This window comes from Eschscholzia californica, unplaced genomic scaffold (assembly GCF_041429995.1).
Source record: "Eschscholzia californica isolate CP2 unplaced genomic scaffold, dmEscCali1.0.p SCAF_5, whole genome shotgun sequence".
NCBI lineage: Eukaryota > Viridiplantae > Streptophyta > Magnoliopsida > Ranunculales > Papaveraceae > Eschscholzia > Eschscholzia californica.
In genome coordinates, this window is record NW_028238472.1 from 48,697,698 (window position 1) to 48,769,554 (window position 71,857).

General features: G+C 35.5%; 5 protein-coding genes across 9 annotated transcripts; 1 reads left to right on the plus strand and 4 right to left on the minus strand.

Annotated features, from left to right (window-relative positions):
• Positions 1-9,604: 9,604 nt before the first annotated feature.
• SD3 (import inner membrane translocase subunit) lies at positions 9,605-15,362 on the minus strand. Its single transcript, XM_086643778.1, has 8 exons — positions 15,282-15,362; positions 14,959-15,159; positions 14,143-14,161; positions 13,562-13,725; positions 11,374-11,546; positions 11,230-11,278; positions 10,296-10,415; positions 9,605-10,198 (listed from the first exon to the last, which is right to left on the minus strand). The coding sequence occupies exons 2-8, from the start codon at positions 15,127-15,129 to the stop codon at positions 10,040-10,042; spliced, it is 855 nt and encodes a 284-aa protein (XP_086499904.1). The 5' UTR covers positions 15,130-15,159; positions 15,282-15,362; the 3' UTR covers positions 9,605-10,039.
• Positions 15,363-24,713: 9,351 nt separating this feature from the next.
• LOC147540037 (very-long-chain aldehyde decarbonylase CER3-like) lies at positions 24,714-34,269 on the plus strand. Its single transcript, XM_086639462.1, has 11 exons — positions 24,714-25,268; positions 25,357-25,580; positions 25,677-25,918; positions 26,280-26,499; positions 27,458-27,579; positions 29,283-29,542; positions 29,636-29,743; positions 31,948-32,154; positions 32,376-32,486; positions 32,681-32,854; positions 33,853-34,269. Exons 1-11 carry the CDS (start codon positions 25,218-25,220, stop codon positions 34,006-34,008), a joined length of 1,875 nt encoding a protein of 624 aa, XP_086495588.1. The 5' UTR covers positions 24,714-25,217; the 3' UTR covers positions 34,009-34,269.
• Positions 34,270-34,375: 106 nt separating this feature from the next.
• UMAMIT34 (nodulin MtN21 /EamA-like transporter family protein) lies at positions 34,376-39,547 on the minus strand. Its single transcript, XM_086639463.1, has 7 exons — positions 39,214-39,547; positions 39,058-39,126; positions 38,666-38,782; positions 36,379-36,652; positions 35,613-35,771; positions 35,256-35,407; positions 34,376-34,780 (listed from the first exon to the last, which is right to left on the minus strand). The coding sequence occupies exons 1-7, from the start codon at positions 39,393-39,395 to the stop codon at positions 34,576-34,578; spliced, it is 1,158 nt and encodes a 385-aa protein (XP_086495589.1). The 5' UTR covers positions 39,396-39,547; the 3' UTR covers positions 34,376-34,575.
• Positions 39,548-46,275: 6,728 nt separating this feature from the next.
• Positions 46,276-48,202, minus strand: LOC147540039 (tetraspanin-8-like). Its single transcript, XM_086643594.1, has 2 exons — positions 47,478-48,202; positions 46,276-46,720 (listed from the first exon to the last, which is right to left on the minus strand). The coding sequence occupies exons 1-2, from the start codon at positions 47,982-47,984 to the stop codon at positions 46,415-46,417; spliced, it is 813 nt and encodes a 270-aa protein (XP_086499720.1). The 5' UTR covers positions 47,985-48,202; the 3' UTR covers positions 46,276-46,414.
• A 4,473-nt stretch (positions 48,203-52,675) lies between these two features.
• LOC147540040 (protein FLX-like 2) lies at positions 52,676-57,568 on the minus strand. Of its 5 annotated transcripts, none has more exons than XM_086639467.1 (5): positions 57,133-57,290; positions 55,058-55,178; positions 54,261-54,819; positions 53,593-53,732; positions 52,676-53,465 (listed from the first exon to the last, which is right to left on the minus strand). In XM_086639467.1, exons 3-5 carry the CDS (start codon positions 54,761-54,763, stop codon positions 52,876-52,878), a joined length of 1,233 nt encoding a protein of 410 aa, XP_086495593.1. In that variant the 5' UTR covers positions 54,764-54,819; positions 55,058-55,178; positions 57,133-57,290; the 3' UTR covers positions 52,676-52,875. The 5 variants fall into 5 exon arrangements, with proteins under 5 accessions (XP_086495593.1, XP_086495591.1, XP_086495594.1 ...); XM_086639465.1 differs by having other exon boundaries at positions 52,676-53,468; positions 57,133-57,287; XM_086639468.1 differs by having other exon boundaries at positions 55,058-55,170; positions 57,133-57,285.
• Positions 57,569-71,857: the final 14,289 nt, after the last annotated feature.

Here is a 71,857-nt window from a genome sequence, read left to right on the forward strand (position 1 = left end):
TAAAATACCTTGTTGGAGACACCCGCTTTATAGAATGTTGTCATATCTTATTTATTATATTATTATTATTTTGCTAAATAAAAATTTATAAACCTAATAAAGATCATAATCTCGATATATGGATTACAAATATTGTTTTCCCCAATATTATTTGTTTGCTTTCAGATTTTATCTTTTCAGGTCCACTTTAGCCAGCTATTTGATAAGGTAGCAATTTATTGTACACCGAATGCCGATATTACTTACCATTTTAGATTGGAGATGACACTTCGCTTTTATTTTCCTCTTCTTGGTTCTTTATGGTGACAAGGGCATTCAACGCTATGCTATTAACACAAGTGTCCCTACGAAAAAGACATTGTTGAAATAGACAAGTAGGGGCAACCAGCGAAATAATTTTGGTCGCATTTATACCAATGATCCATGTGATCACATTTAATTTATGATTGCTCCCTTTCTCTCACTATCTCTTAACCTAGCATCTTGTTTTTCCATCTTGAATTCTTTGTACATTCATAAATGAATGTCACTTTCTTATAAAAACCTTGCTCTAACCCATGACCACAAATATTGAACTCTTGGTTTGACATAAATTGATGAATGGTTGTAAACCAAATTCTGCATTAGTCCATTATTTTGGTCTATTTCCTAACAAAACAGGCGTGGCCTAATTCCTTGGCTTGATTTTAAACCTTAGGGTGCATCAAGTTCTTTCATTCACATGTCAAACAAATGTGTTTAGTTTTGGCTAACGACATGCTGTGTTTTCCAGAATTTTGATTTAAAATGTATGTGGTTCACATTGTCTTCTTAGTGTGTGTTTAAATTCAAAATTTTCTATTTCATTTGCATTCATTACTTTTGTAATTCCGAAACTTGTTAATAATATGGACTACACAAGATGAATTATTATATGATTGTTGTATCAATAATATCACTCAAATTTTATGAATGAAATATTTAAGTTGGAATTTTGAATGTATATGATTAGAGTGGTGAGAAGTAATACTCTAACAGAAACACACCTTTAACCATCTCAATAATGGCATGGTGATGTATTCTTGTCATGAAAGAAGACAAGGTTGAGAACATCATGAAGAAGGAATTTGGTAATTTGTAGAGGCAGCTGCGAAATTAAGAATGAGAATGAAAGTTCTTCCCCCCTTGACTTCCTCTCTTCTCATCAAGGAAAGGCAAAGCCCCATAATTTTTGTCTATATGCAAAAGAAAGAATAAGAAAATGGGTGATGGCAGTTTATGACTCCTTATCTAATGCACCAACACCTCACCTTTATGTCTTTAATTAACTCTTTCTCTCTCCTCTTCACACCTGCTCTTTTAAATCAGCCTTTTTGGGATAAAAACAAAACTCAACCACTCTTAACTTTCTCTCTCTACCTTTTTCAAAAGCTTTTTGAACACAAGAAAACAAGTTGCTTTTTTGTTAAGGATCTCACTCTCTATCTCTACTTTGTCATGACTTCCTTTTTATTGTCTTTTGAACAACTTTTGAATATTTGTCAATAGCTCCCTGCATTTCCCAATATTTGTATAAAAAATTCTTCCAAAAATTTGCTACCCATTTATAGGTTGTATATATTTTTAATGAGTTATTTTTTTCTTGACCCCCTACTTTGTGATCAGCTTCCTTTTTGACTCCCTACTTTGTGATCAGCTTCCTTTTTGACTCCTTATTTTTCATAAATTTAAGTTTGACCTCTTTTTTAAGGTAAATGCAATTACTACCCTTCCTAATTTTAAATTAAAAATATTTAAAAAACAAGTTATTTTCACCTCACCTCTCTCTCTACCTTACCTCTCTCTTCTCCGACGACCTTCAGAAAAGAAAAAAGAAACTACCCTCTCTCTAAACACTCCCCTTAGTCGGAGGTCTGTTGAACCAAACCAAACGGGTGAGTGATGATTTGGTTAATAAAACGGTTGGATCTATTTGGATCGGGGGTAATATGTTAACAACCCCTAGATATTCGGGTGAACTTCTCCTTTCTGTTACTCTTCGAGGGTTTTGATTTTTGAATCTACCTATAGAACAAAGGCTGGAAGAACAGCAACCCCAGCAAAAACATTTATCATTCTAGAGAGAGAGAAAACAAGCTTCGATCGGATATAAAGAGAGAGAGAGAGAGAGAGAGAGAGAGAGATATGAGAAGAGGAAGAGGAGGAACCTGTGGAAGAAGAGGAGTAGTTAGGGATTCAATTCCTCGACCTGCACTCATCAGTTTTGGTAGCAATTGAGATTCCGACGTTAGTTTTACCAGCAACATCGCTAATAACAGAGGTTCAAATGCCTCAATCAGTCGGAATTCAACCGTTGTCGTCAACGATAGTAAGTTTATTGTGTTGGGGAGTTGCAGAAATTCCTTAAATAATCACTAATTTCACTAATAAATCGGGTCATGGTTGTCTCTCTTACATTTCTTCTCACTTGGGTTGTTGGGTGTATAATTCACCTACTAATTTTATAGTAATAATTTCATTACCCAAAACTTCATCTAACAAATTGTTTAATTTTGTTTGTTTGATTGATTGATTTTTCATCTTAATGTGGTAATTGGGGCAATGACATTCTTAATCTTGTGGGTTGCCTTCTTGAACCAACTACAGTAAGAGTTCATCTTCTTCTTCTCAATGGTTCATAATCATGACTTCATTCTATAGATAGACCTGATTTATCTTTTATTTATTTGTTTCTCTCACTAGAACTACAGACACCATTATCTTTCTTTTTCTCTCACTAGAATAACTTTGAAATTGCACTTCTTGTGTTTTGTGGTGCAGCTGCCAACCCAGTATTATACAGTTCTGGTAATTTATTTTCAATTTCACCTTAGGTCTGGTTCAACAGACCTCCAGGTTTTCCCTTCGCTGGAGTATTTAGAGAGAGAGAGAATAGTTTTTTTCTTTTTCGGCCGGCGACCTTCATCGGAGAAGAAAGAGGTGAGGTGGAGAGAGAGAGACGCGAGGTGGAAATAACTTGTTTTTTAAATGTTTTTATTTTAGAATTAGGAAGGGTATTAATGACATTTACCTTAAAAAAGGGGTCAAATTTGAATTAATGAAAAATAAGAGACCAAGAAGGAAGCTGGTCACAAAATAGGGGTCCAAAAAAGAAATAAATCTTTTCTAATAGGTATTTAATCTTAGAAAATGAATCTTTGTTTAATATAACCTAGGAAGTACTCTTGAAGATTTGGTTAAGTGTTCCCCCCAGAATGGTTCCAATAAACAAAACTATTTTTTATGAAAAGGGTAACCCACTATTGTTATTAAAAGAACTAAACATAATGGTAACTTAGAATATAAAAATTAAGAAATATAAAAGAATTTGATACTTAGTATGATGAGAGACAAGCAATAAAGTTAATGTCATCTGGATGGATGCATTAACTATTGATAAGTTTAACAACTAACAAGATTCAATTCAGATATATTCCCACTCAAATTAAACTATGATCTGACTCAGATTAAACTATTGATCGCGTACCTTGATTGTATTTTCGTTGAGTAAAGAAAGTTGTATTTCTTTGTGGGATATATGTTTTATCTTATACGTCAACTAGCGGCTTACCTGGTGAACAAAATACTAAGACGACATTGGCATATTTTTCAACCGCCTAACTCTCCAAAACTGATATATTTATTCTCCAAAATTAGTGAAAGGGAATCACGTGATTTGCTAATTCATGTTTAGGTTTTTTTTCTTTTTTGTTGAAAGTTCATGTTGATGATGAGCTGCTCCACTCTTGAAGATAGAAGTAGGACAAAGATCATATTGAATCATATAAATATATATATAATTAAAAAATGTAAAGATCATGTTGGAAAAAACGGGCACTTGCGCAGCGGAAACAAGAGTTTTCTCCCTTTTGTGTTAGTTACGAGGATAATATAGAAGAATAGTGGGAGCAATAAACAAAGAACCGAAAGTATATAAGACAACGATTTTTAACGTTGAAAACCTCCTCAATATGAGAAGTAAAAACCACGGGACTAGTAGTCCAACCAAATCAACTATAATAAGCAAAGTAGTTACAGTTTACGTCCATCTGAGACTCAAACTCCAATATCTCAAACAAAGAAGAAACACGAAGAAACTATCACAAGCAAGAATAAAACAACCCAGCTTAAGGTTGAGAACACTTTTGCCAAATTTCAGCTTAATCGGAGAAGAACTCACCGTCGGATTTTCCGAACAACGAAGACTGTGCGTGCTGAAACAGATCAGACCCGCTCTTCTCAGCAACCTTCTTCTCTCTCCCTCTTCTCTTGTGTGTTTATAATTGTGCAACTTGATTGTCTACTTCCAATTAAGATTAAGGGTGTTATTTATAGACTCCCCCTTAACCCTAATTCCACCGACCTAAGTAACCGACCCAAAGAAACTCGACTTGGACCCGGGTTTGTTTTCTAAACCAAACCCAACTAGGTTTCTCCACTAGGAGGAAAACCCAACAAATTCCCACTCCGACTAGGTGGGAGAAACAGCTAGCCATGTTGTCCCCTTGACAACCCCGGAAACAGCCAGCTCCGCTTTTCCTCGACAACCCTGAACAACTAGCCCCGCTGTCCTTCGAATAATTTCAAATCGAGCAATTTTTTCATCATATACATCTTATTATTTCTTGTCTTCCAAGCAAATATCTGCTCCAGCTTCAACCACAACGAATGCCTCATCAAACCGCATACTTGGCGATTTGGCAATGCCCACTGATCGTCAGTCTTCTCATCAGGTTTCTTCTCATAAAACACCGGAACGTGAATTCCTTCACTAAGAGCAAGTCTTCCATCTTACCCTTCCATAGATGATAATTAAGAACATTCAAACTTACCATTCTACCCATATTTTCCATCACTAACACAAACAAACCAATAACCAAAGTTATCACAATCCAAAGTACTCTCTAACCTGGAACTTTGATACCATTTGTTGGAAAAACGGGTCGAGTTGACGCAGCGGAAACAAAAATTTCCCCCCTTTTGTGTTAGTTATGAGGATAATATTGAAGAATAATGAGAGCAATAAACAAAGAACTGAAAGTAAATAAGACAACGATTTTTAACATGGAAAACCTCCTCAATATGAGAAGTAAACACCATAGGATTGTTGGGTTATGGTGGTGTCTACTAATGCCGTATAAGCGGAATCTCAGACATCTAATGTCTTGACATTAGTATTGGTCCCATGATCATCATGCATAAACTAGCAATTAAACTAATGGAGATAGTAGATTACCTTAATCGCTATTTCCCTCGAACTAGTAGAATAGATTAAAGAAGACCAAGAGATCCAATCGTCGCTCCTCTACTTGGGACACCGAACGGTGTATTTAAGATCCCTCCTTGAAAGCTTGCTAGCACTCTAATGGTGGTTTGATAATAAGAAGACCTTCTTCTTGCTTGACTAGAAGATAGCTTGAGAATTAGCTCACTTTCTCCTCTCTACTTGATGTGCTAGAGCAAGAAAGCTTAAGGAGAAATTCCACACCTTATTCTCTGCCCTAAGAGTGTTTATATAGAACTTTAATGAGAATCCACCTCCTTTTAGGTTTCCTAAAACACCCTTTAGAATAAGATTTAGGGAAATTATCGAAAATAGCAACTAGTTGATATTTTCTCAATTCCCTAAGGAGATGACGTCCAAACCCAGCCAAAATTGGCAGATTTAATGTTCATAACATAAGGAAACTTTCCTCCAAAAATCAGCCTAATCCGAGTCCTAAAAGTGCCCGAATCGGTTTAGGCCCAAAGTCCTTATTTCGGGTTTTTTTGCTATCTTTTGCCCAAATTCTATTTAGGCTTGTGAGATATGTTTATGGGACATTCCCAATGTTATATCACACTCCCACTAGTCATATCATTCGATTAAATATTCATTCTTATGTGTAACCCGATGTAGGATCCGATCGAAGTTAGCCGCGAATTACTTCGTAATTCGACGATCGTAGTTGGTTCCTAGCATAAACTCTACGACTCCTAAATCAATCGGACTTGATGATCTTCTTCATCAATTGTCCTAGCTGACAATTGCTCGCATTGCAATCTTGATTGAAGGACATCTCCTTCAACTCCTTCAAGGACTAGTAGTCAACCAAATCAACTGTAATAAACAAAGTAGTTACAGACTACGTCCACCCGAGACTCAAACTCCAATAGGAATCAATCTCAAACAAAGAAGAAACGCGAAGAAACCCTCACAAGCAAGAACAAAACAACCCAAAAATATTCAGTCTAAAACGACCCTAAATTCACTAGGATTCCGACCACCAATCGACGACCCCACCGTATAAATACTAGATGAACAGGTTAAGAACACTTCTGCCAAATTTCAGCTTAGTCGGAGAAGAACTCAACGTCGGATTTTCCGAACAACGAAGACTGTGCGTGCTGAAACAGATCAGCCCCATTCTTCTCAGCAACCTTCTTCTCTATCCCTCTTATCTTGTACGGTCACTCATTTAACCTACTCTAGTTCTTTCACCTAAAACTTTCTACTATCTTTCAACAACAAAAACGTTCTGCTATATAATTGTAATGAAATATGATATACTAAGTGAGTGATATGAAATATAAAAAAAGACACATCCTTTAGCCCCTATAGTCAACTAACACTCTTTTGGGATAGCTTAACAAAAAAAAAAAGACACTATTTTGGGATAGACAAAAAATACTATTAAGATCGATTAAACAAAGAAAAATTGGAAGGCATGGAAATTTCCCATTAAGAATTGATTTATCATATAAAGTTACAAAACCATATAAAGTTAGAAAACCTAGAAAAAGTTCACTTGCATTGGAAGGCTTTCATCATGTTTTTACTCTTCCTAAAAAGGTGAGGTTGGCATTCAAAGATTCCAACAAAAAGTTAAAAAGGATGTTCACCCATAAACCATACTTTTTTTTTCGTTGAAAGGCATAAACCATACTTAATATACTTTCATTATCAAATTCATTTACCCAAATCAATAAAGTGTTGGGGGTCTTGTTCTCTAGAAGATCAAAAGTGGGGGCTAATGAGAGATTGAGGGAAAGAGTTAAGAGAGAAAATTATTTTAAATTAACAAATCGAATTTGGAATGTTTAGAGAGAGACAAAGCAAAAAAGCAGATGACAAAAGCACAACATAGCTTTATAGCTCATCTTTTTGAAGATTTGCAGGCTTTTAGCACACCACGCCTACTTGTTCCCTAAAGAAATCAAGATAAGATATCTTTATCTTGTTTATACAAATAATTTGTGTATATTTTATTAAGATAACTTATGATTAATTCCATATTTAGATCTGACCCACTCTTAATACTTTTTAATTAATTAAGTGCAACAATGGCACGAAAACAATTTATAAGAATGAAAGTCTAAAAAGCCTATAAAAGTGAAAACGTGAGCCATTTGATTTTTGTTTTAATATCAATTTACCCATGAAATTTATTGTACATGATCCATTAGAAGTAATTATGTAACTGCTGATAAACTCACTCAAAATAGTTGTTAGACCTATTTCTACTAATACAATTTTGTGGTTAGTTTATGCTAATCACATAATTTCATGTAACGTAGTGATATAATAAATTATAAAATCTCGTAAGACTAATAGGTTAGGGAGTCTGAAGACATGTAAATTTCCATAAGATTATATCTCTTAACACAAGTCAATAAATGATAGATTCTACTTCTACTGTAAATCAAACCTTAAAGACTTTCGAATTTTTTTGAATAGATAGACAACAACTAAGCAGGCAGTTGTTGGCTGGGTAAGAGTTCACTGTTCTTATTTTCAATTGTGGAGTATATTCAGTTTAGAGAGTAGGAGTCCACCACCCTTTGGTGTAGCAGTTGGACATCCTTCTTAAGCCCATGGGGTCTTGGGATTGAATCTCGGTGGAAACAGTTTATCATCAAGATTTCTCCCATGTAATTTAGGCATTAAATAATAAGCTTGTCGAGCTTTAGACCTCTTTAATTTGTTGTCGGGCTTTAAGCCACTTGCATTCGTAGTTTAATTTCGACGGTTATCGCGCTTATCACATCTTGATGGTGTACTAATGCCATGTAATGACTAACGTAAATCGTAGGACGGGCTTTTCTTTTGTGTCCACCGTCCTTCTAACTCAGTTTCATTTATCGGTTGAAAGTTTAAAACTTCATTGCAAATAATCAAAACCACTAGATTGGACACTTTTTGTGTATGATTATTGTATTTTGACGTAGGAATAAGATTATTTATCTAAATAATAAATTTCATTTCTCTAAACACGGCCTAGGTGCTTTGTGTGCCTACAAACTTCCTTATTAGACTACAGTCATCATCAACACACCACCATCATGGCCATTAGTTATTGGGCTGGAAAATCTGTGAGATAGAATACCAATCAATAAGTGATCTAGATCAGCCCCATACCATGTCCCAACCAACCCAAAGAGAAAAGTTCGAGCCCATAACTGTGTCCAGTGAGGTTTAAGATTCTCTGAGCATGAAATACCCACATGAAAGTTTTTAAAAAGTGTCCCTTTTAGATATTTTGTTAAAAAATCTTCTCCAATGGGACGTTCTACTACACACTCTAGGATGATGTGGAGCATTTATTAATAGTGACTCTAGAGAAAGACACTCTAAAATTAGAGTCTCATTGAGACTCTCTAAGTGTCACTTTAAAATTCTAACCAATAGAAACATTAAACCACTTTTTTATCAATTGAGTTAAAGAGTGACATGCATTAGAGCATCTCCAATGCAAAACTCAATCTTAGAAATCCAGAGTGGCACATAGGATTTTCTGAGTTTTTCTTAAAAAATCATCTCCAATACAAAACTCAACTAAGATCTCAAAGATGATGTGTCGAGAGTGGAATAGAGATATCTCAAGAGGACACTCTATTTTCAGAGTGTCCTCTTGAGATATCTCTAATTATCCAACTCATCAATATTTAAATTTCAACCAATAGAAATCAAGTCTTCGTATGTTTCCAAAATAACTAATTATTTTTTTACAAAAATAACCATGACACGTAAGTAAAATAAAAGAGTTTAGAGTGTTGCATTGGAGACATACAAGAATTGAGGATCTCTATTTTCGACACCTAGGAGTGAGAATCTCAATTGGTACTTGACAAATAGGACGAATAGAGATTTTTTTGAGTGTTGCATTAGAGATGCTCTTAAGTAGGGGTATTTGGAGATCTACATTGGAGACAAACGTTTCACCCAAAAAAAACATTGGAGACAAACAAAAATTAGAGTGTTTATATATTGACACTCAAGAAAGAAAATCTTCGTTTGACAGTTGATAATTAGGACTTCTAAAGTGTTAGTTAAAGCGTCCCATTGGAGATGCTCTTAGAGTGTGTTTATTGAGACTCTTTATAATAAATGCATCCACCTCATAATAGAATGTCTAACAAAGTGTCCCGTTAGAGAATGTTTTATTAACAAATACTCCAAAAAGTCGTATGCGTCAAATTTTAGCGTTTGAGCGTCCCATTGGAGATGCTCTTACTTCGTTCTCTCTCAAAACTCTTTACCCGCTCTCCCTAACATAAGAGCATATACATTGCAAAATTCAAAAAGAAACCGTCTAAAAATCCAAGGTACAGAGTTTGAAAAGTATATTTCTGGATTTTCTGTTTTGAGTGATTGAGATAATTTATTTTAACAACTTCTCTAATTCAAAAGTTACTTCTTTGGCATTCTTTTCATCTCATTTAAGAATTACACAAATTAAAAATGTCCGGCAAAAACTACCGATTACTCCAACCAATCACCACCATCAGAGTTTCTCTCACTATATCTTATATTGTGCAAAACATTTATTTTAATTGAAGAACATACTCTGGGAACCTCTGATTAATAGCACATACCTTGTACCTCAACTTCGAAATGAAATCAATTCCCTCTCGCTTGGATGAAAAATACATATGAGCAGCACTGGTATTACCTTTGAAGAAAGCAATGTCTCCGGGATGACAGAGTTTGCCGACTATTAACCAAGCAGTTACCACCATCAGAGTTCGATGATTCATTAAGTCAGGCGGGAACGTAGGACTCCAGCATCAATTGTTTCTGTATAGGAGATGTTATCTCTACAATTAGGAAAGTGTATTTCCACTGCTTGTCAATTTTGTCTTTGAACATCTCAGAATAAACCTTTCCAGCTCCATGGGGTCCTCGTATATAGAAGTTAACCTGCATTGTGTTGAGATTTGAAAACAACCCAGAAGGTACAGGTTCCTGCTTAGAAGACTACAAAAAGGAATTCCTAAATTTTTCAAGTAAGAGTTACCTCAACATGCTCAATACCATCTTCGTCGGTCCATATCCGATTAGGAATCCGTTGGCGGGCAGCTCGGTTTCTAGTTTCCTGGCCATAACCCGTAATGGGAGATCCAATTCTTGCTCTGACCTGATAAAGATGCCATAGGCATCAAACCCATTCGAACACGACGCTTAATGACTATACTGAAAGAGTGAAAGACATGATATTTGAAAAAGAAGATATGAAAATTATCTATCTTTTCATTTTTAATACACTTCAACTGCTTTCAGAGACTCATCGTAAAAGACTCAAACACAAAGGAGCAGTGAGATCATAAAATAACACTTTGGGTTTGCTTGATACAATCAGATTCTGGAATTACGGAACTTCCAATAAATTTTATAGTTCAAATTATGTAAACCATGAAGCCGCGTGTCATCCAGATAGGATCCCTTGGTGGAAAGCAATAAATTGTCTTATTTGTCAATAATTTGTTCGATGGAAGTTGTAATTGGGAAATAACCCCTTATATTTAGTTATTTAAGAAGTGAATCAACCTAAAGCTTCCAGCGAAGAGTTCAAATGACTATAGAAACCTGAGCTTCCAGTTTATGAGATGTGCAGAATTTCGTGCAAAATGAGTAGTACAGATGGACACTACTTAATAAAGTGCCAGTTTATTGTGCAACTACCACATGTAAGATAAGAACTAACAAACAGTGGTCAATGGAAAAAGGATGGAACCGACAACAGTGACATTGGTAGACGATGGACAGAGGTGACAAACTGAGAACTGTCTCTTCGTTGGTCATGCAAGATAGATTTGTAATAGAAGAAAACATAGACCTTGACATAATCTAATGAACAAGATGTGGAGATATGTGAACTACTTCTGTTACTCATTAACTTACTTCTATAATGTCAATAACAGTCCAACCAAAAGCATTTTCCTTCAACTAACCTGATGATCATTCTGAACTCTTTCCAAAGCCTTCCCAAAAATTTTGTACCTAAAATGAACTCATCTTCAGGTTAACTTGATAACAAAATCTACCACAGTGATAAGCCTGCATATATAGTTTAAATATGGAGTCGTAGATATTACTCTTTGGGTTGAAAGATTAGCTCCTTGAAAACCGCATAGCCCGCAGCACCTGCAATACCAAGCCCAGCAAGTATGACAAGACTGTAGGAAACCCCTTCTGGAAATGTAACTGGTTTTACATTTTTAGATAGATCGTTAAGCGGATCATCAACTGAAGATATGTCCTTGCTATGCTGCAACACCAATAATAAGGAAATTTCATATACTGAAGGAAAGAGGGAAGGAAGAAGCTACTAATGAAACAATAATGTTGGAGAAAGTGATTACTATTGTAGCGGTTATCCTTTGAAGGATTGTCCTTAATTGGATTAGTAATCGTAATTATTCAAGGTTTGAAAATACGATTTTACGCCTCGAGGCGGTTTGCTCTCACAAGGCGAGGCGGTGCCTTGAGACACGCCTCGATGCATGAAATACGAAAAAGAAAATTGCTAAAGATAATGAACATCAACTATGTAAAAATATATTATAACAAGTTTTCGTACTTAAATACCATAAAATATATTAAAACTAGAAAATATTCCTTGTAAAAGTAGAAGAAGAGATAGAAGGTGGTACATGTAGCAGGCTAGCAGCAGTAGTAGTAAAAGTAGAAGTCAGGGACTCAAAATTGTAGAGAGAGAAGCACTTGCCAAAAAGTAGAAGAATAAAAGATGACTAAAGAAGTAGAGAGAGTCTGACTTGTTGCAGCAAGCCATCAACCAACAAGAAAAGTAGAAGAAGATGACTAAAAATAATGCATTTTTTTCTGACTTACAAGAACGTACGCCTTAAGGCGCCTCGGGACCGCCTCGCCTCGATGCGCGCCTCGAGGCGTATGATACGATAGTTTTTTAAAACCATTCGTGAATAAGAATGTGCACACAAATAGATGTACTGCTAGGTAGGGCCGGGAAAACGGTCCGAAAATCCGAAACCCGACCCTAACCGCCCGGGCCGGTGAGATCCGGCGACCGAGAAGAACCCGGTTCGGGCATATCCGGCCCGAAATACCAGTTGGGCACGGGGGGATCTTGGGTAGGGTCTTCTACCCGAGTCCCGGCCCGTTATACCCGACCGAGAGACCGCCCGAGAACTGCCCGATATATGAGTCTTGATTCGTTACATTCAATGATCCTACGGATTGGATCTTTCACGTTCTCCCACCATATTTATTAGGGTTAGGGTAGTGGTCGTGGGTATAAAAGCTATTTTTCTCTCAAAAGCTTCATTACACCTTAGGTTTTTTCAAAGAAAGAGAGAGAGAGAGATAGAAAAACCTTCAAATAAGTTTAATGTCTATAGACCGAGATTATTAACTCGAATCCTTTCAAAAAATGAAGTCTTGAAGAGACAGAGAAACGGTGTGATACTACTTTGCTTTCTCTAGATGAAGATCAGATCTATGTTAAAAAGTATTCAAGAGGCAAAGTCAAAGGAGTTCTTAGATGAAGAAAATAGGTTTTTTTTAATGTTTCTTTTAATCTTTATTTGTATATATGTTTTTTTAATTTTTGTTCTCTCCCCCTCTTTCTACCAGATCTGTTGTATAGAAGTAACGTTTAGAGATTTAAAGTGCAGATCTGGTCATTATGTGTCTCTTTGTATTGGATCTGTTCTCTTTCTCTCTCTGTTATCTATCTCTCTGTTTGTATATTGGAAATTGTTTAAGTGAGAGTACTATGTCTCATTGACTGCCTCCAATGATCAATTTGTATAGTGGAAATTTCTTTTTATTTTAAACACAAATAACAAGTTTGGGAAAAACCCTAGAGTTGTTTATGTAATTCTTTTTGCCTTAGCTTGATGCATTGATTTGTAAAAATACCTGAAACATTTCTCAAAAACAAAAACAAAAGATTTGTAAAAGAAAAACCCTTGAGATTTTTGATATCTGACAAAAAAACCCTAGATTTTTTTCATCTGATTCTTACCCGCGACCCGTCCGTCTGAGCCCGCTAAAGCCCGAGCGGGCTCACGGGCAGAACAGGGCCGCGGGCACACAAATAACATTATTTGTCCGGCCCGAAATACCCGATTGCCCAATCGGACAGAGTACTCACGAGCCCGATCCGCCCGAGTCCGTGGGAAGATTGCCGAGCCCGACCGAACCCGCCCGATTCCCACCCCTACTGCTAGGATGACACTTGTTAAATGAAAACGATTAAGTGGAACTAAATAAAGAAACTACTAATTTGAAGATTCAAACCTCCTGTGAATTTTGTCTTCGCTGAGAACTCGAACTGGATGAAAGGAATCTAACAAAGTAAGGATTCACGTGAATTCCTCCATAATATATACCGAGTCGATGAGGGGTTAACAAGGAAACTGTACACTCTCTGGCTTGCGATTTGCTTAGATGAATATGTGTTCCTGCACCATAAAATAGCAGTTCATCGTATTCCATTTACAGACAAAAAGTTCTCCCAAGGTTGTGGTTGTTAGTAAGCAAATGTATTCTATTATTCATTTCCACAAGTTCGGGGGAAGCGATCCCTTAGGGGCATCAAAGACATATGTTTCATGGAAATGTACACATATTTTCGATTATTATACTTTGGTAATTCCAGTATTCTATCATGTCTATCAATTTCTTTTTCAACTTCATCTGGATCCTCATATTAGGTCAGTTACAATACTAGTGGATTACATTGTCGAAGGCAAGACAACGACTATTGTAACTGACCTAATATGAGGATCCAGATGAAGTTAAAAAAGAAATTGATAGACATGATAGATTCTGTAATTACCAAAATATAGTAATCGAAACTGACAAACTGTAAAACTAACCTTCAAGATTTGATATGCCCTGCAAAATAATGAAAAAGAATTGGTTACGCAATGGTGTCGTATGGAACCGAAAAGAAATGAAATGAGAAAAGAGTAAAACATACGAGAATAGTCTTTCGTGGACCTTTTCCATCTATTTTACATTAGCAGCAATTATGCTCACACTATACGATTCAAATCTCACTTATGTTTGAGTTGCCATAAACATGCATAGTAACTACCAAGGACTGTGACACTTTATAAAACCAGGACAACCATGGAATGTTGTAACACAGTATCTATTAGTGATTTTTATATATAATCATCATCGTCGTAATGGCAAAGAATGTTTCCTTCTCCTAACCACATACCACAATATTTAATCGTTATCCAGGAAACAGTTGGTCTAGACTGTGTAGAGCTAGTCCAGTATAACAAAGGATTAGGAGGTTCCAAGTGATCCATTCTATAGGCTTAAGCACCATACATATTTCAATACACAAAACGTGCTTACGGTTGCTTATTTATGCCATACCTCCACATATGAAATAACATATGGAAGGTATATCCCAAACTAGGGTAAAGACACAAACAAACATGGCGCGTCTGGGTACACTTTAACAAATGAATGCACACCCTTGCTTGTATGAACTGCAGTTAACTCTACCAGAGATAGCAATGATAGTAACTAGCTAGAGCGATTGCTAAGAGTTGCATCTAATAAGATTCTAAAATAAACATCCATTAACATACAAAAGCAACCAAAAGAACAAACTTGAACCCATGGTGAGCTAACTCCAGTAAGAAATTAGTAAAAAATCTCTATAAAATTCATACCGATAATGTAGATTTCTGTGCTTTTGATGAAATATCAGCTGGAAGAGACGAATGGTGTATGTTTTTGTGTTGAAATTTTTCCGCAGTATCAAATTCCTTTGGGCATTTCGAAAGAGAAGAAACCCTAATCTTGATCAAACTCCGTCCTAGTCCAAACTTAATCCGATGCATATTTGCCCACAACCTCAATTAGCTATATAGCTATGAGATTATCAAATCAATTAAAAACAACAACTTGAACTTCCAGAACAATCGAATCAACAAAGCAAACAAGTTTTGAACGAAGAAGCACTTCTTCGGCTAGAGAGAGAAAGTAGACGTACCCATTCTTTAAAGCTCCTCTCGTCTCGTCTCGTCTCGTCTCGTCGTCCTCTCTCTTTAGGGAACCCTAGTTTACCAGTTCGAAAGAAAAGTAGTATGTACTGATGATCTAGACCATTAAAATGTTTTAGACTAGACTGATCCAACGGGTAACGTAATAACCATTTACGTTTTATTACAACTAAGTCCCTTGTATACTTTATCATACAAAACTAACCCTTATGAATTAGTACATGTCGAAACTACCCCTATCTCCCAATTTTAGAGAACGAAAACAATAAAACAGAGAGACTTTAGAGAAAAGTTGAATATCCTAATCATGGACAAATTTTGTTCAAGAAAAGTTGAAATATCCATGAATAAGAACTATGTCAATTTAGGCGGATTGAGGATGACAAATTGAGCTGTAATGTGTAAAGAGACGCTTGATCGTAGTCGTTGGGTGGTCTTGGGCGTCTCTTACTTCGAAAACTAGATCAAGACATGAGTTTTTCGTTCCCGTTTATAAATTTGCCAACTGCCGATTCCATAACTAATTTGGAATGATCAACAATATCCCCCTTACACATTGGTTTTGTAGCTTCGGTAGATCATCACGATGGGACTTAGTTAACATGGGGACTGATACCGGTGTTACTCATTAAGGGTACTAGTGACGATTGTTAGGATGAAATGTAAACTCGGGTTAGTTGGAATTTTGATGAAAAGACAATAGTTAGAATTTGAAATTGGGTACTAGTGACGATGATAGGATGAAATGTAACAGTTGAAATTTGAAATTGGGTACTAGTAGGAACTCGTAGGCATTTCTCAACAGGTGCAGCAATTTTATTTTCCTTGGGTGTACGCATACAAGTCGTTACCTCGAGCAGTGGCGGCATTATGTTTGGGTTAGGGGGTCTATAGCCCCTCCTATGCTCGTCTAAAACGTTTGCTCGTCTAAAACGTTTGCTCAACTATAGTTATGGTTGTGCATTTCTTGCCTTTTGTATTGTTTATAGGGAGATGCTAGAGTTACAAAGGATTTTGACAAAAAAAAGTTCCCAGCTAATGTGGCGGTTGTGATATTCATCTTTCAACGGTTTAGATTTGGTCAAAGTTTCAAACCACAACCGCCACATCAGCTGGGAACTATCTTTTGTCAAAATCCTTTATAACTTTAACATTTCCCTTGTTTATATTATGCTTAATGATTTTAAAGAAGTAATATGTGCGTATGAATAATACAACGTAATCGGTAATCTCTAATTGATTATTGATTAGAACTTTTGTTGTGCTTATTTAGGGTTTTTTTAATGTTTTGGCCGAGATTTCCTAATAATTTAAGGGTTTTCCAATCTGTTCAACTGAATTTCTAATTATGGAAAGAGTCTTTCTTAAGATTATCTCAACTAATTCTCAAATCCATCATTTCTTTTTTCAACAAAAATTTATTCCATAAATCATGGGAGTAACTACTTGGTAAGAATTTCTAAAATCCTAAACAGACTTATCCCAATTGTATTCTGTTATTTTCATTCTCTCGATACAAAAGTCCCAACGAGATTGACAGCCTTCAACAACCTTGTCACTAACAATTCAACCTTACATTTTTCTCCAATTCATGTATGTACTTTATTTAATTCTACATTTGCCTAATGTAAATTTACAGATTACTTTGTTATAATTGTCTATAACATAATTAAACATTTATTTGATTTAAACATATGTGTTTACAGTTTTAACTTATTTTGAAAACATAAATGAAGAGATTTTTTAAAAGAAAATCATGACCTCCAAAAACGGATGATGATTCTTCTCTGTCGAAACAAAAACGGTCGGAGATAAATTTGTCAAACCTTCCTTCAGATCCAGGGTTACGCCCTCCAATTATGAGTTATCATCTTTGTTAGCCTCATCTTGAAAGTTACCCAACTATATAAATTGGAGGACAAAAATGAAAATTTGTCGAAGTAAGGTTTAAAGACTAGGGTTTTTTGAGTTTATCCCCTCAACACTAATTAGTAATTGAGTTCACCTCCTTCAGTAATTGGTAATTGAGCTTACCCCTTGAATTTAGAATTTTTATCAAAACTACTAAGGACATGTTTGACATGTGATAATAAAATCATAAATTAAATAATATACAAACAAAATCAATTTTTACTAATCATATTTCCAACCAAATCAAATAATAAAGTAAGGTGGAATAACTATTAGGAATCATATTAAAGAATAATTGCTCTTGGTACACAAGCTTTGTATTTTTGTCAAAAATAATAAATCTAAGGGTGTAAGCTCAATTAACCATCATTGAGGGATAAACTTAATTACCAATTACTGCCGAGGGGGTAAGTTCAAAAAACTCCAAAGACTTCTCCAATCGGGTAGAATATATTTAAGTAAACATGTAATATATTGTCTTTGTCGCTATCTTTTAAATTAGATAAAGGAAGACAACTTTTTTTTGTTGAAGGTAAAAAATGAAGACAACTTGGCGATGAATATTTGTTACTAAAGACTTCAAAAATTGGAAGAATAAAAACTCTTTATTTGAGCATGTAGGTAAGGTTGGTAGCTTCCATAATGAAGATTGGAGAAAATGTCAAAACTTGTTAAATCAAAAACAATATCCTGTGACATCTTTTCATAAATAGACAGATCAAGTTTGGAATGATTATCTAACTCGCTTGAATGCAACTATTAAGTGTGTTCATTTTCTTTTGGAATGAAGATTTGCTTTTCGAGACCACCAAATCCTGGAAATATTTTAGGGACTCAACATTTCTTGCGAGAAATAATCCTGATGCTAAAGCAATTGCATTGCAGAATGCTCAACAGAATTTAAAGTTAATTACTCCAACTATTCAAAAAGATGTGGGCAATGCAATTGCATTTGAAGGAATCAAATTGATTTTTAGTAATGTTGATGATGGTTTTTTTCTATTTTAAAGATCATCTTATGTTATAAAAATGTAAATAATAGCAACTACAACAATAAAGATCATCTAAATGTTATAAAGATCATCCTAATGTTATAGAAATGTAAATAATAAAAAATTGGGTGCTTCTAAAGGCACCCGGCCAAAAGGCTGTTAGCATCCATCTCTGTTAGCACCAAGTCAACCGCTCTTTTCTTTATTAGCACCGTCCAATTATGTAGGCACCGGTCAGGTGGAGTTAACTCTAACTCCTCCATCCATCTCTTGCAAAATCCAATCACAATGATACCCTGAGACATACTAGACGGACTGGACCAGTCCATCCGTTTCCCTTAACTCCCGGATTAGTCAATCCGTTACTCTTCTCATGCTCACAGATTGGCTAATCCGTTTCTCTTCACATACCCACGGATTAGTCAATCCGTGAGTATTTATGGCAAGGTTTCTTCCTCCATTACTCAATCAAAGAAGAATTTCTTCTATTTCTTCCTTAACTTTCCATTCTTTTTCCTTCTCTGTTTTTACCTCAAAACTTCAATCTCTTCCCCAAATTCTCATAATTCCCTAATCAAAACTTACCCATCCTTACAAACCCTTACTGAAAATCAAACGTTGAAAAAAAAATCTCGAAGTGCAGAAAAATTAATCATTATCATGATCAGGAATCCAAGTGTGAGTATGTAAAATCAAACTCTGGGTGTAAATCAAGTGGGTATATTGATTATCTTCAACTTTTTTACTGTAATTGTGGATAAAATCCAGTTTTGGGTTTTTAATTCTCTGGCTTATTTTATTATTGTATTTATTGGGTAATACAACTGCTAATTACTTTTGTTCTTCATTAAAAAGTTTATCAAGAATCTTAAGACTTTCTCCTCCTGTTGCTGGTGTCACTCGTTTTTCTTTAGGAAATGGAACCCCGGATGTGTTTTCTAGTATTGTTTCTTTCATGGGTACCGGATCGGGAACTGTCGGGTTAAATAGTGTTTTGGGTGGAGCTTTCTTTCTTTAATGTGGTTTATCTCTAGATTCTTCATTGTTTGGATCATGTTCTAGATTCCTCATTGTTTGGATCATGATCTATCTTTTCACTTCAAGTAGATATTAAGTAGTAAATTCCTTAGTGCACTCTACCTAGGGTTTTATTTAGAAGAAAAATAAATAAATATTATTTTGAAAGAAGATAGAAGAAACAAGCGAAGGTGAACGTCACCCACATTGAAAACCGGTGCTTATAGAGAACTCGGGTCAATGGCCATTGACCCGAGTCAGGATGCTAACAACCTTTCGGCCTGGTGCCTTTAGAAACACCCTAAAAAATTATGTTATATGAGTTTACCTGAGGGGTCACATATATATTTCTCACTAGAAATATTAGGGTCGAAATTTACTATATAAAAAAGAGTAATGATTCAATGAGAGTAATGATTCAATGAGCTCAAGTTCATATGTGGAATTATGCTCCGACCATAACCTTTGGTCTGGGAGCCTGGCTTGGTCATCCTTGGAATCTTGGGTTGGGCTTGTATCCGACCCTTTGGGACATCCTTTGGGCGGTTTCAATCTACGGTTTATGCACCATCCCTCTAACCATATCTTATATCAAGTCGACGCTCTTTATCTTTAATACGTTGTAGGACACGCTCATCATTATCCGCATGTCATACAAATGAGCCACCGATATAAGGTTTCTCGCTAAATATTACGGTCCTAAAATGAGCGAACTTGATTATCTTTATTATTTGTACCATCTGACAAATTGATTGATTGTAATCTTGATAGAAGAACATCTCCTTCATTTCTGCCACTTGAGTCATGATTTGAGAGGTCGACACAAATTAGTTAGCATCTTAAGCCTTGCGTTGGCTTAAAGACAAGCAAGGAAAAAAAATCAACTGTGGTAGAGCTCTGCTTTAGATTAGGAACAGTGAATGGTAGTCTGATGTACAACATCGGGGCACGAGGAATTGAATCTGAGTCAATTCTAGAACCTGAGTCCTGGTTTAGTAAGAGACTCAAAGTAGTGAGATCTGCTAGAGTGAATTTGGTTTTTCCCAGCTCTGCTCTGCTTGAAGAAAACACCAGTGCCGTGGAAGGATAAAGCATGCCAAAAATTTACTTTTTATACACGAATCGTTAGCTGTCAGAAGATATGCCAGTCGGAAGATATACAATCACTAGATATTATGCTCTTAACTACCATTGCCACTTGACTATCATTAAGAGTGGTGTCCTTAAACTGCAAAAGTGTCCTTACTGACTTGACCGTCATAATTGTTTTTTCTGCAGACTTTATTCCTTCGAATAAAACAAAGAAAGTTCATCATCTGAACGTTGATCTCCATCATGAAAAGGATAATCGAGAAATCCACTTCTCCACATCATTGTATTTCATTTCTCTCCATAGATGGTTCTTACTCACAATCATAACTTTTGATTTTAATAGGGTAGGCTCTTCCCATCTAGAAACTAGATTATGATTAAATAAGCCAGAATTAGATGGATAAGTTTTGTACTTTTATTTGAAGAAAGCTTTTGTTTCCACGTTCCCATTTTATCAAGTCATCCACATCCCCAACTGTTGTGATGTTCTCTCCTCTTCAATTTCTTCTTTTGGGCCAGAATCCAACCAACCAACTTTTATACTTAATTGTGAATATTAATTTATCACAATAGTTATTGACCGCGGTTTTGGGGAATAAAGAAAATTCTCCGGGGAATAAAGATTTTTCTTAAAACTAGTCAAATAAGATTGACTTTTTATGTTTCTTTTTATTGCTAAGGGGCTTCTAATTTTAGAAGATGCTATAAAAAAGGCTCCTCCATCTCATCACCTCTCTCTGCCACCTAACCTTCTCGCCACCTCATCATCATCTTCTCCGGCGAAGGTCGCCGGCCGGCAAATTTTCCGGCCGGCGACCTTTAAACATTAAAAAAAAAAAAAAATTATCTTTTTCCTCTCTCCTCTTTCTCTCTCTAATTTTTTTTTTCTCACAATCACTCTTTTCTCTCTCTAGATCTAGTGAACCAGATCGTCTGTGAACAGACCTTCAACAAGGTCTGTTCACAGACCATCTAGATCTGGTGAACCAGATCTGGTTCACCAGATCTAGAGAGAGAGAGAAGAGTGATTGTGAGAAGAAAAAAAAAAATTAGAGAGAGGAAAAAGATAAATTTCTTTTTTTTTTTTTTTTTTTTTTTTTACGTTTGAAGGTCGCCGGCCGGCGACCTTCGCCGGAGAAGATGATGATGAGGTGGCGAGAAGGTTAGGTGGCAGAGAGAGGTGATGAAATGGAGGAGAACTTTTAAAAAAAATTATTTTGTATTCCCTATAAAAATTTATTCCCCGGAGAACTTTAAAAAAAATCTGGATTCCCTCGAGAATTTATTCCCCGGAGAATTTTCTTTATTCCCCAAAGCCGCGGCCTAGTTATTTTGGTTTATTTCAATACTAGGATTTTTTTCTTTCTTTGGTTCTCACTACTAGAATTAAGTTGCCTAAAAAAAGGCAACAACTCTTGGTTGGAGTGGTAAGAGGTATAATCTTCGACCTGGAGGTCAAGGGTTCGAGGGACACGCTGAAAATTCAAAAAAAAAAAGTTGCCTAAAAAAACAGTTGATCTTTTCCTCCAATTTTTTTTAGGGTTAATTTTATTTTGCCTCCCATTTGTGACCAACTAAGTATTTATTTTCTAAATCATATAGAATTCTAATTCGATCAGAAGACCATAATTCTGTTAGTCAAACTTCACCACTATCGATATTTTCTGTTTAATTATTTCTTTCGAGAAATTTGACTTCGGGTTTTTTCTCCTTTTTATATACTAGACCTCATTGCTAACAACTGTCGACTAGTTATTGTAGATAACTTCTTTTTGAATCTCTATTTTCTTCTTTCTGTCACCACCAACACCCTCACCACCACTATCAACACCCCCACCCCCACCGCCACCATCACTATCACCACCACCTCTTTTCGAAATTTTTTTTCTTTTTTTCCTCACCATTGCTATCACCACCACACCACCTTTGACTAATTTATAGTTTCCCTATTCCCATCTGATTCTCTCGCATCTGTCCTTTTTCATCTTCATCAAAGGAGGGGGGAAACACATACCGCTTATTTTTTCTATCATGATTATTTCATATACATGTTGAACAATTTTAGGGAGTCAAATTACTGAGTCGGTCACATCTTGGTGCCCAAGGATAGAACAAAATTAATTTCATTTTTGGTAGTTTTAAAGGGGGGCCGACCACCCTTCAAGAGTTTTATTGGTACCTCTCTCAAGGCCAATTTTAGAGTGAGATTGTGAAAAAATGAGACGCCCATAACACTTTGGAGAGGCTCCTTTAAAATGCTCTTTTCATTTATGTTTAAAGCCACTGCTTTGGTTCGTCGGCAAGTAAGTGGTTATACCTCGTAGTTTACCAAAAAAAAGAGTAGGTACACCTCGTTTTCAGAGGGTAGCTTCGAATTAATAAGATCTCAATTTGACCTGCACAAATCAAAATAAAAAAGTATCCAATGGCGTATAAATTACTTCGTAAAAGAAAGCGAAGTTCATTTTATTTATTTTTATTAGAAACTGGTTGTCTAAGCAAAAATAATATGGTTTAACGACAAAAAACCACTATATTATCAATATGTCACTTTGGGTCAAAAAGATATACTAATCTACTTGCAGTTTAGGCCACTTAATGGTAGTTTCCACTGGATATTTTGTTCACTGACCCTCATATTTCTCTAGTATTAACCTGTAGTAATAAAAGTTTGTTGTGTTTGTTATCTACAAACAGTTGGGGTTGCCTATAAACTGTTTTTTTTTCAAACTGTTGTTTTTCTTAGAAAATCAATTACGGTCTGACACATGATGATGTTTTTCGATTTATTCTGAATTTTGATGAAGCCTTATTATTTCTTTTTATTTGTTTTAATCTATGGTGTTGTAAATCAAATCTGATTTCCAAGCATTTGTTTGTTCAATACAAATTAACTGTTGTTTGTTTAATACAAAATGTTGTTTGTACGGTACAAACAACAATTTGTTAATACAAACTGTTCGGTAATGGGACAAACAACAGTTTGTTCAATATAAACAACAGTTTTTCAACACAAACGATAGTTTGTTATGACAAATGGAAATAAAAAAAAAAAGTTCAGAAAGTGATGTTTATTTGTACAAACGGTTATTTGCTCGATACGTATTGTTGCTTGTTCTATACAAACAGTTGGACTAATGAGACAGACAAGTTGCCTGGAAAAACATTAAAAAGAAAATGAATAATCAGCTGGTTGTTCAAGACAAACAACAGTTTGTTCATCAAAATTGTCATGGATGTCCCTAGACATCAATTGTTTTCACCAAACTACTCATGTTCATTATTTTACATTACAACAAAAACAACTAATGTTTGTTTTCACCAAATATCATCACGCTTCAGCGATAAAATGAGGCAAACTACTGTTCGTCTCAACCAAAGTGGAACAGTAACTTCACATAAATTTCAGACACTAATGAAAACAAAAGTAGTTTGTTCGCCTGAACAAGAAGCTACAGAAGAAAATCGCGGTGTTTTGGTTGAAGACGATACTAGAACTTTTAGGCAGGACTCAAGATTATTTTTATTTCTTTTTCCGTAATTTACCCCACTAGTTTTTTTCGCCATTATGAAAAAACGGTGATTTTTTTTGCATTACCAATTTTTTTGACTCAATCTGCGACTAATTGTTCTTTTTTTAACCTAAAGGTTGTGTTTGATAGTAATTTGAAGTTTATTCTCACTTTCTTGTCGAAAAACCTATCATATGTGTGTAAGGAAGTATAAGTTTTCTATTTCACTCACATTAGCTTCTTAGGTTATTTCGTTCAATTCACATAAGAAAGTTATTATTTCTTATGTTATTACTTTCTTAAGTATTTTTCTTTTTGTAGTTCTGGAAAGAACTGCGAAGAATATATATACTCGATCAAATCTTTTTACAGTACTTAATACCTTTCGAGATAAAAGCGTAATAAGTGAGCTATTTGCTAAAAAGTAGTAGTTTACATGTTTTTTTAATCGGAGTTTTACTAGGAACGATAAAACTACTTTAGTAATCAATGAACCTCCTTATACGGGTACAACTCTTGAATTTTGCTAACATTAAAGTATTCGACGAGTATTTACGCGATTCAAATATGTATCCAAGTGATGGTGTGAGTAGGTAAGGTGTTTACCGACCCTTCTATTATTCACAAATCACCTTATGCCGTCAGGGGTGGTCGGGAGTAGCATGTTTCTGGCGGTGGGGACTGTCGAAAATAATATTCTCTATGATTGTATCGATAATATGATCTTTTCTCGATGGTCTGAAAGTCGTCGGTAATGTTTATTTATTACAGACAGTATTGTCCTTTTTTTGGGTAGTGAAATATGGAATATTCCCTTTCACTAGAATCTTGCCATCTTGGTTATACATCTCATCTCATCAAAATGAAAATATATTTATCATCCAACCCCAACTCATTTGGGACATCCAAAATATCAGTCATGCTTTTTGGACATTTGTAGACATTGGAATGTGCCAATCAACTACTCAAAATGCTAGTTTTCTTGTAAATGGGAAAGAGAAAGATGGGTAGGTTTGAAACTTTGGAAAAATAGATAAGCAACATTAATTACTTATTGAAAACTTTAAATAGGAGTTTGGGGTTTGAGATAGATGTCCAACTACATAAATAACATATAGATGCATGAAATTTGATTAAGAAAAAGTGAAAGATATCTCAAAGAGTCAAGTAGTAAAAGACTTTGAAGTCTTCTCTATGTCTCTCTCTCTCCCTCTCTCTCTCTTGATGTCCCATTTTCATGCATCCAATTCTATTCTTGTTTCAACCTTAAAACATATTCCTTTTTATTATTTTTTAATTACTAGTAACTCATTGATATAGGTTATTTTGAGCCACTTTTTCTTATAAAAAGGAAAGTTTGATATAGTACAAGTTATTTTTGTTGCTTAAGAAACAAATAGATATGGTTGCTCCTTTATCATCATGGCCATGGGAAAACCTTGGAGTTTACAAGGCAAGCTTCTCTTAAAACCTTCTCTAAAATATCATTTAAATTCAACATAAAATTTTCAATTAATCTCTTTGTTTTCTTGATTAAACAGTATTTATTATATGGACCTCTTCTTGCAAAAGTTGTTTATTCAAGAACATGGGAGAATGATTCACAAAATGATAGTTGGCCTCTACATATTCTCATTTTATGTTCTCTTAGATGTTTTATGCATCAACTATGGTACAATTTTAGTGCCATGTTGTTTCTACATCGTAATCGCCTTATTGTTCACCGTGGAGTCGATTTCAAACAAATTGATAGAGAATGGGACTGGTATTTTTATTTATCTTTTTTTAGTTTGGCAAATTTTTTCAATATATATTATTCAAGAAGACTAATTTTTGTTTGTTTGTGATTTTTAATAAACAGGGATAATTTTATTATTCTTCAAGCTCTAATGGCATCTATGGCTTGTTATATCTACCCATTTCTTGAAAATCTCCCATTTTGGAGTTCCTCATCTTTGGGTTATATTTTTGTTGTACTTCTCCACATAGGAATTTCAGAGCCTCTGTATTATTATCTTCACAAGTTTCTTCACAAAAGTGATTACTTCTTTGCTCATTATCATTCACTTCATCATAACTCTTCAATTACACAGGTTTTTACAGGTAGATTTCCTTTAATATCAACTTAATTTCCTTTAGTGCTAGGGATGAAGAAAAACTAGGTTACTAGGTACATAAATCTCATGTGCTTGTTGAAATTCGTGGTTTAGTGGATTAGAATCATCCGAAGCACGAACCGCAACAAACAACGCAAGATTTCTGTCGAGAGTCTGTCTAGTTTTTCTTCTTGCCTGACATTTTTTCAGACGAGAGTACCTTTCACTAAATATATACTATACTATTCTATAAAAATCAAAATCACATTATAATTTAGTATTAAAATGTGTTATTAAATCAAGTTTTCATAGAATTTGATAAATATCATTGTTACTTCATTCATCTTTTTCTATTGTACTTTGTGCAGCTGGGGCAGGTACATTTATGGAGCATATAATATTGAACATGGTTATACTAATTCCAATATTTGGGACAACAATGTTTGGATATGGATCGAAAAGCATGATTTATGGCTACTTTCTAATGTTCGATTATTTAAGGTGCTTGGGCCATTGCAATATAGAAGTTGTTCCACGACGAATATTCGAGTTTTTTCCATTTCTTAAATATCTCATTTACACGCCCACGTAAGTTTCCTTCTCATATTAATACTATAACAATATTACCCATGATTCATAAAAAAAAAAAAAAAGGTAGAAAACAAACACTCCCATTTATTCAAAACAAAAAGGATAGGAGAAACGATTAAGGTGAGTTAAGTTAACTCTTTTAGAAACGACATCTCTAATCTATTTGTTACAAGTAAAATTGGGTTATTTTGTCATGTTCTATCTTCTATGATATATTTTAGCTTAAAAATTAATCCAAAAATTAATTTGTAACAAGTAAAAAATTAATCCAAAAATTAGAGCCTAAAACAACATTTTTTTTTGTTGAAAGACCTTAAATAACTTGCTAGGTTTATGTTTTATTATGGCTTAAAAAAGTCATATTTCTAGAACCAAAACTATCTATAAGCATTTATTGGAGTTGTTAAAGCTCATGTGGTGATTGTTTGTTGGGAGGTTACTCATGTTGTTTTCATTTCTTTTCATGGGATGACACATATTAATATATTTCTTTCTTAAGTAAAACTCGTAACCAAGAAAAACCCATCTCGATAAAATGATATTAGGAATCTTCAAACATTTTTAGAATGTTTAGTTATGTATAGATAGGTTTATTATGACTAAACGATTAGATTAGAAGCTGAATTGAAAACTTCTACAGATATGGTCTGATAAGATTATCAGGCGCGAAAAAGAAATGGACGTGGATAAGAAAAAAATTGTGATTTATATGTTGAGAATGTATAGACTCCATCTCTCATATGTGTGATCACACTCTTAAAGAATATTTGTAAGCTATGTCCACATTTGATTCTATGGATTTTAGTAACACGGGAGAATATATATTCACTGAAAAACAAATATCGTGTCTGAATTCTACGTTAGGTCATAGTTTAAGAATGCTGTAAATTTCAGATAATTTTAGTCACATTTTTTGAAGAATGTTATTATTAATATGGGTGGAGTGACAATGCAGATACCACAGCCTACACCACATGGAAAGAAACAGCAATTTCTGCTTATTTATGCCTCTCTTTGATGCGTTGGGAGATACATTAAACTCCAAGTCATGGGAGTTATATAATAAAACTAGCTCAGGTCAGTCTAAATTCTTATTTGTGCATATACTAAATTGGGGAGTGATGTGTACACAAAAGGTTTTGACTTAACTTGTGATTTGATAGCTCACTTTCATAAAATACAATAAAATTAATTAAAGTTCGAGTACGATCTATACCGTTCTTTTATCTGAATGAGTCATCGTGTCATAAACTAAGTCAAGATCTTTCGTACAAAGAACGTTTTTCAAATTCTTATACCTAGTGTCTCATGCACTTTTGCTGGTTAATTAAAAATGTTGCATTATTTTGTAAAGATTTTATGGGATCCTTTATATTTTAAGGTTCCTAGATCAATCAATGTACTTATGGCTCTACCCATACTATGTTTTATTTTGTGAAACCCATACTAAGTTAGTTGGATATCACAAGTGTCCAAAAAAATAAAAATAATAAACATTGTTAAAATTCACGATTATATTATAATCGGAGACAGACGTTGAAATAGTTGACACGATAATTTAATGTGGTTCGGTCGGTTAATCATGACCTACATCCACGAAGAATACCACCTTTATTGATAATCACCACGTACAATTGTGGGGTTGATCAGTTACATTGGTCAGATATAATAACTTGATGATTTAATCCCTATAATCCTCTCCTATTTATAGATAACTTAGGGTTTAGCGGTTTTTAATTTCTCCTAACTAAGCTTGGATATAATATAAAATTTATCTAATATTATTATTAGATAGTTACCAGAGATATTCTAAATATAAGAAAGTAAATATTATGGATCTTCACATATCTTCATATATCTTCAAATATCTTGGAATAATCTGAATTCTTCTTGATCATCAGATCTCGTCTTCTCGATCCGTCACGTACATACACGTGTTACACGCGTATCTTGTTGCTTGAACACATCTTTATCGTCGGATCTCTTCATCTCGATCTGTCTTATATCACATATCCTATTAGACATTTCAAGTATAACATTCAATTTCATGTGAACTCTTTTCATAATCAAACAACTAAGAAATGATATGTAACCGCCTCGATGCCATAAGGAAAAACGACTACACGCTTAGATAGTTATACCCCGTTTGCGCGGGAGTTAGACTGCTCCGCCTACACGGACTCACACAAGTAAGAAAAGGATAGATAGAACAGGGACGCCAAGAGGTACTACAAAAATCTCAAGATAATTTTGAGAATCTCTTTGTCATGAAAATAAATACGACCATAGAGAGTTAGAACACTCGTAACTATACATATTTATACTAATTTATATATTTCACAAGGGTTGTCTCATGTGGGCATGTGGCCATATTAATGTGTACATGCCCATGTTAGTGTGACCAACCCTTGTACGGTACTAGGAAAGTAGCATGGAGAATAGTAATTCCCGACAAGATGTAAGAAAAAAAATTATTAATACGGATTTATAAAATTAATTTTGCAACAGTAAGAAGGCCCATAAAAGAACGGATGGTATATACTGTCCCGATTTGGCTCTTTTCAGTAGTACAACATAAATGTTTTTTGGTGATAATTGATAAGTATATTGTACTATAGGATTTGGGCTCTTTTTTCATAAAACAATTATTTTCGCAGCTAGATTAATGTTTTCAATTTGAAGGGATTAATTTAGAAGACTTTACTAGCTGTCATGTCAAAATTTTAGTCGGCCGATTTTTGGTAGAAATAGTAATTTCAGTGTATGAATTATGATTGCAGGAAAGAATGGACTTGAAGTGCCAGATTTTGTGTTCCTAGCCCATGTTGTAGATTTGAGCCATTCACTTCACTCGGTGTTCGTTTTTCGATCATTTAGCTCAATGCCGTATTCGACCAAGTTCTTCCTGTGGATATGTTTGCCTCCTACCTTTATTTTTATGGTTGGGATGTGGATTTTCTCGAAGGTTTTCTTAGTTTCTTTCTACAACCTTAGGGGACGCTTACACCAAATATGGATAGTCCCTCGCTTTGGTTTTCAGGTAAATGGTTTACTTTTAGCCATGGGACGATGAAACTAAAATGTTTAGAATAGATTGATTTTATGTGAACTTGATAATATTATCTTTTTGTAGTACTTCTTACCGTTCGCCAAAGATGGGATTAATAATAAAATAGAAGAAGCAATCCTTCGAGCCGATAAACTAGGAGTCAAGGTTATCAGTCTTGCAGCATTAAACAAGGTCAGTTTCTTCTTTCTTTTGGATATATGCAACTATCTCAATACATGTAAGTTGTAAACAAAGTATTGATTTGAGTGTTGGTGCAAGTTGCTCCGTGGTAACACTTGCTCATATTCCTCGCCCCACTCTAGCTGCTTTCATTTCATTAAATGAAACGATACAACTATATGCTATCTATATTCGTATGATTTCAGTCAAACCTTGGTTTTTGTTGGTTCCACGCCTTTTAGGACAACTATAATTATATCCAACGATTAAAAATATCTCTACGTAAAAAAATGACTGACACAGGTGTCTGATGTGCTTTACATAGATAACATTTATGGGAGCAAATTGAAGTTCTCTAGTTTATAGGTTAAACATTGAAGCCCCATTAAACATAATAAAGGTGGATGACCCAATCTTCATGTCTAGTTAGGCTAGTTCAACTTAGATCCATAAGGTAAACCTAAAAAAGGAAACAATTGAAAGTGGGTCTATTTTCACCATAATTGGGTGATTAAGATCCAAATTGGGATCTATATTTGCAACCATACATCTTGCCAACTCCATTTCATTCATTTTCTCTCTCTCTTTCTCTCTCCACACATGAATGTGCAATGTCAATATCACTTAGTTGCCACATATGGTCCAATAGAAAAGTAAATTTTGGTTAACTTTAAACACAGATACGTGAGAGTTAGGTAATATCTTCAATTTAGGTAATAGGTTTTGACTTTTGAAGTAGGAGAGACCTCTTGAATATTCAAAATTGTGGGACCTAGTTGTACTTGTATCCGTTAGTTATGTTTCTGTCCTGGTAGTATTTTTGTGGTGTAGTGTGCCTAAATCGTGTCTTCTTTGTGTCTTCCTGCATCTTGAGTTGCAGTCAAGGTCAATGTTCAACCCAACTTTTGTTCAAATTGATCAACATTTTTTCCCCATAAGCAAGTGGTGTAGTGTGAGATATTTATAAAAGATTATCGATGACAAACAAATAGTAGAGACATATAAGCACCACATTGGAGCTATGAGAGCGGGTTGGTATGGTATATTCATACCGTAACAAACAAATTAGAATTCTTATCAATACTGAAATGCCCAGGGAAGAACATGGATTTGTGGATGAATTCAAATATGTTGTGTTTAACTGTCATATTTTCATTATAGAGCTTAGGGGAGAGACCAGTTCAGGTGGACCCGTTTTTTTCTTGACATATTTGAACGGGTATCTATTATAATGATCCGGTTTTTATGTGTAAAAAAATCTGACCAAAAGCCCGTACAAAATAAAATAGACCACCCATGCAGAAAGCGGTATTTTAGTACGATTTTTCGGTTTAAACCTAATTTAAACTAATATTAACAGTCGAAAGATTATTTTCAGGTTAATATTGTGCCTGGAAGATCAAATGACTACGATCTAACACTGGCAACAATATGTGCTAATATTTCCTTCACTCAATAGTGTATCGAAAGAAGAATGAGAACGAGAACAATGAATTTCAAAAAACAAAATAGTATCTAACTTAATTGATTATTCAAAAATAAAAAACTTCATTAGGAACAACTTCAAAAGTTTAAGTATTTCAGTTGGTCATAATAAATCTTTGTTACCACTAATTGTATGGATAATATATATAACATTTAATCCAATTCGATTTGGGACTCACGGACTTGTCAGAAGAAGGACCAAACCAGACCTAAATACCAATTCAATAAAAAAACTTACCGACATTCTAAACTAGGGTTTTTTGGTCCGGTCTGGTTCGATTTTCGTCGTTCTTTCGTTCTGCGGGGGCTTTAGTTTGACCCCTAGTAGAGTATAAGTGTGGGCCTATAAAATAAGTATCCTTATAAAAACTGGGGTGCCTTCAAATCTTTTGGTGAAGGGGTTGTAGGCTTGGAACCTATTTGATGGAATCTAAAATTCTATGACAAATTCGAATGTTGGCGACATAAATTATTTTGAGGAATACAACAAAAGAAGGATTATGTGTTCTTTTGGAAGGATCACTTCATCGTAACTACAATATGAGAGATATACTTTGTTTACAGCGCACGGCAATGAGGCCGATATTGTAGTTATGATGAAGTGATCCTTCGAAGAGAACACATAATCTTTCTTTTGTTGTATTCCTCAAAATAATTTAGGTCGCCAACATTCGAATTTTATGATTTTTTTTGTTACAAACGTGTTTGAGTTTAATTTTTGGAATGAACAGAATGAAGCTCTCAACGGGGGTGGGACATTATTCGTTGAGAAACACCCGAATCTTAGAGTACGTGTTGTTCATGGTAACACTTTGACAGCTGCTGTGATTTTGAATGAGATCCATAGTGATGTTAAGGAAGTGTTTCTAACTGGCGCTACATCGAAGCTAGGAAGAGCTATTGCTCTCTATCTGTGTCGAAGAAAAGTTCGTGTATTGGTAAGTACTTACTTTCTCCCTATAGTTATAATCAAATCAAATAGAACAATGGGTAAAATCCATAGTCCAGAGCAAATAAGAACTCCCCCATTTTCACGAAATCGATATCAAGAAAACAACTATTACTAAAACATTTCATAACAAAGGTTAGTCTAATTAACAACGACGATTACTTACGTCTAATAGTGGTACCTTTAATTTGAAATTTTGGAAACTTGCAGATGCTAACCCTATCAAAGGAGAGGTTTGAAAGCATTCAAAGAGAAGCACAAAAAGAACACCAAGATTACTTAGTACAAGTGACCAAGTATCAAGCAGGCCAAAATTGCAAGGTAGTGATTCTTAATTATAACTTATATGTCCAGCCCAAACCCTAAAAAGGATATTGACTTTTTTTTTCAAGAAAGACCAACACAAAATTGCCACTTTAACCTAATTTTTCTTTGTTAGGAAATACTAATTAAATTAATTATAGATATAAACGTTTGATGGGTAGATTATAATTGATGTACATTAATAATTACAGACATGGATAGTTGGTAAATGGATTACACCAAGAGAACAAAGATGGGCACCACCAGGAACTCATTTCCATCAATTTGTGGTTCCACAAATTTTTGCCTTTAGAAGAAACTGTACTTATGGTGATCTTGCTGCCATGAAATTACCAGATGATGTGGAAAGTCTAGGATCCTGTGAGGTATGTCATAAATATTTGGGTTTATATTATTTTTGCTATTCTTATTCATTTTATTATTGAAAACATAAGTCATTTATCCGTAAGAAACACCGGTAAAACGCCAGTATAACAACTAATATACACTTAAATTCTTGTGGTCGGAGTTTCCGTTAAAGAACAAACGGTTATGTTCGTTATAATGAACATGGATTGAAGTAATCGATTCTTTTTATGTTTTACGAAAAGCATTCAAATGTAATATACATTCTCATAGAATGAATCAAGTATGGGGAAGTTTTAAAGGCTCCCCTTAATAGTGTTATAGGCGCATACTTCGAGGTAAATTTGAGAGGAAGCTTGTGAAGGAAGGGCGCCCATAAAACTTCCCCTAACTCTATGCAGTGATGTTAATTGGGCTGAGCTGGTCCCAAGCCAGCCCGGGTTATATCCTGGTCCCAAGCTGGCCTTGAGCTCGACGGGCAAGTGGCCTGACAGTGAGCCCGGGTTAGGACCAGCTCGTCGGCCCAGACTAGCCCGGATAAGTATTCATGTCTTTTTGTCTTTCCAAGATCGGCCCAGATAACCACCACTATAAGTAATTACTTCTCTTTATTTTCTCCTCAATTTGGATGAGAAGTTTCAGACTAGTTTTAGTCATTTCCACAAACAAACTCCCTCCTATAGTGATTTTGTACTCTCTGGGGAAAAAAAATTAGAAGTTTCTAAATTATTAATATTTTCTAAAATTTTCTGACGGACCAACCCAGTGTCCCATCCCGACTCGGTTCACGTGCCGAACTGGCCTGACGGGTTTAGCAGGTCTGGTCCCAGACTCGGGAAGGGATGGGATATATGGTTCAACGGGCCAGCCTGGCCTGACACTATTTCAACTCCGGTGTGGTAGGCCAAGGTTGAAGTCTAGACTGGCACGACCTGATAAACACCACTAACTCTATGTAAAAAAAAACCAAATATAAACCACATTCTCACAAAATGAAATAACTTTATGTTGATTGAAGTATACAATGGGAAGAGGAATAGTGCATGCTTGCCATGCAGGAGGGGTGGTTCATTGTCTAGAAGGTTGGACTCATCATGAAGTTGGTGCTATTGATGTTAATAGAATCGATTTGGTCTGGGATGCTGCAATGAAACATGGGTTAAAGCCTGTTTGATCTCTCTCTAGCTTATTTTGTTGGTCTACTTGGTTATAAAATTCAAGACATGTAATATTTTTAGGCCTTTATATGCAATGGATAAGTGTAAGCTTTGTTGTTAATATTCATTGCTATGAAGGAGTTGGGATTTCAATAAAGACTAAGCAATTCATACTATATAGTTGATAAAAATTCTATAGACATTTTGGTTGTTTTGAATTTAAGATTGAATATGTTTTTGTATTTTTAATGATAATTATCTATTTTGATGTAAACAAATATACAAAAGTGGGCAGGTCTGTTTTTTTTTTAATAATTTTTTTTATTCAAAAATTCCACTTACAGCTTTAAATTTAAACTTAATTTCAAAATGACATTTTGATTCTTATTAGGACAAACTTTATCATTTATACCTAATAATTAAGTTATTTTCAATCATTCGACCAGAACATTAACAAAAAACTTGTACACGTGAAAATATTAAAACCGTAACTTTTCAGAGCTACAAAAATCTGTACCCTAAGACCAGTGGACGCAATGTGAATCAGACTATCGCAGTAATAATCAACAATCATGTAAAGATCATCAAATCTTAGTTAATAAGGGTTCCTCTAAATCAATTTTGCTTCTACTGATTTCCTTATCTGACGGATCTTGGATCAAAATTTTCACTGTTTTCTTGGAATCATTCTCATCATCATCAATTGGAATTGCAATCTTTTCCATGTCTTTAGCTTTACCCCATAGTACAACATACAAACCAGCTACTACAGCAATAGCCCCTGCCAAGCTGTAAAGTAATATATTTGAAGTTATATTCTTAAAATTGCAATATATGTCAAGTGAGATGATGAGATGTGGGGAGTGTTTTATTTTTCTTATTGAATTAGAGGATGCATCTACAGACGCTCCTTCATAATACTCTCGAGCCTCCTCTGTTTACGCCCCACGGATTATGGCAGCCAGAGGGCACTCGGAGTGACCCTAATCCGTGGTGGGCTTGAACAATTGATTAGGCCCAATTTGAGAATCTTCGGATCGGCCCAATCTGTGGACCTCATACTGAGCCAAAAAAGAGACCGGCTCAGAGCAAAAAAAGACGGGCGTCTTTAGAGGCACCCAGATAACTAGGGAACACACTTCACTACATTGTTACACTTTGTATAAGCTAGCTATATCTCGCGTAATGTGTTTGGCAGAACTATCCATGCCGTATAGGCACGGACTATAAAGGAAAACAAAGAAACGAGTAGGTTAGAATTTACCTTCCAGCATAAAGCTCTTCATGAAGAAATATACAAGCCATGAAGGTGACAATGACAGTGCATAAAGGGCTGAACATGGAAGTGAAAAGTGGACCTCTTAACGAAATTGACCACCCTTGAACAAAGAATGAAAATGCTGAACCTATAATTCCCTGTAAAACCCAAAACTTCTTTATTATTAGTGATGCACATTATATTGTAGAACTCTCATGACATACTATTTTTTGATGGTAGGCCTAGCATTCGCCCAAGGCCCAAACTACGATGTCGTTCGATTATATTTTGCGCAAAATGTAGACGTAAAACAGGGGAGAGTAGGACATGATTGAATCTACTAATTATGGGTACATCACTTACAGCATATATGGCACATAAAATCTCAAATTTTGAATGTAGACGCCAAGCGTTTGAGTCCGGCTCAAGGAAAAGTGTAACGGCGCCTGATTGTAGAGTTCCGAAAAAACACATCCAAGCGGATATACAGAGTTGATTAGGATAGCATGCTGTCATTGGGACCTGAACAAAACCTTTATTAATAAGCAATCATGTGACGTACGACATTTAGTTAATGTCTGAAACTACAACACCGATGATTCAATCATGTGAGTGAAGGTGTTCCTTTTGTCATAGATCATTAAAAATTATCTTCTTTTACGATTTTTATACCATCAAATTTTGTTGCTAGCTTAAACTTGAAGTATCTACTATCAGCTTGCAAACAAGTCTAATTTTGATGGAATCAGATGTTTGCAATGACATGATATTTTGTGAGGGTGATCTACACGGTTAGTTCACCCGTCCATAATCAAGGTTTGTATCATCTCAAAAACGTCATAAAATGACTTACATGTCAAAGTATCACATTTTACTTCGTCACTGACCCACTAAAGAAATTAAAGCAGGTATAAGGAATGTGGGACTAATCATATATTTTATAAGGAATGTGAAGAATTTAAAATATTAGACCCACATTCCTTATCGTGGGCTATCTCTAAACTCCGAATAAATATAATAGTACTAAATATATTACGAGTAATTTAGAAAATGTTTGCTCATTCAGAATTAACTTAAGAAATGGGCTATCTGTAAACTTCGCATCAATATAATACTGCGAAACTAGTACCTGCAAAATGAGCCATAACGACCAGCAACAGCAGCTACCAAAGAGAAGAAAGCAACCCAATATCCAATGCTCACCAGATACAGCTGAAGCAGCTGATGAGGAGTAGTAGTGCAGAATAATTGAGTTTTGTTGTTGTAGGTGTTGATGAGTGACTTCTGAGTTTAGGAGTTTAGGGCCCCTTGCAAATGCCATACAAACAGCTCCACTTACACATAGTATAGTTCCTGCTATCTTTGCTATGCTACTCAATCTTCTCATGTCCACTTTCTCAAATCTAAATTTTCAGTGTATAGAAAAAAAAAAAACTTTGTTAAGAAGAAGTTGATCATGCTCCGTAATTTGGTACCCTAATCCTGTAAGTAGGTTGAAACATGGTTCGGTTTGGTTCTATTGAATCTTGTCTTTCTAATCTGACATTAAACTATTGCTAAATTAGTAAGGTAAAGTGCTACAATCACTTAAAGTTTTACTCATAGTCTGTACTTTTTTTTCATTTGAAACTCGCGATATAAAGAAGCTAGTATTTCTCATCAGTAAGACAGAAAACAGACTAGGCCATAGTGGAATTCTTTTAGGTCTTCCTTAACACGAGCCGTACAAGTTCAAAAGACTAGAATTCCTTTTCTCCTGCTTGTTGTGATATTTTAATCAACGCTATATAACTTCAAAATGAAGCATACACTTTAATCCCACTTCAGGAAACTGGGACGAAGACCCAATTTTTAATTTTTTTCAAGTTAAAAAGACATGTTATATATTTTTTTGATTTAAAAATTTATATTTTTTTGGGTTAAAATCCAAATATTTGTATTGTATTTGGTTAAAAATTTAATATTTTCTGCAAAGATGTTGCAAAGCGTTGCATGCTGTTGCAAGGTGTTGCAAAGCTGGTGCAAGGTGTTGCAAAGCTGTTGCAAAATACTACCTAAGGAGCTGAAGACTAAACAAAGTTGACTGAGCTTTTTCCACCAAAACAAAAAATTTATAGGGAGTTTTGACTAAATTTCTCTTTTAATTTTATGCATTAAAAAACAGTCAAAATTCAAATTGTCGTGGGAGAATAACCGACTAAATTATTATTACTTTTTTTAGATTGATCTAAATAGTGAAGTATTTTAATAATGAGTCAATATATTAAGCGAGATATAGGGGTGGGAAAAAGATCCGGAAGACCGCTATCCGACCCGTTCGACCGAGATAAAAAGTGTCCATGGACACCCGATGGTCATAACGGTCAGTGTCGACCGGCCCGAAAGAATTGGCGGACGGTCACGGTCAAAATTTTATGTCGAAGGACCGACCGCTGACCGACCGGTACGAGTGACCGAATAGGTTGACCGACTAAACTGTCCTCATTTTTAGAAGTTGACCATTGAATTTTATAGACATATAAATATATGATGTTTGTTGGCTATAGTCATATAGTCCTCTGGAAGACCAAATATTAGTGAATGGCTTAATTATATCTTGTCAAATGATGATCAACTGTGTTTTTTCTTTTTTATATTTACTTTTGATTTCTTGGCTAAACATCTTCATTTGTAAGTAATTTTGTTTGTGGTAATAAAAATAAAGTTCTGAATTAAGTAAATTTATTGGAAAGTCAGGACCGAGACCGTCCGGTGTCCGACTGGACCGGTAAAATAAACGGTCTTGGACGGTCAATGGACAAAGAATTTTTTAGAGTGACCGTCCGAGTCCGCCCGAGTAAATAGGTGGTCACCAACAGTTTATGTCCGAGTCGACCGGTTCGATGAAGTTAGAGTCCGATACCGACCGGTCCGGACCGATTCCCACCCCTAGTGAGATAGGAGAAAAACCATCAAAAATATTTAAAAATGCGAAAATATGTCAAATGATGTGCATAGACTAAATTACCCTTTTATCATCGTCAATTAACCCTTTCATTATATGTCGAATATAGATGAAGTTTGTACATTAAGAAATTGATTTTCATGATTTTTTGAACAAGATTCGCTTTCAATTTTTTTTTCCGCCTTTATGATTTTTGCGAAAAAGCAAATATACGTTTGGAAAGAAAGAAGTCATGCAAAATACCTATTTGCAAACAATATAAATTTTGCAAACAGTCATTTGGAGAAGTTACAGTTTTGATAAACAATATTTTGAAAAAATACAAACTTTTGCAAATACCCATTTGCAGAAGTTAAAAATCGGTAAAACAAGAAAAAAACTAAAGTAGATCTTGTATGAAAGATAATAAATAAAGGGCTCTTCGGTTTTCTCTAAATAAATAAATAAATTCATACATGGTAGAGTGGCTCACCCAACAAAAGTTGCAACAAGAAAGGTAATTCCAGGGACAAGGTTACCCATTGCACTTGCCATTGATGAAGATGCCAAATATAAACCTTCAAAATATATATTCTGGTTGATCGTTACACTGCGTTTACATGAAAAAAGATATGCTCAACTTCAGAAGTTAATTTATTACTTTCTTTGAATATGATATGTCAAAATAAATAAATAAAACGATAAATTATTCAATTATGGCCATTTCAGCTCTAAGCAGTAGATATGAAATCTGACTCAAAGACTGAATCGACTAAGACTTTTCTCTGATATGAAATTTGACTCGAAATCTGAATTGACTCGGATCAATCTGTGAGTGTTGACTTACCCAAAATTACAAGTATATATTATTGCTTAGTTACTTACCCAATCAGAGCAGCAAGGAATATCAAGCTAAAGCTCCTCAAACCTAAAGAAGAAGTACTTGACTTTCTCCTATTTCACATAGCCAACAAGGTTAGAGAGAGAACAAATTGAGATAGAGAGGACTATTTTGAGAGGGAGAGAGAAGTATAAGATTACCCTTCAAAGAAATAAGCAATAGGAGCCATAACAAGAGTGGCTATTGCTTGTCTATAAACAACAAAAACCCTAGGACTCATCCCTTGTACAAGAGCACTTCTAGTAGTGAGAGCAAGTGCTGCATAAATAAATTGCATCACAAACATAGCCATTACTGGCTTGTAATCCTCCCACCTACCCATCTCTTCACTCTTTCCCTATTGATGGTCAATTATTCATTCCTTCAACTAATGAAAGTCTAATGACCATAAATACAAAAAAAGAAAAGACAGACATTGATCATGCATGTGTATGATTAATTAACTTAGTCCCATCAAACAAAATCTAGAGAGACAAAAAATATATATATTTTTTTGTGTGTTAAAAGTATAGAAAGAATATACATGGAATGTGCTCAACATGTGAAACCCACCACGTAATGTCTACGTGTAGAATGTTGGATACACACTGAGAGTTGTTGAATGATCTGTTTTCCATTTTTAGTGTGAGTTGGAATTCATGTTACGAAAAATTAGCATGCTAAGTTACTTTGGCTTTTTAGGTTGGACACAATATTAAAACCAAATGAGTAATTTGGATCGAAAATCCGAACACCAGCCCGACATATGATGTGGTCCGTCGAAGTTTTTAGATCTAAGCGAAACGATATTTGGAAATAGAACTGTAAGATGCCAAAAATAGGAGGTCGCCACCGCCGAATGCCAATGTAGCCCGGAAAATAAAATTGTTAGACGCCAAAAATAGAAGGTCACCACCGTCCACCGCCCAGTGCTATTGTTGTTGTTTTCGGGTATCTTAACACAATATATATAAGTAGAAATTACTGTAAATCAAAATGCAAATTTAGATGTGAATGAAGGAAATAACCGAGACAAGTTTTCTTCTTTCCTTAAGACAGTGAACACCCTAGTATTAGTACCGAAACCAGTACGTTGTTCGTCTCCCAGGATACAACTGCTTTACCTTTCAGTTTGACGATGAAGGTACTTCGAATGTCTGAAAGCGAACAAACTTAATCAAGCATTATAAACATCTCTGATGAATTGACTAATGACTTTAGATGAAATATTTTGTCTAAAGTACTCTGCAATACATTGTTACTAATGAGAAATCCACTGGAAAACAGAATCAGATTTAGAGTTGTTTTGGGTCATAAAAATAGGAATTGAATGGATACATGTTTTAGGGACATGTCGGTTAGATTTGGGTCACTATTGGTGACGATTTGCACTATGGAAGTGACGGTTCATCAAGATCTGTTGGATCGAGAGTGTGAAAGGCGGGATGAACGTCATCCGTAGGATGATCCCGAACCGATCCTAAATCAAGTCATATCCTGTCAAACTTCGATCGAGAATATCTCATTCATCCGGAGTCGGATTTGAGCGATTTTTTATTCTAAATTGAAAAACTCACGAGACAAACACAATGGTGTGTATATATCATGAGCTTGACTATCCTAACCGATCCTAAATAAGCTACGATTTCAACAAATGTAACCTGGAAAATAAAATTGTTAGACGCCAAAAATAGAAGGTCACCACCTCCCAACGCCAATGTAACCTAGAAAATAAAATTGTTAGATGCCAAAAATAAGAGATCACTATCGCCTAACGCCAATGTAACCTGGAAAATAAAATTATTAGACGCCAAAAGTAGAAGGTCACCACCATCCAACGCCAATGTAGCCGAGTGCCATCCGGCTGGTTTTGAAGAGAAAAAACGCCCACATGCATAAAGGAGGTAGCTGCAGCCATGCTCTGTTTTTTGGGCCAAATAACTTGACTCTTTGAAAATTCTAGGCTAGCTACATCGACCATTCGACCTGTAACCCAAATTTTTTAGCCATACATCGGTACGTCACTGTTATTTTCAAATACTAACAAATTTGAGAAGAACAGTTCTGAAGTGAATAAAGTTTCAAAACAATGGTAAAAGCACTTTCAAGACATTTGTATAATGTGAGCACTAAACTGCTAATTAAGTGCTAAGGTAGTGCGGGTGTCCTATATAATAATGCACATGGTAAGCAGATAACTAGAATACTATATACTAATCTCTTTTCATGTTTTGTAGTTAAGGAAGTGGTCTATTGGAGGTTTTATGAAGTGGAAATTCCATGTATCATCCAGCTAGCATTTACTAATAATTTGCCTTCTTCAAAATAAGTTATAGGGCTCAAATATTATATTTTTCATCTTTTCTTCCATCTGTATAAGTTAAACGGAAGCCGATAGGTTTACTGGCAAAAGGTACAATCTCCTTCATCGTATCAAATAAGACAAGGGATAAAATAATAATTTTCTTACTGTCAATGGTATGGTACTTTTGACGGTATCGGCTTAGCAAGTTAAAAATAATAAAATTTGCGATTAGCTTTATTTATGAGATAAGGGTGAAGTCAGAAAGCAATATAAGTTCATAATCAAAAGCATGTAAGGAAAACAAACATATCTAACAAGCAAAATAGTGAAGTTTTTATTTAGTGGAAATTGGGTTGATGATGTAGAACGCAGCGGAATTTAAGAATAAACTAAACTAATACGAAGAACGATCAAAATAACTGTAAACAACTGTAAATAACTGAATAAACTGTAAACTTTGATTAACTTCAATGGGGTTTTTCTCTTCAATATGAAAATAATAGACAAACTAGATATCCTTTTATAGGATTCTGGACTTTCCTAGATAGACTTGAATTAGACTTCCTAAATAATTAAATACTGCAACTGCCTAAATAACTGGACTCAAATCTGGACCTTTCCAATTATTGGAAATATTAAAATAGCATAATTCCTAAACCTAAATTAATTAATACTCATACTAAAATAATGACTTTCTAAATCTACTCTCTCTGGCCGGTTGGTCCATGACCGGGTCCTGTCATGGAAATAGTCTCCACGCAGGGTGCCCCTGCATCAGCTTCCCCTTCTCCCACGAGGTTCGTCCCGAACCGTTTCGACGAAGAAATTAATTTGATGGAACCGCATACGATGAATACCACCAAGGCGATTCGTAACTCCCACTTCGAACGAATTTTACAAAGAATGTGAAGAAGACTAAATTGCAAGAAATCGCCAACTTCGTTCCCAATCTCATATGCCACTGATTCTCGCAATATTAACACTAGAAATTCAAGAACATTCATCTCGCCATCTTCTCAAAATTTGTCAGTAAGATCCAAAATATAAAAGTAACGAACTTCATTATGATTTCGAGGTGGAAACGTGTAGTATTGATATGAAACCCAAAATATACTTTCCCACGTTCATCTTCATGAAGTTTATAGAATATAATTCTATCATAATATGGCAACTTATGAAATCCCCGAGTTAACATATCATGTTGTCGACGAACTAAAGTTGACAAATCCGTGTATGGAAGCTTAGGGTCGATTTTGTATTCACTAAGAATTCGTCGTAACCAAAGTATGATTCTACTATCGAAGTGTGATTCGTCGTTAATAATCTCTCGCCAGATATCCTTTGCTAAAGAAATCTCCTTTTGGTCTTCTTTCAGTCTTGTTACAAAATCTTCCAAACTAGGTATCTCAACACCACTCGAGTGGTTTCGGGGGTAATCAACTCGTTTATCTTCCTTGTACACATTAAAGACATCCCCACATATCACACACAAGGCCATCATCTTCTCGTGTGTAAGCAATGGCTTGTTATTATGTGGTTGGGTCAAGTTAGTTTTCTCAATATTCAACAGTTCTATTATTCTCATGACTGCCTCAACCTTGCCAGTTTCACCAGATCTTTGATCTTGTACAAAATCAAGCACCGAATGCCCAATCAACACAAAAGAATCATTGAATTTCTTTTTGTAGTCCCTAGCGCGTTGTATCAAATCTTCCAAATCAGTCCCCAACATTGAACCAGTTGATTCACCCAACGCCTTCCGGTGCCATTGAATGAGCTTCTCAGCAGCTTCTAGAAGACGTGTGTTATCAATTCCCGTTGTAGCAAAGTTAAGACGAGCTAGCCCATACTTCTGCTCCAGAAGAGCCTTCATCAGATGTTCCGACTCTACGATCTGTTGCTTCTTCTCTTTTGCCGCTTCGGGCGAAGAAACAATTGTTTGCCAAGCCATCTCCATGAATTCTTGTTGAGTAATTCGTCCAGCTTCACATCTAACAACAAAAGAAGAACCTCGTGAAGAAGAGGCAGGAGTTTCTTCAATTCTCCAAATTTCACTATCGTTAGTACTACTCTTCAATGCATGAGAACAATTAAGAAGTGGTTTAAGAGTAATTCTATGATAGGATTTATTATAAGTAAGAGGATTTAAGAAGTGATTGATGTTGTCACCGTTGTCGTTCAGAGGTACAGAAGCAAAGAGATCAGCATGGGAGAAGTTCACTCCAGCCATGAGTTCGGTGAGGTTGCCAGACTTTTGATCCGAATCGACAAAGTTCAAAATTGTCTTGAGACCAGGCGCAGGTACATCAATTGTAGTAGTGGTGAAGACCCTAGAGATTGTATCAACTTTGTCCTTGGTAGTGATGTCTTTGTTTTTCAACTGAGTGTTAACATCAGCCAAAAGGAATTCACCTTTGTTAGGTACTGATGAAGTAATTGTGTAATTACCTTCAGCTTCAACTTCGCCGTACGCTTCTTCTTCTTCTTCTTCTTCTTCTAAGAAAGATTCATCTTCTTCGTCAACTTCTTCGTGAACATCTTCTTCAACTTCTTCATACTCTTCTTTTTCTTTTTCCTGATGGAATGATAAAATAGGTGATGAATACGGTTGAAGAACGTATTGTTGTTGTTGTTGTTGTTCCATCAGCGGTGTCGAAGATGGTATAAGAGGTTGTGAATATGGTGGTGGTGTATAAGAAGATGGAGGTGATGGTGAATACGAGGACGATGAATATGGTGAATATGGTGAATATGGTTGTGAGTACGGTGGTGGTGTATACGAGGACGGAGGTGGTGTATAAGAGTACGGGGGTGGTGTATATGAGGACGGAGGTGTTATATAGGAGTAATATGGATGTGAAGTTGTATAAGACAATGGTGGGGTTGGTGACGGTGATGATGAATACGGTGGTGAATTTGGCGGTGGTGAATGATTAGAGTACGGAGGTGGTGACGGTTGGTATTGACGAGGAGATGGTTGTGGAGGATTTTCTCGTGCGATTTCTCCCGGATTCCAATGATAATTGTACGAGTTGTTATTCACATATAAACATGATGAACATGAGCATTGATTCGTTATCTCTTGATGAGTATAATCTGATTGAATATAATCATCTTGACGAATAGAATACGATTGATATGGATTTAACTGGTCTGGAAAAAAATTTCCAGAATCATTAGCCCAAAATTTTGGTGGCCCTGAATACCACATGATGTAGAACGCAGCGGAATTTAAGAATAAACTAAACTAATACGAAGAACGATCAAAATAACTGTAAACAACTGTAAATAACTGAATAAACTGTAAACTTTGATTAACTTCAATGGGGTTTTTCTCTTCAATATGAAAATAATAGACAAACTAGATATCCTTTTATAGGATTCTGGACTTTCCTAGATAGACTTGAATTAGACTTCCTAAATAATTAAATACTGCAACTGCCTAAATAACTGGACTCAAATCTGGACCTTTCCAATTATTGGAAATATTAAAATAGCATAATTCCTAAACCTAAATTAATTAATACTCATACTAAAATAATGACTTTCTAAATCTACTCTCTCTGGCCGGTTGGTCCATGACCGGGTCCTGTCATGGAAATAGTCTCCACGCAGGGTGCCCCTGCATCAGCTTCCCCTGCATCAGTTGAAGATTCAATTTTAAACCTTTCTAAGTTAAAACACAAGTTTTTTTTTTTTATTTAAAAATCCAAAATTTATATTTTTTGCTAAAACCCAGATATTTGTATTTTGTCTGGTTAAAAACTCAATATCTTTTCCAAAAATTATAAAGTGTTGCAAAGCGTCGCAAATTATTGCAAGGTATTGCAAAGTTGTCGGCAAGGTGTTGCAATGCCATCACAACATGTTGCAAAGCTGCCGCAAGGTGTCGTAAAGTGTTGCAAAACTGTCGCAAAGTATTGCAAAACTGTTGCAAATTAAAAAAGCACCTAGTGAGCTGAAGACTAAACAAAAATTGACTGATCTTTTTCACCAAAACAAAAAAAATTATAGGGAGTTTTGACCAAAGTTCCCTAAATTTATTCAATACATACATTACTGTCTGCCTTTAAACTTATAATATTCTACTATTACGGCTCAACACCCGACCCATTCGGTCGGACCACTGACCCGGTCGACTGACTCGGTGGAACTAGTCAAGCAATCAATTTCACTTCTTTTATCTTATATCTTCGTTTGTGGTTTATCCTAATTAAATGTATCAATATATATATATTTGTATTAATTACTGTTTAGCCAAATAATGGTTAGTTTTGAACAAGTTAGTAAGTGAACAAAATGACTGAGAAACAAATGGATCGATCGGAATCTAAGTCATAGGGAGGCGAATCCGAAAGAGCTCTGCTATCGAAACTCAAAACTGGGAGGTCGAAAAGAGTTTCTTAAGCTTCTTAAGCCCTACTTCGGCACTAATACAAACCAAATCAATCTTGGTTAAAACTTCGCTGTAGGTCTTGGAAGAGTAAGAGAGACCTGCGAAAATCAGCTCAACGTCTTAAGCCTGTCTTTCCGAACGACAGGGGAAGGTGAATTCCAGTCAGGGTTTACCCACCTTAAACCCTTACCTGATTTGAGATTTAGGGTGGAGAAGTCAATTGAACAAGCATGAGCTTCAAGAAAAGCGTGAACAAAGCTAAGTGACGTGGAAGCCTAAAGCACAACAAAACACATTTTTTATACGCGATCCGAAATTGCCAGAGGATCTGTCAGTGTCATAAGATGCGCAATCATGGAATATTATCACCATAACGACCATCAACGTGTGGCTCGGAGACTTTTCATCATGCCTCAAGCCTTGGCATTGAAATGCATTATACGTTGTGCTTGTTTGTAATGTGTTGTAACTTGTAAGAAAATACAAAATTCCACAACTATGAATGGTACGAATGCCAAAAAATATCGCACAATAATTACGAGTTCTATTTGAAATATTATTAACTAAAACTACAATTAGTCCACATAAAACGGTCGAGCAAACAATAAATATAAGACCTCAAAGACATACAGGACTGTAAGTAGTGAGATCATAAGTGCCTTCACTGGTATCCTCGCCATCTAGGAGTGGCATTGTCAATTCTATTGTTCCTGAAAGCGCAGCACCCGATCGAGTTAACAATCAGGAGGAAGATGAAGAAAATGATGTTGAGGATTGCAATCTTCCTCCACTTCGTCTGAAGGGTTGCGAGAACTCCTGCTTTGCAAGACTTACAGTCGAAGCATAAATCTGTATTGTCTGACCAAGTTTCGCAATCGGGGTTGGTTGAATTTGTAGGGTTTTTCGTCCAGACTGTTGGGCTTTTGTATGTGAAGTGACAGTCCAACGGCGGCTTACAACAACCAGACTTCAATCAAAAGGAAAAAGAATTAACATTAGAAATGAACATTATAAGATAAAAATCTTACTCCATTGAGTCTGACACTTAGTCAAGGCAAATGTGTCTCACAATCTTCTCATAGTTCAAGTAAGATGTATTTGTTCATGTAAGCACAAATCAAAACATCAATAACCAAAATCAAAACAAAGGTGAGAGCCAGCAAGACAAAATTTGGGATGGACGTCTAAGTCGTTCGAAAAAATGTTTAAATTTCGAGTCAGATTTCAAATCTGGTTTTGAAACAAAAACAAAACCTACCAAGAAACAACAATGATTAAAAAAAGGCTCAATATCATGGCATACTCTACACCTAAAGAAAATCAAAGGGTTCTTATTTTCGGGTTAATTCTCTATATTTGGATGCATTTTTTGCATTCTAAATCGAAGTTGTTGAGTCCATTAGGTTTGTTTTTCGGTCTTTCTATCATATTTGAACAAAAAAATCCAATGAGACATAAACCATCTCTAACAACAAAGTCCAAGAATAAAAATAAACGACAAAATCAGACATGTGAATAGGAAAATAATAATCCAGGCCCATTCAGGAGAGAATTCCAAATCAACCGCCAGACTTTTCTCACGACTTAGGGAGAAAAATCTAGAGAAAGTTGGCCCATCAATCAGGATCTTTGATTTGGATCTCTCCCCCAAATGGGCATTGACTTTGTGATTTCTAGATTATTTTCCTGACAATAGTAATAGAATAGAGAATACAAAAATATACCTCAGTGGGTGTCAAATTCCTCCTATAAAACTCACCCTGTGGTTCATTATTCACATGAACCAAACTATCACAAACCAATCCATCATGTAAACAACTCTTAATCTTCTCCCAATTCTTATTACTATCAACCCTTTTTTGCAACCAATGTGAAAAATCCTCTAACCTATATTCTTCAAACCCTACTCCAATAATAACTTCACCTTCACCTTTGCTTGTAACAAGAAAAGCAAAAATGGTGAAACAAAATAGAACAACAATCAAGATGAACAGAACAAGAAGATAAACCCAAAGTAACCAAGTAACTCTACAACAAGCTCCAATTAAACCAGCAAGAGAGATTAAAAGAAGAAATACACCCAAAACAATCATGGGTTTTTCTAAAAACTTATCACAAAGTGTGCCTGATGATCTAGTACTTAACCATATTCCTCCTCCTAAGATTGGAATTGAGAGAAGAAATGTTAAAATGTTTAATAACCCAAGTAGATTGTTACTTATTCTAACCATTTTGATTTGTTTTTACTGATCAAAATGATTGATTCAATGGAATTTCAAAAGAGAGAGAGAGGTTTCAAGTTTTTTTTTTGGAGAGAATATGGAGAGTTGTTTTATATATAGAGAAAGGTAGATGTAATTTAATTGATACGCGGTTGATGAGATTGTGTGATGATCTTTCATAATTTCCATTTAGTTCAATTGCCAAATATAAGAATGAATAAGACCTTCAATCCTAAGTAATTGAGTATAGGTATCTTGAAGATTTTGGATAATGTGATTTATATGGAATTCTTTTATGGCGGGAAGGAAAGATTTTATTATGATCACACACTCACACTGATTTTGAAGAGACCCTTATTGTTATTTTTCACATTTTTTTTTTTTTGAAGCCATGGGAATCGATTTCCATTCATAAGTGATAAAATCACAATGTTTACATGGATATAATTGTTATTTCTCTCTTCAAACTTCATGAGAGTTGCATACCTTTAAATGCAAAGTACCTCATGAATAAGACAGAAATAGGACTAGACACTGACGAAAAAAGATAGAAAAAGGATGAAAAGATCCTAAAGATCACGGATGAAAAGACCCTAAAGGTCAACAAAATAACTGAAAATACCATGGAAGAAAGCTAATTTACATTCCCATCACATTCGCCGGAAAACCACCTTTGTTGTCGGAAAACCGCTTTTGTCGTCGGAAAACCGCCTTCATCATCGGAGAACCGCCTGCACCCATTAGATCGGAGTAATTAAGTATTGAGAAAATGTTTGACTCCATGGATCGCTATCAACCCGTCGCTTTCGCTGGAAATCCACCAAAGTCACCGGAAATCTACCGATGTTGCCGGAAACACCAAAGTTGTACCCGAAACACCGTCGCCGAGACCGTCGAACCATCTTCTTCACCGGATAGCCGCCTCCATTACCATCCATTGTAGTTTGTTCCTTACACTTCTTCAGATCAATGGAATAGTCAGGAAGGACTAGAAGACCTTTGAGAAGTGGGAGTAACCTTCTCTAATCACCATTAAATTAACAATTTTTTTTTTTTGATGAAGATTAAATTAACAATTGAAAAGCCCATTTAATGATTGAAACAATAAAAATGGAAGAACATCAGAAGGTATAATTTAATGATTTATACAGAAATAAGAGTCTAATTTGGATGTGTTTTCTTTGGGTGTAATTGAATCAGATCCGTTGTGGGTTAGGGCATAAAGAACTCCTTCTAGGTTTATTAGATACTAGTAGTAGAAAAGTATTAGTACAAACCAGATGCCTCTTGATCTCTTGAAATTGTTTGGATGGTTTACAATCTCAGCCTTATCTATTGATCTTCTAAGAGGAACTAGGGTAAGACTAACATAATACTTATATGTGAGTTCAAATAAAACAGAGAAGAGGGGAGGAAAAAAGAGGAACAACCAGCGAAGGGAGACCCTTCGCCGGAGAACAAAACTCCGATCTACTTTCTCTCTCCTATTTTTCACATTTTATAAAGAAAACAAATGAGTAAAAGGCCTAAATCTAGAAAAAAAAAAACTTATCCGAAAATAATAATGTAAAAAAATTCATTTTGTAACACTTTTCAAACTCTTACAACATATATAATTATGTTGTTAACAAGACAGTCATATTTTTTCCATAATCTCTTTTTTATTTTTATATGTTGTTATAAAATGTTGAGAACATATATAATTGTGTTGTTATAAATTGATGACAACATATGCAATAATATCATGACTTGTTATAAAATGTTGACAGCATATATAGTTGCGCTGACTTGTTATAAAATGGTGACAACATACATAATTATAATTATGTTATTAACGACATATACAATGCATTAGGCAAAATATTATTAGTCCGTAATGGGTTTGTCAAATACAAAGGATAGTATACATGACATTTTAATTTTTGTAAAAGACAAATAAAAAATGCATTAGTCTAATGTTAATGTCAAAAGCAAAACAAAAAATGCGGAAACCACGTTTTTCTTTACAAGACAAATCGAAAAATGTTTTAGCCAAAATGTTAGTGTCAGTCTGTGTTTGTCAAATAAAAAATGCGAAACATTTTTGCAAAATAATTTTTGAGCAAAAACAAATTTATTCAAAAATTTATAAAATTGTTGAGAGCAAACTAAAATTTGTTCAGAAATTTTCAAAAAAGTTTTTCACGTTGATTTAGAGGGTAAAATTGTACTTTTAAAAAATGAGTTTTTTTTCAAACATTATTAAAATTTGGGCATGATTTCCTATTATACCTCAAATTTTGGGTTTTTAAATTACCCTCCCTTTTATAAACCAAAATGATATATGACCCCCTCTCCCTGGTACACTCCCTTACTTAGGTGGCTAATAAGAGAAGTGGTATTTCAGTCTTTTCACACTACTACAAAACTAAAATACCCGTTGTCCTATTAGAGGGAGTGTACCAGGGAGTCCGATCAATTTGGGTTGATAGGTACTTTAAACAAGAGACATGGTGCATTTGGATGAAGGATTCCTACTAAAAATGAAATTTTGTAGGCCAAATTTCTTGGTCTATTTGGCTACCAATAATCTTGACTAGGGCTGTAAACGGACCGAACTATTTTCGGATACAGTACTATCCGAATTCGAAATCCGAAATTATTCGAACTATCCGATAAGGGTTCGATATCCGACGGATGGTCAAAAATGACATCCGAATCCGATATTCGAAATGCTATTCGAATATCGAATATTATCCGATCCGAAATTCTGAATTTTAAGCCATAACATTATAACACAATATTATCCGAAATTCGAATATTATCCGATCCGAAATTCAAATACAATATTATCTAATCCGAAATTCCGATAAGAGTTGAGACTTGAAGTTGAACTTTGATTCTTTGAAGTCTGAAGACTTAGTCTTAGACTTTAAGTTGACTACTTGAGGATAAAGTTTTGTTTATTTTTTAATCCCTTGGGTGAATCTTAACCGTTGATTTCAAATGCGAATCGGATCGGATTTTTTCGAAGTCGGATATAGCTATATCCGAATCCGAAACCGATATCCGAAAATTATCCGACAAGACATCCGAAATTCGAATCCGAAATGTCGGATTATTTGAGTGCGGATGCGGATCGGATTCGGATTTTCGGACCACCGTTTACAGGCCTAATCTTGACTCTTAAATCCTAGAGATTCTTAAGTCAAAAATTTGTATTGGATCAAAATCCCACCATACTCTCTAAGATTTGTTAGGGTTTTGGATTATTAAGACCAATTTCCAAACTAAAAACAAAATAAAAAATATTTCTTTAAAAACATTTTTTTTCTCGAAAACAAATTTTTTTTCCCCAAAATCGTTTTTTTCAGAAACTTTATCTGTTTTCTCGAAAAAAATCGGAAAAGCAAACAGACGGTTTTTCGGGAAAACGGGTTAAAAAATATATTAAAAGATGCAAATTCTTTCTTTTTTTTTTGTAAATCTTAAGGTTCTTACTAGTTACCAAAAAAATTAATCTAGACTCATGAATTTTTGGAATCTTGAATTCGAATGAATCTTGAATTCGAAGGAATCATGAATATGTGGATTCATAATTCTTTCATTCAAACACAACATTGCCGACCATCCTCTCTCGAGTTCTTTCGCCTTCTCTCTTTCCTTATAAAACGTAGTCGAGGGTTCACGTCCCTCCATAAGAGTTCCCCGTGAAACACCCGATTTGGGGGGTTTGGAAAAGTCTGAAAACCTAAAATCCGTCATAGACAGCCAAGTTTGTGTGGGTACATTGACACGAAAAACCCAAAGATTGGTTCAACCCAAATGGCCTGATAAATCTACCCTTAGTAACTTCTCTAATTAGGCTATGGTTGGGAAAAGTCTGAACACCTAAAATCCGTCATAGACAGGAGTTTGTGTGGGTCCATTGACACTCTTTTTTTTTTTTTTTCGAAAGGGTCCATTGACACTCGAAACCAAAATATTGGTTCAACCCAAATGGCCTGATAAATAAACAAGTCGGTCTGGAACTTTGAAATGGTTCCTTACATCCCCCCGCCAGTTCAGAGACATTTGTATTTGCCAAATATAAATATTTCTTCAATTTGAACTCAAATTGAAAGTCGAAAAAATTATATGGACCACCCGTACATGTCTTGCGCATTATTCAGTTTGAAAGCGCCCAATTATGGTGACATAAAAGTGCACCAGTTGGTGCGTCTTAAGTTCTACCGGAGACCTAGACTGCCCGAACCCACAAAAAGCAGAACTGTATGCGGAGTTGGACACCAATTTTTGATAAATTTTCTGCTGGAGTCCGCCAGATAATCTCAATTGACATTAAATTGTTGAGCCCGACTCGCCCAACCCGATGAGGGAGTAAGCTCACAGTGGAATTCATTCTTGAAGAGTTGAAGGGTTAGGGTGCGTATTAGATTGGTGTGGTTGCCTTTAGGCTGAGAATTTTAAATAGGCAAAATAGCATTTTCGAGAGCCAATATAAGTTGCATTTCTATAGAAGTCTCTAAACAACAAGTTTGATGTCCTTGAGCCCTTTCAATGTGCAAAGCAGCAACTGGGCCTACCCGCTAACAGATACCTGGGGCATACTATGCCCAATACGCAATAACGTTGGATCACAATCCGTCTATGGGTCATATGACGCAGTGAGACACGATATTAATCACTATCTATTACATCTTCTGTTTGTTGCAGCAGAATTGTATTCTAGGCATGTTATCTTATATAAATATAAATGATTCCTATTTCAGAAAGTCTGTTTCTAGGGTTGAATACAACATGAAAACACCTCAGGTACATGTTTCACTATCAAGTCTATTCAAAGCAGTATTTAATCCATTACATGTTCTTCTTTTGTTCTGTGAAGGTTTATACTTTATAGAAAGCATTCGATGGATATTTACCTCTGAGTAACTGGGGGAGGAGGTGGTGGTGGCGCACTTGCAGCAGCATCATTTGAACCATTCCATCCACTGTTAGCCCCACTATTTACTTCCGGAACCCCAACTACAGCAGCAGTGCCACCACCAGCACCACTTCCACCAGTACCACCACTAGCAACACCAGTTGCGGAGGCACCAGTAACTGTGCCATGTTGATGATGCTCGCTGTTAACTTGCCCGGACCCAACCTGAAGTTGATGCCTTCCATAGTCATCGTTATATGAAACACCATGAGGTGGCGGAGGTGGAGGAGGAGCTGCATAAGGATCTGGAGGAGGGGGAGGAGCACCATAAGCAGCAGGATAAGGATGTGGTGGTGGAGGAGCTCCATAAGGAGCAGCATAAGGATTTGGTGGTGGAGGAGCTCCATAAGGAGCAGCATAAGAATTTGGTGGTGGAGCTCCATAAGGAGCACCATAAGGATCTGGTGGAGGCGGAGGAAGATGAGCTCCATAAGCAGCAGCATAAGGATCTGGTTGAGGTGGAGCCCCATAAGGAGGTGCATAAGGATCTCGGTTTCCGAAACTGACTGCATATGGATTTGGTGCTGCTACATATAGCATATTACAATTATCAATTCAAGCGGAGCAAGTTATAAAGAAAATCAAGTGTCTTTCCAGAAACTGAGTGGGAAATTACAACCAAAGAAAAGATTAGGCTAAGCGAAAAAGTACCATGTGATCTGTTTTCAGTATGTGCCACCTCAGCACGTAATCTTTCCACCTCTCCAGCCATACCCATCATCTCATTCTCCATTGCTTGCAATCTTTGTACTAGCTCGATGTTTGAACCTTTTTCAGATTCAAAAGTAACCCTATTCACCGAGAGGAAGAAAAGTTGTCAGCTTCTTGAGGCACCATATTAAACATAACAAGTAATAGTTTTGGTAGAATATGATACTATCAACATGATGGCCTAACGCCTTACTGTTCAATTAACATGTACTATGCTGTCATAGGCAACCCTTTGTCTCTAAAGGCCTATTTTACATATAGTCTGTGCTACGTCTCTAATTTACCATTTCTTTAATGTGACATACGAAACTTTGGCGTTTGGTCATTAACTACTATGTATCATATAATATATTAGTATGTATCATTTATCTAACAATTAAATTGGCCTCTTAGTTATGCATAAGAGTTTAAGATTCCAGGTTTGTGCGCACACCGCCTATACTCTCCACCCACTATTTTCTTACACCTGCTTTTCGCCCCTAACAACCTTGCACCTGGACTAGGATCTCTATTTTGAAACATAACTGATATGAAAGATATTTAATCCTACACAGAGAATTGATGAGAGAAGCAACATCAAAAAGGATTTAATGGTTTACTTCACCTACCGTAATTTCTGGTGTTCTTGTCTCAAACGATTCAGTTCTGCATGAAGTTCCGGTAATACTTTGACCTCAGAACGGGCCTTTTGCAATTCTTGGTTGGCATGTTGAATTTGACTACTAAGCTCCTGTCTTGTCATGATTAGGATTTTTGCTTCTTGATGTGACTTATGCAACTCTTTCCTAATACCCTCACTAGCCCTAATATCAACCCTCATTTTGGCCATCTTGTCCATCAAAATTCTTATCTGAATATCACTTTCTGTTTGGATGCTTCCAATATGCGCCTGAAGTTTATGCAACTCTTCTTGAGCGGCATGAAGTTCATGTCTCAGTGCAACATGAGTTGCTGCTAATCTCCGATTTTCCCTAGTAAATCTCTCTATCTCTACATCTTGCTTAGCCATCTTGTGTTCCAGAACCTCCGCTGAATGACGTTGTTGGTAACCAGGAAATGAACCAGGACGTACTAAATTTCCCTCAAATGTCGGCGGTACATGTCCAGCCATGTTTATGAAGGATGCTTTCAGGATCAGCGGTACACAGGAATGAGTTCAGACAAGTCCTGAAATGCAAAGATACGCTATTAAATTATGAAACAAAACATCCAAGTTGGAAACTAACTGAATTGATCTATGTTACTGTATACTAACGGAAAGGCACACTGCATTTGCACATTATGCGAGTCTTTACCATAATAAAAATGTACAGCAAAAAGATGAACATGTGAATTGTATAGCCTGTTTCCAAAACGGGACGATGAAATTACCAACACCAGTCTCTCTTTACTTATTAATCTGTACCTGAACTATAAGCTCAGAAAAATAGCTACCAAATAAACATAGAACTTGGAGATTTTATAGGTGGTTTGCGTGAGATCTGAAGCAGAAGTTTGCTTAGAGAAATTTCTGGCAACCTGAAATTCTGAAGGTAATTACGTAGTTTATATAAGATGGAAACAACTGAACTGAGGGCAGAAAAGTTAATAGGACTAACATATAAAGACACTAACATTACTAGTTACCGGGAAGCAATCAGAGTAATGAACTTTTACAACAAAATATGAACACGCTTTAGCTTTATAATAGAGTAACAAGACAAACCAAAATATTCAGTAATGGAGATAAGTTAATGCTTCTGTGAAGCTTGTAAGAACGTAGCAAGTGTGAGTGTATTGCATAACATATACTGCATAAAAGTTAACGAGGTAGCAGCATACAAATGTCCAAAAGTGTATGTAAATAGAATCTACCAAGTAGCGACTTCTCCAAATAGTTGCACTTTCAGTGCACGCCAGATTGTTTCGGTATTCCAAAAAGAGTGGAAGGACAAGAGAATTCAACAAAATCTACCACGTGTGATAATCAGTAATTGGGGTTTCAGTAGTGGTTTCAGTTACTTTCCTACTTATATAAAAACCAACCACATCCCATATAGTGATAAGGAACAAATGGGAGTGTAGTTGTAATTATGTTGATTTCACTGTCCTGTTTAAGTTTAAACAACGAGATACACTATGAAATTGTGTTAACTTTCAGTTTTCTAAATATGTCAAGTGCGTAAAACCAACGCTTCTTTCGCGTGAATGGATCTTAACATTTCATCTCCAAGGCAAGGAAAGATTACATTCACGCAAACGCATTAATTCTGCTTTTATCTCCTTTCCTTTTCCATCTTGAAAAGTAAACAAAACCATCTTAATTAGCGGGGGTCGTACACTATATAGTTCGATTAGTTTCTATTCGAAAGGAAATCAGCGACATGGAAAGCCAACCACATATGCAGTTCCTACGGTAGCAAGAATGCCAAGGATTACGAAATCTTACTCTTAAAAATGTGAAAAGATATCCATAACATCTTAGTTCTCCTAGTTCATTCTCAATGGAGGTTTAACTTCAAAATAAGCAATTAAATCTCTAGAAAAAAAACATTCTCAGTTTACATTAGGATTGGCTTTTCCTATATCATATGAAAAGTATCAAAAGATTATAGATCAAATAGACTTGATTCTTAACTGTGAAGTTGCTATTGAGATTCTTTGTCCTCTTTCTAAAGTACGCCTTTCAAGTGAGTAAATGTTATAATGATGATATTAACATAAAATTAACAGTAATAATAGTAATAATCTAAATAAACTTTTCAAGGAAAAAGATTTCCGTTGCTTTCAGGCATCGAACCAAACAAATGAAATACTACTTTCATAAGTGAACTAAGAAACTTTATGGCATTTATACAACCCAAGCGTGTAAAACACACAATCTTGAATTCTCGCCCACTTTTGCCATTCCTATAATACCGAGACGTGTTCATAAGTGGAACTTGAGTGTCTTCGTAACGAATAATTACAAAATCCAAACTTTACCTTCAAGTCTCACTAACAATTAATAAATTATCCTTACGCGATGAAAAGAAGCAAAGAAAAATATTCAAGCATATCCAGTGTTCATTTTCTCGACATTATTCTTCAGAACCTTAAAATGATTCGACAAACACAAAACCAATCATCTTTTCAGTGGGTTTTTAGGAAAACAATTGTTGGTCATGCACAAAGTATCAAAAGTATGTTCAAACTAGTAGCATTAGATTAAGAGAAAACCCTAATCAGCTGAATGTTCAATTATTCCTGGATGAAAATCAAATCAAAGAAACAGGAGAAACCCCTGAAGAAGCATTAGATTAAAAGAATCAAAAGTACTAACAAACAAAATTGTAAAAGGTAATTTAATCCAAAACCTAATCAAAACCCTAGAATTGGAATCGAGATCGTATATAATCCACCTTAAGCCCTAACTGAGAACATGTATATCATCATTATCATCGTAATCCTTTTAAGAACAATCTTTATGATAATTAAGAGTCTGAATCAATGTTTACTTACTTTCGGTTTCGTCTTCAAGAATTCCGGTTCGTCGAAAATGGGGGTATTGTCGGAGTATTTAAACTCCGGTAACCTCTGCTAATTGAGATGTTTGGGGAAGGTGAGGTGGATTTTGTTGTTCCAATCCTCCAAGTTGGCATTTCAATTCAAGGCTCTCTATTAAACGTTATTTTCTTTTGTAGCAGTGAAAATCATTTGGGGAGTGTTCCCGTTACGACGGGTAGGATTGGGAATAAAGCCCACATGCTCGTATCCGCCTGTGACCGTGGGGCGTGGGCACTCCGTGTTGGTGTCGGTGACGGTGCCCGGTGTATGTGACGGTGCCCGGTGTATGTGACGGAGACCACTCATCTACGCGGGTGAAAAGGCTTATCGGCGTACCACCCACGCATGCTCAGCTGATCATTCAACAATTAACTAATTGCCCCACCCATCCAATATACTCTTAATCTACAAGTCTTTTAATTGAATCCTAGTTAGATTTTTTTTTTCAAAGAGAGAATTGTAGTTAGATTAAGATGTTTGGGTTTCCTAAATCTCTAGATAAAGAGGTAAATCGTGCCCCTTCTCAGATTAATTTGGTCGCCTCATTTACTCTATTTGTGTGTTTCATCTTCTTCTTTTAAGTTTTATCGAACCTAGCCCTAATAGTTTCTTCCAAAAGTTTCATACTCTAAAGGATGAAAGTGGATGGAGTTATAATCCCCTCTTTGTTTGTTTGAAATGATTTTGACATTGAGAGTAGTTCTCTAGATTCACATCATGAAGCGTACGAAAGTCGATTGACAACATAGGCAACATATGACATGTTAAGATTGAGAACCTAAAGATCTACTTTGTGTCATGGTCATTGGATTTTCCAAGTGATGATCTTCTTCCTTTACCATTATATTTTCTAACCATTTAATTGTTTGATTTCATTGTATTTTTTAACCTAGCTCATAGTTGTTCCACATGTCATCACACAACTATATTCTTCTTTTGTTGAAACACAATTGCATTATTTTATTTTTGTTGAAAGAAAACTGCATTATTTGGATCTATTTAAGTGAGACTAACATAAAATATACTGTGAATGCGAATCTTTTGTTTTTGCAATAGGTAAACTACCTATTGGTGCTCCGATAACTTGGAAATGCCCAACCCAATGACATCCTTGCATAATCCGCCCGACTTCCATAATAGCCAGATGTAGAATTGCACGATTCCCCCAGCCTAATGCTAGCCTAGACCTGATCGGCTGATCCCCCCGGTAGAGTTACATCCATGGGCATACAACGTAAAATGTGATATGGATGTACACACGATCTTCTTCCCCGAGTTTTGAATGACCGTCACCCATTTTCCCAAATCCAACACCACCTCCACCTAACTCTCTGTCTCCCTCTATTTTTTTTCTCCCTCTAAATAAGGATTTGAGAGAAATTGGAATTGCCAAGGGAGATAAGGTTTCCTTTAGGTTGTGTTTGATATCAGGGAAACAATTTCCATGGAAATACAAGAGTTCCATGGAAAGTCTTCCACGGAATTTACTCCGTGGAAATAAGAGTTCTTTCGTTTGTTAGTCATTTATTATTCCGTGGAATTACGAACTCTGTTATTTGGTTGACAACTAACTTCTACGAATATAATATTCAATCAAGAATTTTTATTTACTCTTTATGTAGTCTAAATAATATTTTTACTTTTGAGAAAATTACATTTTCATCCTTATGTTGTCTAAATTACATTTTTACCCTTATGTTTTCAAAATTATATTTTTACCCCTATGTTGTAAAATTACTTAACCATGTGTCACTTTATTAATTTAAGGGTAAAAATGTTATTTTGATATTGTACGAGGGTAAAAATGTCATTTTGACAACATAAGGGTAAAATGTCAATTTGATATTATAAAAGGGCAAGAATAAAATTTTGGCTATAAAAATCCAAAATGTCATTTTGACAACTTTGTAAACATGTCATTTGGTAAGAAGGACAAAAATGTCATTTGTCCAATGTATAAGTAGAAATTTATTTTGCTAAATTTTATGGGTAAAAATGTCATTTTGAACATATATGGAGCTAAATTTTAGGTTTCAAGTATCCGAATATATTAAAATATTTTTATTTTGATTTTTTATTTTTGACTTTCCACGGAAACTAATTCCGAGGGGGGAGCAAGGAATTAAAAGTGGACTATTTCATGGAAATGGATTCCATAGGGAATTAAAGCCATGGAATTACACTTCGTATCAAACGGTGGAAATACCTATTTCCATGGAAATTCTTTTATTTCCATGGAAATGGGAGATATCAAACACACCCTTAGTCCAAGTGTGGTAGTAAACTTCACTGGCAGGACGCTACTTGTGTAAGCCTCATGGTGGTGGTTTGAAAAACTACCAGCACAAAGTTACCAGTGCCATCAACGAGAAGTTGCCGGTGAGGCACCAACGGCGTAGTATCTGTGAAATTACACATGTACTGGACTGGTAAATTCGTTAGTTGTAAATCCTAAATCTGAATTTAAATGGCTGTTTTGATTGTGTATTCTTTAGGTTTATTGTTTTTCATGTTTGTCGTTGTTATTTTGGAGAAAATTTTCAATTTACACCAAATTTCTTATAATAAATTTTTAGAAGTGCATAATGAAATATACTTTTCATCAAAAAAAAATAATAATAATGAAATACACTTAACATGTCTACTTTGTAGCCATTTCAGCTGAGGCAACATAAAAAAAAAGAACAACAGGAAAAAAATTAAGAGTCTTAAGAAAGAAACATAAAAAACAGTAAAATAAAGACAACTTGACAGTTGAGCCGACTTTAGGTTTAATTTCAAGTCAAATGAGAGGAGACTTCCAATTTTCCTCCTATACTTGTTTGCAGCGAACCATTTTCCCGTCGTGTTTATACACACTTTATTGTTTAAAAAGAACCACTTTCCCCATTGTCAAACTTATAAAATTTGACTAGTAAAGTAGAGAACTTCATACGAAAGTAATAACCCAAAACCATAATAAGGTTAATAAACTAACGGTAACTACTAAGTCCAAGTGTTTCTAGAAATCATATGTTTTGAGTTGTTAGTCTTAAGAGCAGGGGCGGAGCCAGGATTTAGTTCTAGGTAGGGCTAGCTTAAAATTTGCATAAAATTTGTATTCAAATGCATTAGTGCTTGCAAAAGATAACGATGTTTTTTATTCAATTACAACTGCTTTGTACGCTTATTCATTTTATGATAATATTTTCGGATTTTTCTACTAAAAGACATACCTAGGATTTGAGAAGCAGATAAATTTTTTTGAAGTTAGATTTTTAGATAAACAAAAAAAAGTTTTGAAATTTTCTCGTATAAAAAGAGGAAAAATCCGAGAAAGGATACTCTACATTTCACCGTAGCAACTAAGAGAAAAAAGGAAACTGAAGGAAGACGAAGAAGAAGAGATAAAGACGAAGTATACGAGAGAGAAACATAAAGTATACGAGAGAGAAACATAAAGTAGAGAACTTCATACGAAAGTAATAACCCAAAACCATAATCAGGGCCGTGCTTGAGAATTTAGGGGCCCCGTGCCAAATTCGAATCTGGGCCTTTTAATGAGACAAAAAGATTACAAATAAAATCTGAACAATGTATAATTTCTTTGTTATAGGTGTATTTTTTTTGTACAAGATATAGTTTAGAACCTAAAAGCGAATTTTTATGTAGTATGTCTTGTATCACGATTTTGTACATATATATTTACATGTTTTCGAAGTTTTTACAATTTTTAGATATCTATTTCTAAACACACTTCGAAAAATCCCCCCAAATAATATGTTAAAATGAAGCGTAAGAGAGTAGAAAGAAAGAGTTAATTAGCAATTGTACCATTGACATATGTTAAAATGAAGTGTAATAGCAAAAGAATTTGCAGGGAGCTAATTTTGAACCCCCGTCACCTTGGTGGAATTAAAACCCCCATACCATCTCGGCCAAGAGGCTTTAATGTTATGAAATGTATCTTAATTTTTATATACTTTAATTGTTGGAAATTATCAAGAATGGGCCCTTATAGGTTTAGGGGCCCTGTGCGAACGCCCTGCCCGCACGGGCCCAAACACGACCCTGACCATAATAAGGTTAATAAACTAACGGTAACTAGTAAGTCCAAGTGTTTCTAGAAATCATATGTTTTGAGTTGTTAGTCTTAAGAGCAGGGGCGGAGCCAGGATTTAGATCTAGGTAGGGCTAGCTTAAAATTTGCATAAAATTTGTATTCAAACGCATTAGTGCTTGCAAAAGATAACGATGTTTTTTATTCAATTACAACTGCTTTGTACGCTTATTCATTTTATGATAATATTTTCGGATTTTTCTACTAAAAGACATACCTAGGATTTGAGAAGCAGATAAATTTTTTTGAAGTTAGATTTTTAGATAAACAAAAAAAAGTTTTGAAATTTTCTCGTATAAAAAGAGGAAAAATCCGAGAAAGGATACTCTACATTTCACCGTAGCAACTAAGAGAAAAAAGGAAACTGAAGGAAGACGAAGAAGAAGAGATAAAGACGAAGTATACGAGAGAGAAACATAAAGTATACGAGAGAGAGAAATATAAATAAAGTATATGAGAGAGAAAGATAAAAGAAAATAAAACTAAATGAAGACAAAAGAATAAGCAAAAAAAGATATGGGGGCCAAAAAGAAAATTTTTGACAAAATTGAGTGCCAAAATGACAGTTACATACGAGTTAAGGGCCAAATCAGAATTCTGTTATGAATTGGGGGCCAAAACTGAAAACACGACCCTAACCATAATAAGGTTAATAAACTAACGGTAACTAGTAAGTCCAAGTGTTTCTAGAAATCATATGTTTTGAGTTGTTAGCCTTAAGAGCAGGGGCGGAGCCAGGATTTAGATCTAGGTAGGGCTAGCTTAAAATTTGCATAAAATTTGTATTCAAACGCATTAGTGCTTGCAAAAGATAACGACGTTTTTTATTCAATTACAACTGCTTTGTACGCTTATTCATTTTATGATAATATTTTCGGATTTTTCTACTAAAAGACATACCTAGGATTTGAGAAGCAGATAAATTTTTTTGAAGTTAGATTTTTAGATAAACAAAAAAAAGTTTTGAAATTTTCTCGTATAAAAAGAGGAAAAATCCGAGAAAGGATACTCTACATTTCACCGTAGCAACTAAGAGAAAAAAGAAAACTGAAGGAAGACGAAGAAGAAGAGATAAAGACGAAGTATACGAGAGAGAAACATAAAGTATACGAGAGAGAGAAATATAAATAAAGTATATGAGAGAGAAAGATAAAAGAAAATAAAACTAAATGAAGACAAAAGAATAAGCACAAAAAGATATGGGGGCCAAAAAGAAAATTTTTGACAAAATTGAGTGCCAAAATGACAGTTACATACGAGTTAAGGGCCAAATCAGAATTCTGTTATGAATTGGGGGCCAAAACTGAATTACACCTTTCCAATAGCAGAAAAAAAACATTTGAAAACTTTGAGTGGATTTGAACCCATGATCATGTGTGAGTTAGGAACAAGCTTCAACCAGCAGGGCTAAATTGAAGTAGTGATACCCTTTTGGTCCGGAACTATTATTAGCCTAACCCAGGCTATAGCCTGGGTTAGCCTACATCTAGTTCCGCCCCTGCTTAAGAGTGATTAACTACCATAAGTTTCCTCCACCATTTCAACAATTCTTAAATTGAGATAATAATGTTTCACTAAAATAATATAGATTTTTGTAAATTCATGTAAGGCAAGCAATTGTTTCGTATTTGCATCTTCATCTAATATCATCTTTAAATAAAAGTTTCTAAATAGAGAAGTGTATTTATATAGATTGGAGAAAATTAAAAATAATGAATAGTTGAAAATTTTGTCATGAAAATATCATGTTAAATGATGTTCTTGTGAGTACTAATTCACAACTTGCCTGGACGTGAAACTAAGAGCATCTCCAATGGGACACTCTAATAAACACTCTAAAAGTCTAGTTGTCAAGTGTCAAATAAAGATTTTCTTTTCTAGTGTCAATATTATAGAGACACTCTAAATTTTTTTGGTCTCCAATGGAGATCTCTAAGATCTCTCTACTTAATACACATGTCACTTTTGAATTGAATATGGAAAAAGTAGTTGAAAAGAAAAGGTTTCTATTGGTTTAAATTTTAAAGTGACACTTCGAGAGTCTCAAAGAGACACTCTAGTTTTAGAGTTTCTCTCTCTAGACACTCTATAATAAATGTGTCCACCTCATGATAGAGTGTCTAACAAAGTGTTCCATTGGAGATGGTTTTTTAACAAAAACTCCAAGAAGTCATATGTGTCACTCTAAGTGTTAGAGACTGAGTGTCCCATTGGAGATGCTCTAACATGAGCAATTTTAAGGAAATTTGGATGAATTTAGTTACCTTACATGGGTACCAGCAAGGCTCAGCAGGGCAAGGTTTACGATAGCGGGTCGGCCCTACTGAATTGAGGCAACTACCTGATTAAAAAGAGATTTGTACGAGCACACAAGGTTTTTAAAAGCCATGCGACTCGTATTTGTGACTTGGTCCATTGACTTTGACGAAACACAAGAAAATAATATCTTCATGTTCATTGCCACCACCATCAACGACCACCACCGCCAACAATCTGACAATCCACCATCATCTTTCTTTGCTCGCTCTTATCCCTCTATGCACTCTCTCTCATCACATCGTGATCATCTTCTCCACAACCTCCATCAGTCGTTGTCACCACCACTATGAGCACTATCCTCACCAGCCATCATGAGGTCACTCTCTTTCTCTATATCCTTCATCGAGGAATTTCGAGATTGAAACTCTCGACAAGAAGGAGATGTGGACAAAGGTGAAAACGGTGATAGTTGGTGATGGTGGTGCTTGTGAAGCTCATAAAGTGTAAAGTTGGTCGGCGGCACCGTTGTGGCCGAAAATCTTCTTCTTCCTTTTCATTTTTATATTTTAGTTGTTAGTCGTGTGGGCTTACAAACTAGTCATCTTGGCTATATGTACGGGTGGACCCATGTGTAGACCAAATGCAAGGGGACAAAATGCAACCCTAGTTATCTTGTGTTTGAAACAACCAAGTTTCATGTGAACTTCACTTTGGTTGAGTTGTAACATATGTATGTCTGGCCATTGGAGAGCCAAGGATTCAACTCTTTGTTTTTTTTTTTTAAACTAGACAAGTTGTAACTACCATAAAATCAATGTGTTTAAATTTGCAGGAGCTCGTATTATAGGATCAACTAGTGGTGTATCTAAGATTTACTTTTAAGGACTTTGAAAAATTACTACGTCTATTTAGAAAATTACAACCATACAAATTTAAGCAATATTTTATTGATAAAAATTAATAGCTACAAATAATTCTGGATTAAAAAACTAACAATTTAGACAGGTTCTATACTTGTATAATTCATACATTAAAAATTGATAATAAATATTTTATAGAAAAAAATTGTTGAATAAACATATCATGGGATTTGAGGATTAAGTACGATACCCTGAAGTCAATTTCGACACCAAGCAAGAAATTTAACCAATCAATCAATGATCAAGTTGTGTTATTATTTTATGTTAGATCTAGTCTCAGTTTTTGGAGTAACAAAGATTTGAAGAGAAAAGGAAAGAGGAAGTTAACATGGATGCAAGTTTCTTCGATCTTGAAAAAATCATCTCCATCTTCTGTGACCTTTAGGATCTTTTCATTTTGTTTTTGTAATATTGTACTCTTTTACCTTCATGTTGTTCTACGCTTTTGTAAGTTCATGTTGTAATTTACTTTAGTAAATCCATGTTGTAATTAAATGAGTCAAAACTCTCTTAACCGTGTAATGTACTGGATTATTTTCCATCATACGAATGAAATTCTGGTTTATCAAAAAAGTTGTGTTATTATTATACACATACTATGTATTTGCCTTGTTGTATTCAAACTAGAAACAACAATGCAAGTATGCAAGCGCTTTACCCATTGAGCCAAGAACATTTGTTGGTTAGGATCGGAAACCATTTTCTTGTACTGTTTAAACAGTTTTCTATTTATTATTTCTATTAAATATCATATAGAAGTTGAGGGGGAATCTCCACATAAATATGCCACTTCGATCGGCACATTGTAGTGCATTTGGCTTTGAAGAAGTCAAGAAGACTCCAATGAGAATCTACCTCTCATTGACAAGTCTCTAGATAAAGAATTTGCAGCAGATCAAGCAATATCCAACAAGTTCAAGTTCATCTAGTTAAAAAAAAAAAAAAAAAATTCAAGTTCATCTATAAGACTATAACTGTTAAAATAATCATGAAACATTTTTGTTATTTGACAATCAATAGTTCATACGGGTTTGTTTCAGTCTGATTCAGTTTTATTATGTGAGGGAAGAGCAAGAAATTTAGTTGAAGAATGTTTTATCAACCAAGATACTTGTTTTGAGAAAAGGGGAGATTCATTTATTAATCTTATTAGTGTTGAAGTTAAGACAGTAGGCCATGATGGTGTCAACTAATTAGATGAGGATGGTCTCCATAAGGAGGATTTGAAGAACATCTTCTTGGTGTGGGTGATGGCCGATTTTTTTTCTATGTTATATATTAGATTAAGGATTGAGAGATATGAATTTCGAATTTTTAACTAAGTTTTAACGTGCTTGGTGGTTATCGTATAGCTAAACAGTTGAAGCCGCAAATAGATTTCTTCTTTTTCATGTTTATTGTTGTTTTTCTTAAAAAACATTGTGTAATTTATTTCCATAAAATTGAAAAATAGTGATTAATTTCTATCAAATTCATGGTGCATCCCGGACTAGAGAGCCGATCTCCAATGGAATAAGTTCTCTATAGTAGAAAGAAAATGTGTCACCCGTGAGAAAATTTTAAATTTGCACCAATTTATCGTACTTAATAAATTTTGGAAAATGATAGAGTGACTTAGAAATTGGTACTTAGAGGGTGACATATTTCCTCATTTAGAAATAAAAGCGGTCCCCACCGTAGTCAAACTTTGAAAAAACCTTGTCTTTTAGTGATTCCACATCAGCTGGGCATTAAAATGCCCAAAAAATTTGGGCTCTCTAGCATCTCCCATAAATTTTTATGTTATTTTCCAAATAGCCGCCAACTTTATGACCAACTTCCTGTCTAGCCTCCTACTTTATCGAAAATATGCATATAGCTCTCTTTTTCAGTTACCGTTAACTAGTCACCACCTCTCTCTCTTCCATCTCATCACCTCTCTCTGCCACCTCATCATCATCACCAGCGAAGGTCGTCGGCCGGCCAATTTTCCGGCTGACGACCTTCAAACATAAAAAATAAAAAATCTCTCTCCTCTTCTTCCTCTCTCTTCTCTCTCTCTAACTAACCTCTCATTCTTTCTAATCTCTCTCACACTGGAAAAGGAAATTGTCGTAGCTCAAAATGAAATGGTCAGTGATGTAGATTTCGGCGGAAGCGTAAAACTATTAGAATCCATTAAATAAACTAACAAGAAAAACGATAATCAAATAACGATAAACTGAAATAAATATAAAAGAAGTTGCAATCAAGGGTTTTTGTAATTCAATTCAATGATCAGCAAGATAGACCGGACTTCTCTTATATAGAGACTAGACTTTCCTAGATAAACTCGAATACAGAAATAAGATAACTACTAAAGATTATGTCCTTGATTGTTAGGACTCTAAACATGGAAATCTAAATAATAAACGGGAAACTATTCTAATTCGGAAATCTGGCCATTAGGCCCAATAGTTGACTGGTCGAGAGGCCCACTCGATGGATGGTCTCCATCATACTCCCCCGCTGTGGAACAACTTGCCCTCAAGTTGGTTTCATCGTAAATGGGTCCATCCGGATAAAATGGGTAGATATCGGCGACATTGAAGGTGTTGGAAATGTAGAAATCCAGGAGAAGATCAATAACATTCGCATTGTCGGTAATTGTGGTGAGGATTTTGAAAGGACCACACTGCCTCTGACTGAATTTCTTGAACTGGCCGACTGGAGTTCGTTGCTTGGAAATAACTAAATCTCCAACTTCGAAATCTTTAGAGAAAGTTCTTCCCGGACCTATCAAAAAAGAAAAGATTGGTGGTACCACAAACAATGACTTCACCAAGGCAATCCTTAGTTTCCACTTTGCGCTAGAATTATTGGAAATTTGAAGAAGACAAATAAGGACCATAGTACCAAATATATTCGGACTCGTACGATGCCAAGATATTTGCAAAAGCATTAGTAGTGTATAAGAGTGCAAGAAATTGCGACATCTTCCATCATCTTTTAATTTGATGAAGAAGACCATAAACACCACATAATACTCAACAGAAAAATCAACCTTCAATTTCTTAGCCGATACATCACAAAAGTTTAGCTTTGTAGTGGAAGAATGTTGTGTAACAAGAACCAATGTCCTATTGACTTCGTCGTTGAATAGAAACAATCGAGTAGGTGAAAATACTGGGAGGGGTATTATATCGAGCACGTGATGGGCTTCATCCGCTTGATTCCATGAAGAAAACCACGAACTTGTAAATTGTTTTTGCAGCTTGAATTGTTCAATTGCCTTAATGATTACCTGAATTTGTGCCTTTAGACCACATATGTATGCATAAGACTCTAATAGAGTTGTGTCCACCTTCATAACGGATACCACAACTTTGTCTTTTAGGTTGATGAAAGAACCCACATCTCTCCGAATGAAACAATTGGCCTCGAAAGCGTTGGACCACGTTATTACTTGAACGATCTTCCCACGTTCATCTTCGTGATGATAATAAACCGAGACTCCGTCGTAGATATGCAAAGACGTAATGAAGTTAGCCAAATCAACACATAAAATCACGATTGCACTCGAAATACTTAATGTGTCAAGAACTAGTGTCCTATGGACTTCTTCACTGAACATAACCAATCGAGTATGTGAAAACCCTTTAAGGGACGTTGTATCATATACGTGATGTACGTAGTCCCATTGGTTCCGTGAATAAAACCAAAAACTAGTGATTATTTCTAGATTATGAGGAGATAAACCCAATGATGACACAATTGGACGTGGAAGAATTTTTTGAATCGAAGCAACTAATCCATCTTCCATTGCTATCTTCTCTCTCTCCTCATTCATCTTCAACCTTTCTAAGAATGAACTTGCATTCCTTACTGTTGCACCCATTTGTTTCAATCTCTTTTCTTGTTGTGTACTCAATGCGGTATTGGATTCGAGAAATTCAGCTCCCACTTCAAGGACAAAGTACTGCTTATTACTTTTTGCATCTTCAATATCATCTTCAAGAAGGGCCATTCTACAAATTTGGGTAGATTGTGTAACTACAGTAGCAGAGGAATAATCATCTTCAATGTTCATAACAAAATCAGAGGTAGTATTCTTCAACGAACCCCTTGAACCTGATTCATGTTCTACAAGATCTTTGTTACGAGCTAATGAGTCCTGCAATGAACTACTTGGCACATCTTCAGTTCTCAATGTGTTCTCTTCACATGATTAAAGCTCGTCACTCTTGCCGGGTACACAAGAACCATCAGCTACTTGTTGAATTTCCTGTATACTATCAAGGAGAGCCTCACTATAACTATCTGACATGACTGTCTCTTCATGTATTGTAGAGTTTGATGTTGAATATGAGCTCTCGAGTAACCCAGAAAATAGCATCTCTTGATTGCTTGATGAGGGGCTCTCTTCATTATCTTCGAACACCTGATCGGTATCATCTCTGTCAACAATAATTGTAGCTGACAAAACATCTATAGGCTCATCAAGACATGTAGAATCAGTACAAGGAGCACCACTACAACAATTTTTACTTGCTGCAGTTTTGGGTGTCAAGGGAGTGCTTGTTGCTTCGTCACTTCCTCCAACTGATGGGTTTTTTAAATCCTCGATTTCACGGGAAGGGTCTGGGGCGCTTAATGTACTGCTGCCAGAGATAGGATGATCATATGTACTGCTATTTAAAGGACGAGAGACCTCATGTTTCTCTACAATAAATGTAGATTTAGTAGGTGCATTTTTGTCGTCTAATTCCTCTTTTGCTGCTGTTTGGTCTGTATCCTTAGGCTTGACATTGTCGACTTTTTCTTTCCCCGGTAAGTATTCTTGAAGCAGAACAAGGATAACAAGTTTCTTATGCCACCTAAATTCGTAAGTATTCTGATGACTTTTATGTGCGGCATCAACATCTAAAATCCATGGTTGTCCTAGGATGAGATGACAGTTCTCCATGTCAACAATATCACAACAAAGAGAGTCACGATAGTGAAAACCGATTGAGAACGAGAATATGCATTGTTGGCGAACTGCCAATTCGCTTTTGTCAGAAATCCGACCGAGGTTATACGGGCAAGGGTGGTCGTAAGTAGGAAGACCGAGTGCTTTGACGAGGCAAAGTGATATTATATTTCCGTCGCTACCGTTGTCAATAATAAAGTCACATACCTTATTGTTGATGGTCAATCTCGATTTGAAAACGTTCTGCCTTTCCGCAGGATCCGGAGGTTTTGGAAGAAGGGATGGAGTATGGTGGAGAGATGAAGTCGTGGTGCAGGGTAGAGAAAAAAATTTCTCGTTTTTTGTATCAGGATTTTGCGGGCTCATGATACCAGCTGATGTAGATTTCGGCGGAAGCGTAAAACTATTAGAATCCATTAAATAAACTAACAAGAAAAACGATAATCAAATAACGATAAACTGAAATAAATATAAAAGAAGTTGCAATCAAGGGTTTTTGTAATTCAATTCAATGATCAGCAAGATAGACCGGACTTCTCTTATATAGAGACTAGACTTTCTTAGATAAACTCGAATACGGAAATAAGATAACTACTAAAGATTATGTCCTTGATTGTTAGGACTCTAAACATGGAAATCTAAATAATAAACGGGAAACTATTCTAATTCGGAAATCTGGCCATTAGGCCCAATAGTTGACTGGTCGAGAGGCCCACTCGATGGATGGTCTCCATCAGTCAGCGCTTTGGAGAAAGCTAAATAGTTTCCGGGGTGAGAAGACTTGGTCAAAAATTAGTCAATTTTGTTTGACAATTTTATTTTGTAAGTTGTTATGGGGAAATAAAAACCTCCACCTCACCTCACTCTCTCTCTCTCCCACCTCACCTCACTCTCTCTCTCCCACCTCACCTCTCTCTCTCCACCTCACCTCTTCTTTCTCTCCTCCATCTCATCTCTTCTCTCTACCACCTCATCTTCTTGCCACTTCATTATCTTCACCGGCAAATGTCGCCGGCTGGCCAATTTTTTGGCCGGCGAGCTTCAAACATAAAAAATAAATTTTTTTTTATTTCATCTCTCCTCTCTCTAAAAAAAAACTTTTTTTTTTCATCTCCTCTCTCTCTCTCTAAACTCCGGCGAAGGTTTCCCTTCGCCGGAGTTTAGAGAGAGAGAGAGGAGATGAAAAAAAAAAAATTTTTTAGAGAGAGAGGAGAGATGAAATAATTTTTTTTTTCATGGTCGCCGGCCGGCGACCCTGTCGGAGAAGAGAGAGAGGTGAAGTGGAAAATTTCCCCAGAAAATTTTCAAAATTTTACATATTCCTTTTAAAATTTCACACCCCGAAAACTATTTAGCTTTCCCCAAAGTGCTGCCCAATGAAATTGAAGGTGAAATCCGCCGTGAAAGACGATATAAATCTGCCTCCAGAATCTCTGATAATTATCAAAACACTACGTACCATGGATAACAACAACAACAATACCAATGATACTTTCAAGTCAATTGGAACTCCTTCTTCTCCTTTTCGTCCTTCCTTTCCTAGAAAATCTTCAAAGTACTCCAAAAAACCTAACCCCAGAAGCAATTCGGATAAAAACCTTACTAACCGTGATAGTGATTTCACTCATCCCGCATTTTGTCGATTTTCTAGGGTTTTATCTGATGTATCTAAAGTTCCAAATGAAGGCTAATAAAGGTATTACTGCTGGAGAAAATGGAGTTTCATATAAAATTCTTAGGCCGCGACTTTGGAGAATAAAGAAAATTCTCCGGGGAATAAATTCTCGAGGGAATCCAGATTTTTTTTAAAATTCTCCGGAGAATAAATTTTTATGGGGAATAATGAATATTTTTTTTTTAAAAGTTCTCCTCCATCTCATCTGTTCTCTCTGCCACTTCATCTTCTCGCCACCTCATCATCTTCTCCGGGCCAATTTTCCGGCCGATGACCTTCAAACATAATTTTTTTTGCTCTCTTCCTCTCTCTCTCTCTCTCTAACACTCCGGCGAAGGTTCGTCGGAGTGTTTGAGAGAGAGAGAGGAAAAAAAAAATTTCTTTTTATGTTTGAAGGTTGTCGGAAAATTGGTCGGTCGGCGACCTTCACCGGAGAAGATGATGAGGTGGCGAGAAGATGAGGTGATGAGATGAAGGAGCTTTTTTTTATAGTATCTTCTAAAATTAGAAGCCCCTTAGCAATAAAAAAGAAACATAAAAGTCAATCTTATTTGACTAGTTTTAAGAAAAGTTTTTATTCCCCAAAGCCGCGGCCAATTCGTAATGCCCCATTTGGAATGGAAGAACACTGAATCATTATTTGGACACTCTTATCTCAAAACCAGAGTTTACAAGGTTTTAAAAGATCCTGTTGATAGCAGCCCAAGATTGTCAATGGCTAATCCCAACTAGTTTTGTTCTTTCATTTTAGAAATTAGAAAGATTGTATCACTAACCCGTATAATTCTTTTTGATCC

Excerpts from the sequence above, each read along its gene's own strand:
- SD3 (XM_086643778.1), bottom strand. The coding sequence starts at position 15,129 with ATGCATCGGATTAAGTTTGGACTAGGACGGAGTTTGATCAAGATTAGG. Across the intron at positions 10,416-11,229 it reads GAGTTCAGAATGATCATCAG|GTCAGAGCAAGAATTGGATC; the intron begins GTTAGTTGAAGG and ends CATCTTTATCAG. Across the intron at positions 10,199-10,295 it reads ATGGTATTGAGCATGTTGAG|GTTAACTTCTATATACGAGG; the intron begins GTAACTCTTACT and ends AACACAATGCAG.
- LOC147540037 (XM_086639462.1), top strand. The coding sequence starts at position 25,218 with ATGGTTGCTCCTTTATCATCATGGCCATGGGAAAACCTTGGAGTTTAC. Across the intron at positions 26,500-27,457 it reads TATCTCATTTACACGCCCAC|ATACCACAGCCTACACCACA; the intron begins GTAAGTTTCCTT and ends GTGACAATGCAG. Across the intron at positions 29,744-31,947 it reads GTCTTGCAGCATTAAACAAG|AATGAAGCTCTCAACGGGGG; the intron begins GTCAGTTTCTTC and ends TGGAATGAACAG.
- UMAMIT34 (XM_086639463.1), bottom strand. The coding sequence starts at position 39,395 with ATGGGTAGGTGGGAGGATTACAAGCCAGTAATGGCTATGTTTGTGATG. Across the intron at positions 39,127-39,213 it reads ATTGCTTATTTCTTTGAAGG|GAGAAAGTCAAGTACTTCTT; the intron begins GTAATCTTATAC and ends TATGTGAAATAG. Across the intron at positions 38,783-39,057 it reads TTCCTTGCTGCTCTGATTGG|TGTAACGATCAACCAGAATA; the intron begins GTAAGTAACTAA and ends ATGTAAACGCAG.
- LOC147540039 (XM_086643594.1), bottom strand. The coding sequence starts at position 47,984 with ATGGTTAGAATAAGTAACAATCTACTTGGGTTATTAAACATTTTAACA. Across the intron at positions 46,721-47,477 it reads GGAATTTGACACCCACTGAG|TCTGGTTGTTGTAAGCCGCC; the intron begins GTATATTTTTGT and ends TTTTGATTGAAG.
- LOC147540040 (XM_086639464.1), bottom strand. The coding sequence starts at position 54,763 with ATGGCTGGACATGTACCGCCGACATTTGAGGGAAATTTAGTACGTCCT. Across the intron at positions 53,733-54,260 it reads CAAGAACACCAGAAATTACG|GGTTACTTTTGAATCTGAAA; the intron begins GTAGGTGAAGTA and ends CTCGGTGAATAG. Across the intron at positions 53,469-53,592 it reads TACTGAAAACAGATCACATG|CAGCACCAAATCCATATGCA; the intron begins GTACTTTTTCGC and ends TGCTATATGTAG.